This window comes from Oncorhynchus kisutch, linkage group LG20 (assembly GCF_002021735.2).
Source record: "Oncorhynchus kisutch isolate 150728-3 linkage group LG20, Okis_V2, whole genome shotgun sequence".
Taxonomy (NCBI): domain Eukaryota; kingdom Metazoa; phylum Chordata; class Actinopteri; order Salmoniformes; family Salmonidae; genus Oncorhynchus; species Oncorhynchus kisutch.
In genome coordinates, this window is record NC_034193.2 from 34,438,768 (window position 1) to 34,510,856 (window position 72,089).

Consider the following 72,089-nt stretch of genomic DNA (forward strand, 5'->3'; position numbering starts at 1 on the left):
ATGGAGGCCTTCCTCTTTATATAGCCTGCTACAGCATGCAATACTATTAACTCACAAGGGGGCATAACGTTACATGTACAATACTATTCCATTTTGGAAACGTTACATGTACTATACCATCCCATTTTGGAAACGTTACATGTACAATACTATCCCATTTTGGAACCGTTACATGTCCGCCCCCTTATGGAGGGAAATTAATATCTTAGATGGTAGCTGCAGATGGGATTCAAATGATGGTATTAATACAGTGTCTCGACTAGTGTCTCGACTACTAATAAATGCCCTTCAGAATCCAAACACAGTATTGCCACGCAGCAAAATGTTGCGTATAATCTTTCAAGTCAACCTGATAAAATATTGAACGATTTGTGTACAAAGATATCTTGAAATGTGATATTAGGCCTGTATGGCAGTACTGTTACTGTATGGCAGTACTGTTACTGTATGGCAGTACTGTTACTGTATGGCAGTACTGTATTGGCTAATGCTTTCTCGAATATGTTCTTCTATTTTACATTCAATTGTATGTCGATGCCATTTATCTTTCAATATTTATTTAATATATATATATTTGTTTTAATGCTTGTAAGACTATTCTTTGACACATTTTCTCTTCCTTTGAAATTCTTATAGGACAGAACATGGACACAATGCAATTGGGATCAAGAAGAAGGTACAGATATGTTGTAGGACAGCTGCATTTGAAGTGTACATTTAACCTACACAGCAGTCAATACAAACTGAAATCTATTAGCATACAAATGTGTGCAAATGATCTTTTCAGATCTTCTCAGAAATGAATCAAGTCCAGGGAATGGATATGAGAGTGAAATCCCGCTGACCTATGATGGGGGGAAACATCCCCATGGGACCTGGGGCTCTGCTACGACTGTATTTTTTATTTTCCCTTAAATTTCCCCAAAATGTCAGAAAAACACTTCTGTTGTTAAATTACTGTGTTCTGGGGAGAAGAGAAGTTGGGGTGACGTTACCAGGGCCGGTCATAAAGATGGCAAACTTCCTAACATAACTAAGTGGATATGATATACACACTAAAGCTGAAATATCTGCATTTAGCATCAAGTCTACAATAATGTTAGTTTACCTATGATTCATTTTTAATATGTATGTTGGTTTATTGAACATTATTTTTATTTTTTTGAAATGTCATGAAAAGCACTATACAAAGTAAATGTGTTTGGTCAATTTTTTTGTAAATATGAATTCACCTTTGTGGTGCCACTAAATAAACAATGAATTATTTGAATCAATATGGTCAATATTGTTATTATTAAAATATGTTTTTGTAATGGAGGGTGGACAGGGAGTTTTGAAAAATGAACCACAAAAGGTTCTTAGTGGAACCATGATAAGGGGTTCTTCAAATAACTTTTAGGGGTTCCCCCAGTTTCAATTTGAATAAGCCCTACAGGACACTCCAGGAACCTATACTCTTTAGTGTGTATATTGATCAAAGTCACCTTGTCCGAGAGACATTTACACAGTTATACACAGCCCAATTTGGGATTATTATTTTGGGGCGAAATAGCGGCCACAACAGACAGACCTGATATCGCCAATAATTTGACGTCCTTGGTCGTTACGTGCTGAGTGGTTATGACCAAAGTTATTATATTTAGCTACACTTAGTAAATTTTTACACATCAATAAATGTTTGATGCAACATAGCCCATTTTCAAAGGGAGTCGTTGGTTTTTAGGGGCAGTTGCTTTTTAGCTTTTTGTCTGAAAGTATTTTCTCAACTGCGGTACCAACTCCAGTCAGCAGATGGCGATGTGCGTCTTTCAGGTGATTCTGCCACTGACGTATAATCTTGTGCACGGAACGCTTCTTCAATATCAACAGCTAGTCAGCCACCTTGGTTCACTAACTTTATGGAAAAAGGTTAATTCAAAAAGTATAGTGTAACCAATGTGAAGTGGCTAGCTAGTTATCGGCGTGCGCGCAATCGGTGACGTCACTCGCTCTGAGACCTTGAAGCTGCTCTGCAAAGGTCGCGGCTTTTGTGGAGCGATGGGTAAAGATGCCTCGAGGGTGGCTGTTGTCGATATGTGCAGTGGGTCTATGGTTCGAGCCCAGGTAGGGGTGAGGAGAGGGACAGAAGCTAAGCTGTTACAATAGCAACTCCTCTCATACTGGGAACAAGGTGACACCAATCAAGTGCACCCTACGTTCTAACGAGCTAAACAGGCTGAAGTCCAACCTCAAAACATAAATGGAAAAACGAAAGACTAACACCTTAAGAGAATGCTTACCACCAACAGAAAACAACTTCCATTTCACATTATAATCAACTACAATGCTTCACCTTCACCAATATAAACATGGTGTCTACTGGCTGTCAACAATTACAAACAAGATAAAAACATATTTTTTTCTTCCCCCCACTAGCTTCAAGAACTCTCTTATTCCTAAAACTCACTAGCTTCTAGAACTATCGTCCCCTTGGAACGAGCACAAACAAAACTAATCTCTAATACGGAAAAACATGCAGTCAAAATAAACTGTGATCCATGGCAACTCACTGGCTGAACGCAAAACACTAATATTTTTGACTGCCCACCCTTGAGACAATCAGCAACCAAGTTGTCCTTAGCACGGACATGATTGATATCAAGAGTAAACTCCTGCAATATCCGTAGTAACTTTCAACCTCACTGCGGAGCTTCTCTCTCTTATCAGGGTTCCCTCGATAGGCATGTTGTTGGATCGGGCCCAGTCCCCAATGTCATGCTCTAGTACATTTGGGTTGGCACATCTGAGAATGAACCCTGATATTCTAAAAGCAGGGCAACAATGTAAATATAAATTGTACCAAAAATGTGTCAGTTGGTTGCATAAATAATTATCACTACTAAATTTTACATGAAATGTAAATATGGAATATTTGATTGCATAGTGTTATTTTCAACTGCTTTTCAATTACATTTTGCTAGGTTGGATAGCCCAATGTCAAAACACAGTTTTAACGTGTCCAAATCAATAACCAATATGCAGAAACAGTTTGGGATAAATTGAAAACCTAGCACGTTATGTTTATTTACACACAAACATCTGCCACAATAATCATATTACTTGTATTTTTTAAACAAGCATCTTATAAACTGCACAAGCACCAAAAACACTTGTTTTGACAAGTAGCAATAAATTACTGATATCGATTAGGGGGGGAAATCAGGTTGTACGTACTGTTGAAACTAACACAACTAAAAAAACACATGGAAATGGGAGATATATTTTACCTCACTGGTTAGAGGACAACCTGCAGAAAACAGCCAGCTACATTTTGGAGTGATGCATTTAAATTTAGAGGTCACTAAACAAACGAACACAACACTAATATGTCATAACTCATCGCAAAAATCATTTGTGCGAGAGGAGGGAGATGAGGTTGCACATCCTGTTAAAACTAACAGCTCAAAACACACATGGAATCCGGGAATAATATGTACATCACTGGTTAGAGGAGAATTTTTAAAAAAACAGATTGCTACATTTTGATTCAAGTGGGTCGCCAACACATCTCTTTTTTTGTTAGTCACTTTTTGTCAAATCACATGAATAGTAACTCATTCAATTCAGAGCCTGGATTTTCCCGTGAGGCTAATATCCCTATCAAGTTGAAATCAATAGAACAGGGGGCAAATCAAATCATATTTTATTTGTCACATACACATGGTTAGCAGATGTTAGTGCGAGTGTAGCGAAATGCTTGTGCTTCTAGTTCCGACAATGCAGTAATAACCAACAAGTAATCTAGCTAACAATTCCAAAACTACTACCTTATAGACACAAGTGTAAGGGGATGTATGTAACTATGTAAACAAAGTGGCATAGTTAAAGTGGCTAGTGATACATGTATTACATAAGGACGCAGTAGATGATATAGAGTACAGTATATACGTATACATATGAGATGAATAATGTAGGGTATGTAAACATTATATTAGGTAGCATTGTTTAAAGTGGCTAGTGATATATTTTACATCATTCCCATTATTATAGTGGCTGGAGTTGAGTCAGTGTGTTGGCAGCAGTTAGTGGTGGCTGTTTAACAGTCTGATGGCCTTGAGATAGAAGCTGTTTTTCAGTCTCTCGGTCCCAGCTTTGATGCACCTGTACTGACCTCGCCTTCTGGATGATAGCGGGGTGAACAGGCAGTGGCTCGGGTGGTTGTTGCCCTTGATGATCTTTATGGCCTTCCTGTGACATCAGGTGGTGTAGGTGTCCTGGAGGGCAGGTAGTTTGCCCCCGGTGATGCGTTGTGCAGACCTCACTACCCTCTGGAGAGCCTTACGGTTGTGGGCGGAGCAGTTGCCGTACCAGGCGGTGATACAGCCCGACAGGATGCTCTCGATTGTGCATCTGTAGAAGTTTGTGAGTGCTTTTGGTGACAAGCCGAATTTCTTCAGCCTCCTGAGGTTGAAGAGGCAATGCTGCGCCTTCTTCACGATGCTGTCTGTGTGGGTGGACCAATTCAGTTTGTCTGCGATGTGTACGCCGAGGACCTTAAAACTTACTACCCTCTCCACTACTGTTCCATCGATGTGGATAGGGGGGTGTTCCCTCTGCTGTTTCCTGAAGTCCACAATCATCTCCTTAGTTTTGTTGACGTTGAGTGTGAGGTTATTTTCCTGACACCACACTCCGAGGGCCCTCACCTCCTCCCTGTAGGCCGTCTCGTCGTTGTTGGTAATCAAGCCTACCACTGTTGTGTCGGCCGCAAACTTGATGATAGAGTTGGAGGCGTGCGTGTCCACGCAGTCGTGGGTGAACAGGGAGTACAGGAGAGGGCTCAGAACGCACCCTTGTGGGGCCCCAGTGTTGAGGATCAGCGGGGTGGAGATGTTGTTGCCTACCCTCACCACCTGGGGGCGGCCCGTCAGGAAGTCCAGTACCCAGTTGCACAAATGATTACAGCTCGACATTGTGACATTAAAATACTCCTAGTACAATGTTTAAACATTCTACATTGTGACATTAATTCATTGATATCATGAAACAACTACTTCATGTATGTATTTTCTGATGTTTGATCAGAGGTATTTTATCAGATTATCTCTGGTAACACTGACCACAGCTGGGGATTTCTCTCCTGTATGTGTTATATGGTGTCCGCTTGCTAGACGAAGTAAAACTTTTCCCACATTGAGCACAGCTATAAGATTTCTCTCCTGTGTGTATTCTCTGGTGTATAGTCGGACTGCTAGATGAAACAAAACGCTTTCCACATTCATCACAGCTATAAGACTTCTCTCCTGTGTGTGTTCTATGGTGTGATATCAGGCTGGTTGACTGAGTCAAACTCTTCCCACAGTGAATACAGCTAAAAGATTTCTGTCCTGTGTGGATTGTCTGATGAATTTTAATGCCTGATGATGAGGTGAATCTCTTCCCACAATCAGAGCAGTGGTGAGTTCTCTTCCCTGTGGGTCTCTGCTGGTCTTTCTTGAGGTGTTCTGTTGTGCAGAGACTCTTCTCTGCCTCGTCAGCATCATGATGTTGTTGGAGCTCCCCCGAGGATCTACGATAGTCACGTCTCTCTCCTGCATGAACAACAAAGTCAGACAGATGTTTAAAGGCCCACAACAGCAGAAATCCACTGTAAAAGTTCAAATGAGCAAGAGAAGTCATATTTTGCCAGACAACTTTTGGTCTCCAATATAGGACAATTTCGGTGTTTACTAAAATTGCGGCACGAGGGCGATGCACACTTAGTTTGGTTGCAGAAACTCCTCCCTGCTAATGAGGAAACCGCTAGTTATGGATGTAGTATATCTGCCTGGAGCAAAAATGGTGAGCAAAGATTTTAGTTTTTCGCAATGTATTCTGAATGTGAATGGGGGTAAACTCAGGGGAGTATCTCCATTTCCAGGTTGTTTATGAGTGCATTTCACACTACTTTAGATTATAATTGTAAGGCTCGTTTGAATGTCCTGCTTAATATGATGTTTGTCTTATTGTCACAAATCAACTGCTTTATACTTTTTTTTAAACACTTCAACCAGTAAAATGCTCTTTGGCTAGCTTATCCATCAGCCTGACAATGAGGGTTTGTACACTAAGTGTTTGCCAAATTGGCACAAAACTTCACCTAACAACAACATAGACCTACTGTAGGACCCATAACTTCACCTAACATAGACCTACTGTAGCATATAGAAGTAGGACTTATCTACCTGGCCGGAGCGCAAATAGGCCTAGAAATGTGCCAATTTGGGGATGTTTGATAGTATTTCTGATTGTCTTAACACACCACCACTAATGAGTTGTGGAGCCTCTCAAAGCAAAATTCTCTTCACCTCAAACAGCATGTATACAATGTCTAATCAAAATCAATTGCAAATGAGAATAGTTCCTTAAAGAATTTGAAAAACATTTCCAGCTCTCGCCCTTTCGATAACCACTCAACACGAAAGGGACAAATGTAATGCGCTGATCCATTGGAAATGTCATAAAATACCTGATTACTTCTTATCCCTTTTACAAATAGCCAACAACTGTGTCGGTCCCAAACTCACTGGCACGGGAAACCGAGAGCCCAGAATTATTTTAAACAATGTTTCAAGTTTGTTGTAGACAGGCCATGTGATTTACAGGATATTTATTTGCAATGTTTTTATTTGTAGGATATTTTTTTACATAGTTAGCAATAAAAGTTAGTATAAATTAATAGTATACATTTCATTTAGATTTAGATTGAATGTAGATTAATCACAGACAATGATTTTGAGATACTTTATCAATGGAATTGAACTGTTCCATGAAAATGAGAATATTAAAATCATAACTGACATGCAGATCAGTATAAATGGTAAGATGGTAAGATGCTTGTGTAGCCTATTACCAGCAACGTCAGAATTTATGAAGGCCAGCAGGACAAGGTGGTTCAGGAAGAGTTCGCTCTCTTCTGGTTGGGCATATTGATGTAATGGCATGAAAATACATTGGCTAAATATTATATGGTGACTTATCAACAGCCCTAATAACTTAACCCCCACAGGAAATCTTCACTGGCCATTCTAGAATATACAATATAGCCTAGAAACCTGGTTAAGCTATCATTATGACATCATGGATTAATTCTAGAATATACTATATCCTAGAAACCTGGTTAAACTATCATTATGACCTCATGCATGGCCAGTCCTTGTATTCATAGTGTAGTGAATTCAGGGGGTTGCCCTGAGCTGAAGTCAAACTTGGGTCCAGCGACTGTCAAGCCAACACCTTACAACTGTTACGCCAAGATGTCTGAACTTCTTCACGAGGTCGCTAGGTGTTGGGTTACGGTTTCTACAATAGCTTTCTCTATGAATTTGAGAGTGGTTACACTTCTCCTTCCCCCATCCCTCAGCTGTTTACCAAACCAAGCCTCTGGGCAGCAATTTTGCTGCTGTTTAAAAAACCCACACAACCCAGCAATCTGCAGTTCAAACAATAACAAATGTGTCATTCCACCACTGTTTTGGTAATAAGATGATTATGGGGTTTGAGAAATGTAACTACAGACAGACAGACCTATGGACGCAAGGACTGACCATCCATAGACCTCCATCATATCAACATTAGCAAACCAAGGTGGCATAGCAGTTCAGACGTCTTTTGTCCTCGTCTTGTCGTGTCCTGTATATATATATATATATATATATATATATATATATATATATATTTACAACTTTTTTCACATACATTTTATTTTTATTTTCCATCAACTCATCTTCAAAACACTCTCCTGCAACCCGCCTCACCAATGTATATTTATAAAAAAGTATTATTTACCTCAAATCTGTAATCCTCCAAGAAGCTAGCCAGAAACTCCAAGAAGCTAGCCTGAAACTAGCCAGAAGCTAATCCAGAAGCTAATCCAGAAGCTAGTTCAGAAGCTAGTTAGCTCCTTTACTGGCAAATCGTTAGTATTCAGGTAACCACGGTTTGTGGTCATCAGCTATCCTTTAGCTCGAAAATCTATCGCCAGTTCTGTACGGCGCAGCGCAGCTCGGAACGGAACATACCGGACCAATTTTTCTCTCCATGTCCCTGGATTTCGACTGCTCTCTGGACATTCATACCCGGATCTCACAGCTAGCTAGCTGCTATCCGTGTGACTATCGGCCTTCGTCGATTCCGGAGCAAACATCAATTATTCCGGAGCTAGCCAGCTCCGTCAATCACTCCTGAGTTCCATCAATCACTCCTGGGCTGCAGTCACCTATCCGGACCCGTTTTACTGCCTACGCGGAGCCCCACCGGGCCTTCACAACTGGACTGCCGACGTTATCTACCCGAAGGAGTTATCCGGCTGGCTCCTCCGTCGCGACGTTACCTGAACGACAATCTGCGGCCTGCTAACCGTTAGCTGTCTTACCGGCTGCTATCTGAATAGACAATCGGACAATTTATTTATTTGTATTATTATTATGTTTTCTTCTTGGGCCTCTATAACTATATCTATTGTTTTTATTTTTGTTGTTGTTGTGTGATTTGGATTAACCCCCTCTACCACACGGAACCCCACTAATCTACTGACGGAACGCAAGAGGTGGCTAACAACAGACCTCCATCCGATGCTAGCTTGCTACCGATGCCCTGGCTAGCTGTCTAAATCACCAACCCACCTCTCCACTCACTGGCCCCTTTTGATCACTCGAGTAAGCATGCCTCTCCTTAATGTCAATATGTCTTGTCCATTGCTGTTCTGGTTAGTGTTTATTGGCTTATTTCACTGTAGAGCCTCTAGTCCTGCTCACTATACCTTATCCAACCTATTAGTTCCACCACCCACACATGCAATGACATCTCCTGGTTTCAATGATGTTTCTAGAGACAATATCTCTCTCTTCATCACTCAATACCTAGGTTTACCTCCACTGTATTCACATCCTACCATACATTTGTCTGTACATTATACCTTGATGCTATTTTATCGCCCCCAGAAACCTCCTTTTACTCTATGTTCCAGACGTTCTAGACGACCAATTCTCATAGCTTTTAGCCGTACCCTTATTCTACTCCTCCTATGTTCCTCTGGCGATGTAGAGGTGAATCCAGGCCCTGCAGTGCCTAGCTCCACTCCTATTCCCCAGGCGCTCTCTTTTGACGACTTCTGTAACCGTAATAGCCTTGGTTTCATGCATGTTAACATTAGAAGCCTCCTCCCTAAGTTTGTTCTATTCACTGCTTTAGCACACTCTGCCAACCCGGATGTTCTAGCTGTGTCTGAATCCTGGCTTAGGAAGACCACCAAAAATTCAGAAATTTTAATTCCAAACGACAACATTTTCAGACAAGATAGAACTTCCAAAGGGGGCGGTGTTGCAATCTACTGCAAAGATAGCCTGCAGAGTTCTGTCCTACTATCCAGGTCTGTACCCAAACAATTTGAACTTCTACTTTTAAAAATCCACCTCTCTAAAAACAAGTCTCTCACCGTTGCCGCCTGCTATAGACCACCCTCTGCCCCCAGCTGTGCTCTGGACACCATATGTGAACTGATTGCCCCCCATCTATCTTCAGAGTTCGTGCTGCTAGGCGACCTAAACTGGAACATGCTTAACACCCCAGCCATCCTACAATCTAAACTTGATGCCCTCAATCTCACACAAATTATCAATGAACCTACCAGGTACCTCCCCAAAGCCTTAAACACGGGCACCCTCATAGATGTCATCCTAACCAACTTCCCCTCTAAATACACCTCTGCTGTCTTCAACCAAGATCTCAGCGATCACTGCCTCATTGCCTGCATCCGTAATGGGTCAGCGGTCAAACGACCTCCACTCATCACTGTAAAACGCTCCCTGAAACACTTCTGCGAGCAGGCCTTTCTAATCAACCTGGCCGGGGTATCCTGGAAGGATATTGATCTCATCCCGTCAGTAGAGGATGCCTGGTTATTTTTTTTAAATGCCTTCCTAACCATCTTAAATAAACATGCCCCATTCAAGAAATTTAGAACCAGGAACAGATATAGCCCTTGGTTCTCCCCAGACCTGACTGCCCTTAACCAACACAAAAACATCCTATGGCGTTCTGCATTAGCATCGAACAGCCCCCGTGATATGCAGCTGTTCTGGGAAGCTAGAAACCATTATACACAGGCAGTTAGAAAAGCCAAGGCTAGCTTTTTCAAGCAGAAATTTGCTTCCTGCAACACTAACTCAAAAAAGTTCTGGGACACTGTAAAGTCCATGGAGAATAAGAACACCTCCTCCCAGCTGCCCACTGCACTGAAGATAGGAAACACTGTCACCACTGATAAATCCACCATAATTGAGAATTTCAATAAGCATTTTTCTACGGCTGGCCATGCTTTCCACCTGGCTACTCCTACCCCGGACAACAGCACTGCACCCCCAACAGCAACTCGCCCAAGCCTTCCCCATTTCTCCTTCTCCCAAATCCATTCAGCTGATGTTCTGAAAGAGCTGCAAAATCTGGACCCCTACAAATCAGCCGGGCTAGACAATCTGGACCCTTTCTTTCTAAAATTATCTGCCGAAATTGTTGCCACCCCTATTACTAGCCTGTTCAACCTCTCTTTCGTGTCGTCTGAGATTCCCAAAGATTGGAAAGCAGCTGCGGTCATCCCCCTCTTCAAAGGGGGGGACACTCTTGACCCAAACTGCTACAGACCTATATCTATCCTACCGTGCCTTTCTAAGGTCTTCGAAAGCCAAGTCAACAAACAGATTACCGACCATTTCGAATCTCACCATACCTTCTCTGCTATGCAATCTGGTTTCAGAGCTGGTCATGGGTGCACCTCAGCCACGCTCAAGGTCCTAAACGATATCTTAACCGCCATCGATAAGAAACATTACTGTGCAGCCGTATTCATTGATCTGGCCAAGGCTTTCGACTCTGTCAATCACCACATCCTCATCGGCAGACTCGACAGCCTTGGTTTCTCAAATGATTGCCTCGCCTGGTTCACCAACTACTTCTCTGATAGAGTTCAGTGTGTCAAATCGGAGGGTCTGCTGTCCGGACCTCTGGTAGTCTCTATGGGGGTGCCACAGGGTTCAATTCTTGGACCGACTCTCTTCTCTATATACATCAATGAGGTCGCTCTTGCTGCTGGTGAGTCCCTGATCCACCTCTACGCAGACGACACCATTCTGTATACTTCCGGGCCCTTCTTTGGACACTGTGTTAACAACCCTCCAGGAAAGCTTCAATGCCATACAACTCTCCTTCCGTGGCCTCCAATTGCTCTTAAATACAAGTAAAACTAAATGCATGCTCTTCAACCGATCGCTACCTGCACCTACCCGCCTGTCCAACATCACTACTCTGGACGGCTCTGACTTAGAATACGTGGACAACTACAAATACTTAGGTGTCTGGTTAGACTGTAAACTCTCCTTCCAGACCCATATCAAACATCTCCAATCCAAAGTTAAATCTAGAATTGGCTTCCTATTTCGCAACAAAGCATCCTTCACTCATGCTGCCAAACATACCCTTGTAAAACTGACCATCCTACCAATCCTCGACTTTGGCGATGTCATTTACAAAATAGCCTCCAATACCCTACTCAACAAATTGGATGCAGTCTATCACAGTGCAATCCGTTTTATCACCAAAGCCCCATATACTACCCACCATTGTGACCTGTACGCTCTCGTTGGCCCTCGCTTCATACTCGTCGCCAAACCCACTGGCTCCATGTCATCTACAAGACCCTGCTAGGTAAAGTCCCCCCTTATCTCAGCTCGCTGATCACCATAGCATCTCCCACCTGTAGCACACGCTCCAGCAGGTATATCTCTCTAGTCACCCCCAAAACCAATTCTTTCTTTGGCCGCCTCTCCTTCCAGTTCTCTGCTGCCAATGACTGGAACGAACTACAAAAATCTCTGAAACTGGAAACACTTATCTCCCTCACTAGCTTTAAGCACCAACTGTCAGAGCAGCTCACAGATTACTGCACCTGTACATAGCCCACCTATAATTTAGCCCAAACAACTACCTCTTTCCCAACTGTATTTAATTTTTATTTATTTATTTATTTTGCTCCTTTGCACCCCATTATTTTTATTTCTACTTTGCACATTCTTCCATTGCAAAACTACCATTCCAGTGTTTTACTTGCTATATTGTATTTACTTTGCCATCATGGCCTTTTTTGCCTTTACCTCCCTTCTCACCACATTTGCTCACATTGTATATAGACTTGTTTATACTGTATTATTGACTGTATGTTTGTTTTACTCCATGTGTAACTCTGTCGTTGTATCTGTCGAACTGCTTTGCTTTATCTTGGCCAGGTCGCAATTGTAAATGAGAACTTGTTCTCAACTTGCCTACCTGGTTAAATAAAAGGTTAAATAAATAAAATAAAAAATTATAGTTTTAACCATGTTGAGGCTATACAGTGTTGATTTACAATGTTTCTAAACATTAGAGTAAAAAAAGCTTATTTTGGGTTCTGATGGGTTACAACAGATGAACTAAGCTCATGAAGCATGTGTTATATTCTTCAAGAATCAATGGCTATAAATAAATAATTTAAAATTCACAATATGGATGTAGCAATTGCAGATTTCCGCTTTAACACCAAATATCAGCTCAACAACTGCAGAGTTTGTGCCTCTGTTTTTAAGACAGTACTTACTAGTGTTAATCAGAGAACGGTTTCTCAAAACCATCTTACGGCTAAATTCATCGTTAGAACCATTGGATGCCTTAAGAAGCGTTTGGGAAACCGGGACCAGGTATCTAGTTTCCTCCTCTTCTTCCTCCTCCTCCTTTTTCGACGTAACAGTCATCTCTCCCTCCTCCTCTTTCACTCCGTAACCTGCATCCTCCTCTCTTTTTACTGTGACATCCTCCTCCTCTTTCACTCTGAACGAGTCTTCCTCTTCTTTCACAGTAACGGCCTCACCCTCTACTTCTTGTTTCAGTGTGATATCCTCCTCTTCTTGGGCAGAAGAGTAGCTTAGTGACCGCACGGTCTGGGATGTTGGCTGGCTAGGCTAATGCTAACTTAACCAGCACGCTAGCTGACTAATAACAACACCGTAAATATGAAATTAAATCGGATAACTAACTCGACGACAGAAGTGGGTTTAAAACACAGTGGCTAACTCCAAAAAGTTCTGGGACACTGTGAAGTCCATGGAGAACAAGAGCACCTCCTCCCAGCTGCCCACTGCACTGAGGCTAGGTAACACGGTCACCACTGATAAATCCATGATTATCGAAAACTTCAATAAGCATTTCTCAACGGCTGGCCATGCCTTCCGCCTGGCTACTTCAACCTCGGCCAACAGCTCCGCCCCCCCCGCAGCTCCTCGCCCAAGCCTCTCCAGGTTCTCCTTTACCCAAATCCAGATAGCAGATGTTCTGAAAGAGCTGCAAAACCTGGACCCGTACAAATCAGCTGGGCTTGACAATCTGGACCCTCTATTTCTGAAACTATCTGCCACCATTGTCGCAACCCCTATTACCAGCCTGTTCAACCTCTCTTTCATCTCGTCTGAGATCCCCAAGGATTGGAAAGCTGCCGCAGTCATCCCCCTCTTCAAAGGGGGAGACACCCTGGACCCAAACTGTTACAGACCTATATCCATCCTGCCCTGCCTATCTAAGGTCTTCGAAAGCCAAGTCAACAAACAGGTCACTGACCATCTCGAATCCCACCGTACCTTCTCCGCTGTGCAATCTGGTTTCCGAGCCGGTCATGGGTGCACCTCAGCCACACTCAAGGTACTAAACGACATCATAACCGCCATCGATAAAAGACAGTACTGTGCAGCCGTCTTCATCGACCTCGCCAAGGCTTTCGACTCTGTCAATCACCATATTCTTATCGGCAGACTCAGTAGCCTCGGTTTTTCGGATGACTGCCTTGCCTGGTTCACCAATTACTTTGCAGACAGAGTTCAGTGTGTCAAATCGGAGGGCATGCTGTCCGGTCCTCTGGCAGTCTCTATGGGGGTGCCACAGGGTTCAATTCTCGGGCCGACTCTTTTCTCTGTGTATATCAATGATGTTGCTCTTGCTGCGGGCGATTCCCTGATCCACCTCTACGCAGACGACACCATTCTATATACTTTCGGCCCGTCTTTGGACACTGTGCTATCTAACCTCCAAACAAGCTTCAATGCCATACAACACTCCTTCCGTGGCCTCCAACTGCTCTTAAACGCTAGTAAGACCAAATGCATGCTTTTCAACCGGTCGCTGCCTGCACCTGCATGCCCGACTAGCATCACCACCCTGGATGGTTCCGACCTAGAATATGTGGACGTCTATAAGTACCTAGGTGTCTGGCTAGACTGCAAACTCTCCTTCCAGACTCATATCAAACATCTCCAATCGAAAATCAAATCAAGAGTCGGCTTTCTATTCCGCAACAAAGCCTCCTTCACTCAAGCCGCCAAGCTTACCCTAGTAAAACTGACTATCCTACCGATCCTCGACTTCGGCGATGTCATCTACAAAATGGCTTCCAACACTCTACTCAGCAAACTGGATGCAGTCTATCACAGTGCCATCCGTTTTGTCACTAAAGCACCTTATACTACCCACCACTGCGACTTGTATGCTCTAGTCGGCTGGCCCTCGCTACATATTCGTCGCCAGACCCACTGGCTCCAGGTCATCTACAAGTCTATGCTAGGTAAAGCTCCGCCTTATCTCAGCTCACTGGTCACGATGGCAACACCCATCCGTAGCACGCGCTCCAGCAGGTGTATCTCACTGATCATCCCTAAAGCCAACACCTCATTTGGCCGCCTTTCGTTCCAGTACTCTGCTGCCTGTGACTGGAACGAATTGCAAAAATCGCTGAAGTTGGAGACTTTTATCTCCCTCACCAACTTCAAACATCAGCTATCTGAGCAGCTAACCGATCGCTGCAGCTGTACATAGTCTATTGGTAAATAGCCCACCCTTTTCACCTACCTCATCCCCGTACTGTTTCTATTTATTTACTTTTCTGCTCTTCTGCACACCAATATCTCTACCTGTACATGACCATCTGATCTTTTATCACTCCAGTGTTAATCTGCAAAATTGTAATTATTTGCCTACCTCCTCATGCCTTTTGCACACATTGTATATAGACCCCCCCTTCGTTTTCTACTGTGTTATTGACTTGTTAATTGTTTACTCCATGTGTAACTCTTTGTTGTATGCTCACACTGCTATGCTTTATCTTGGCCAGGTCGCAGTTGCAAATGAGAACTTGTTCTCAACTAGCCTACCTGGTTAAATAAAGGTGAAATAAAAAATTAAAAAATTAAAAAAAATACACTAAAGCGTCTAAAGAGCTATATTGGTTCGGCTATTTTGTCTAGCAAGCGACCGAGGTTACTGACTAACTCTTGCTGCTGTTAAAAGAAGCGTTCCGTCCACTAGATTATACGTCACACCAGCAGCATTGCTTTAAAGTCGCAGACCTCCATCTGCTGACTTTGGGTAACGCAGTTGAGTAAAATGTTAATTGTGTCTTCAGACAACAAGTTAAAGTGTAGATGAGCATTTTACTCACCAGTGTAACAATACAGTGTGGTTAAAGACTTAGTAAGCTAGTTGTAGTCACGATATGGTTACCTATAAGTACAAACAGTTATGTTTTTGCGTTATTACATATTTATTAACTTATTTCGGGAAATCTTCTAAACTACCCACAATGCAGTTTTTCCCAAGGTCATATGGATGATCTACTCTGTGCTACTGAGTTTGTATGCCAGTATTCTGCCCTTGAGTTGCGTTCCCATGCAAAACTAGACAGATAGCTAACAACTAAGTCTTCAATAAAACTCCCAAGGCGTGACTTTTCTTGAATGAATATATTGAAAACGTTTATGTTGTGAAACTGCAAAATACAGAAAATAATATACTTTAGTATTCAATTCACACCGACATACTGTAGCTGTACATGAAACATTTGAATTTACATAAATACAAAGCACGTGCTAAGGTACCATGCATCTGGCATGATGCCAAACCATATAGCTAATTGTTACTCATATGGTAATTGGCTCCTTTCATTATTCTAATAATGTACAACCATCTATGTAGAATGACAAAGCATATTACACTAGAAACAGTAACAAACTACAGTATTGTATATTTTACAATTCGTTTGCATGACGCACGAGCAAAGTAATACAGCTAACGACATACATGAAAGGCATTGCAATTTGTGAGTAAATGCAACCAACCAACATTGATATGTAAGCAACTCTATCAATAACAAGATTATCATCATTAACTAAATGCTTGAATCGAATTTACAAACAAATATTTTCCAAGGCTGAAGCGTGACAATAAATAACTACATTGAAAGACCTGGGGCCTGTTGCACAAAACTAGGATAAGGGATTAAGCCAGGATATCTTGGTGATCCTGGCTCAATTGATCCGTAATCCGGTTGCACTAAAGATGGATAGGGGGCAGGAGGATATGTTATGGTATAAATTACCATGGAGATTTATTCTGTGGAGCTAGCCTGCTCCAGACCAGGCTAAATTCCAGGATCTATTTAATCTCATCCCTAATGTCAGTCAGCAGTCACCACAAATGGAAACCAATAGTTATTTCACTGCTCACTATACATTGTTATCACATAGAACTAGACCCACTGTTATTTAAACATTTGTGATCATTAATTTCAATGATTTTGGATAAAAAATGATTTTTAGATGTTGCTATCATTAGATAAGTTACAGTTTCCCATAGACTATAAGGCTATATATAAAATTATAGAATATTAGGGCCACAGAGGGGAAAAAAACACAAGTCATAATATTGTAACCAGTTGTTTTAAAGGAGGACAGTTGTTAAAATGACAGATGTGGGGCATTTCATGAAATTGTACTTCAGTATGGTTTCATAAACAAAGACATGCTGATGTGCCAGAATATTAAGTATCACATTGTCATAAGTATCAAAACTGTAAAAACAATATGTAGCTTTTCTGCAGAAAGAACCAGCCTCATAAATGTATGACTTTATCCTTTTTCTTCAGTGTGGCCCTAGTACTCTGTCATATAAACAAATACACATTCCATATGAATATAAAAACACAATGTGTAACATTATGTTCCTTTATTGAATAAGGACAAAACAAAGCAGGTAAACCATCAGCTCCTTTCGAAACTGAAGTCACAGTGACTCTACAAGATGGAAAGCACAGAATCCAAGCATATTATACAAAATGATACATACACATTCAAAGGTCTGTATATAACACACCCTGCATGTCTGCACACTAAAATAAATGCAGGACAAATCCATACACATCAACTGAACAGACAAATGAATGGATGCAGTAGCCTCCCTGCAGCCTTGTATTACACACAGTATACCGCACAAACATCATAAGAGGCCAAATTCGTCAAAAAACGAACAAATTCCTCTGCCACCGCAGGACATATTTAACCAAAATTGAAAGCACACATACTAACTAAAATAATTCAACACATATTGGTCCCTCAGCAGCCGACCACTGTCGTCATCAGGGAAGATTGCCGGATTGTCCCAGTCCATGGCTGGTGGCACTCTGGGGGCCCTCTCCTTCCTCAGGCAGGCCACATTGTGGAGGACAGCACAAGCCACAGTAATATCACATGCCCTAACAGGGCTGACCCTTAATTTGTGAAGGCAGTGAAAGCGTGCCTTCAGGAGGCCAAAGGTCATTTCAACTCTGGCCCTGGTCCTGGCATGGGCATGGTTGTAGGCCTGCTGTGCTTCCTGGGGGTCTGTGAAAGGTGTCAGGAGAAAAGGCTGGCAGCCATACCCCCTGTCTCCCAGCAACACACCAGAGAATTCACCTGTCAACACAAAATCTCATCATTACTACCTCATAAACACAGTGATATTCTTGACACAGCCATGATGGTTATAAATAGGGGTTGTGTGGCTTACCTTGTGATAGGCACTGATAGATTTCAGAGGCCCGAAAGATTCTGTAGTCATGGACTGAGCCAGGCCATTTTGCCACAACATTGCTGATCACACAGTCAGCATTGCAGACCATCTGAAATCATAAGATGAGGAATATTACACCAATCAATGCACATCACTGGCAATGCAGAGTGTTTGTCAATGGACAATATCAAAAAATGTATCATAGCTTTATACAGTGTGATGGAGTTACTTTACACAATTTCACTCATATCTGCAGAGCATTTCAATAAAAAATTTAACCGTTTCATAATTACAGTACAACTGCATTTTTGGAGATGTGAATTAAATATTTGAATTGTAATTGTGATGTTTCAGCGGAGCGGTGAGTGTGTAATTGTGCACTACTTACGCATTCAGGCGGTCTGCAATACTTTGCCACGCTTTTTCTCTTTGCTTTATCACTGTGGCGGTGTTGCCTTTCTTCTTAATTATATCTTTTACCTCCTCGTATGCCTCCATGAGGATTTGTGCTTCCGACGGGGAAAAGTACGCGGCTCTAGTTGCCATGGTAAATCAGTTAATCTGTGATCTGTGGCGGGGTCTATTTGAGTGAGCCGTGAGCGCGCACCTATCCAGGATTGGTTTCACCTGGCTTAATGAATCCGTGTCTGCTCATCCTGGCTTGGTCTTTGTGCAACCAATTAAGCCTGGACGCACATGTTTTGGCTTCATTGAGCTCAGCTGAGTCATTTATCCCGGATGTCTTAATTCTACTTTTGTGCAACAGGCCCCTGCACCGTAGCGTCGTTTGTAGCTGCTTCTATGCGTGCAGAACAAATTATCTACTTCCTGTTTGCGTAGTCTTTCTAAGTACCAGAAAGCTCCACTAGGGGGCAAATAACACCATTGAACACAATGAAAATCCAATTTAACCATTGTAATAAAATAATCTGTTACCGTCTAACAGGATGGCAGCACAGCCAGTGTAACGGTGTAATGCAGCTACATGTTTAAAATATATTTAGCCTTTATTTAACAAGTCATGTCAGTTAAGAACAAATTCTTATTTAAATTGACGGCCTGCCCCGGACAAACCCTAACCCAGACGATGCTGGGCCAATTGTGCGCTGCCCTATGGGACTCCCAATCACGGCCTGTTATGAAACAGCCTGGATTTGAACCAGGGTCTGTAGTGACGCCTCTAGCTTCCTCAACAATGGAGTAGCTTCCCCTGCTTTCCTCAACAATGGAGTAGCTTCCCCTGCTTTCATCAACAATGGAGTAGCTTCCCCTGCTTTCATCAACAATGGAGTAGCTTCCCCTGCTTTCATCAACAATGGAGTAGCTTCCCCTGCTTTCTTCAACAATGGAGTAGCTTCCCCTGCTTTCATCAACAATGGAGTAGCTTCCCCTGCTTTCCTCAACAATGGAGTAGCTCCCCCTGCTTTCATCAACAATGGAGTAGCTTCCCCTGCTTTCATCAACAATGGAGTAGCTTCCCCTGCTTTCATCATAGCATAAATCCATGTGATTTGGTTACTTTTCAGTCACATGTGCATATCTGATGTCTGCAGGTCAATGCAACTGAGAAATATGATCCTTGTAATTATTCTATGTATTCTATGTGAATTTCAGCAGTGGTAATGATTGTGAAATATTTTGTTCATTTCATGAGAGCAACATGATAATTAATGATTTCCGGACACAACTCATGTTATTCTGGTTGAACAGTGAGAGACTAGTTGATTAAGGAGTAAGGATTTTTTGTGAATGGTTAGGAAATAATATGTCATGTTTTACTCGTACCTCAGCCAGCATTGTGAATGGTTAGGAAATAATATGTCATGTTTTACTCGTACCTCAGCCAGCATTGTGAATGGTGTCATTGAGGCGGTGACATACTAGACCATGGCAGTAAATCGAATACTTAGGTGTTTTTAGTCATGCATGAAAGGTCTGGGGTGGTTCTGTGGTTATAAGTTACAGACCTTGGAATACATTTCTGGCCTTGCGGGCAGGGTCTGAATCAAACCCAATGTCCACCTGGCACACTGACAGGGTCTGAATCAAACCCAATGACCACCTGGTACACTGTCAGGGTCTGAATCAAACCCAATGTTAAGGGGAGGGAATATTGGTCAACAGGGGGATGAATATTGTTGTTCTACTGCCTGATTGTTATGCAACAACACTGTTTACAAAAGCTTTGATAAAGAACAAGATGGACCACACGCTGTTTACAAAAGCTTTGATAAAGAACAAGAAGGCCCACACGCTGTTTACAAAAGCTTTGTTAAATCAGCACAAACGTTTTCAGCTGTGCTAACATAATTGCAAAAGGGTTTTCTAATGATAAACTTCGATTAGCTAACACAATGTGCCATTGGAACACGAGTGATGGTTGCTGATAATGGGCCTCTGTACACCTATGTAGATATTCCATTTAAAAAATCTGCTGTTTCCAGCTACAATAGTCATTTACAACATAAACAATGCCAACACTGAATTTCTGATCAATCTGATGTTATTTTAACGGACAAAAAAAATGTGATTTTCTTTAAAAAACAAGGACATTTCTAAGTGACCCCAAACTTATGTACGGTAGTGTACATCTACATGATGTATTGTTACACCATGTAGGAGTAGTATGAACCTAGTCTGTTCATTATATACACCTACATGATGTATTGTTACTTATTTAGATTTAGTTTGACTTAATGAAACTGCCTTAAATGTGCTGTAGTAAACCTTTTTTATTCGCACTAATCAATCAACAACTTCAAGTCTTTGTATGTCTCAACATAATAGTATTATTTAATTAAATCCATTTAAAATAATCTTTGTCTGAAAATAAAATATGATCCTCAACTGCGTTTCCCCTACAGTCAGCAGACGGCGATGTGCGTCTTTCAGGCGACGCTGCCAGCGTGACGTATAATCTAGTGGACGGTTCTTCAGAAACAGCTCGTCAACCACCTCGGGAGCTGTCTAGCCAACATAGCTGAAAGATTCAAGCTATTTATACGCTTTTGGTGTATATTAGCTACCGTGTTTTAGACACACTTCTGTCGTATCTACTTGTGAACCTATTTAATTTAATATTACGTTATTTTGTATTAGTCAGCTATAGTATCTGTCTGGTTAAGTTAGCACTAGCCTAGTCGCTAATGATAATAGCTAGCTAGCTAACATTCCCGAACATGAGCTCCCTAAACATCTCCCCTCCTGTTAAAGAAGAGGAGGTCTGCTGGACGGAGAAAGAAGCTCTGGGGCTGAACATTGTTGTGAAAGAGGAGGAGGATGTCACAGTAAAACAAGAAGTAGAGGGTGAGGCTGTTACAGTGAAAGAAGAGGAAGACGCGTTCAGAGTGAAACATGAGGAGGATGTTACTGTGAAAGAAGAGGAGGATGTTACTGTGAAAGAAGAGGAGGATGTTACTGTGAAAGAAGAGGAGGATGCAGTTTTTGGAGTGAAGATGGAAGGGGAGATTACTGTCACATTGAAAGATGAAGAGGTGGAGATAGGAGATCCGATTAACATCAGTAAGTACCGCCTTAAATTGGTTTTCAATTTTGGATATCTGGAGTTGGCTCGTCAATACCTCTTCAACGGATGACCCTGGGATGATGACTGATATGTCTAGAATCAGACGACGTAGAGAGCAAGCTACTCCTTGTTTTCTCTGTTCCGTTTCCAAAAAGTGACTTAACATATATTTGAGAAGGGTCTATCTGCTGACCGCAGACTGGGGGGTATGGCATGTAGTGATTTTGATGTAGTGATGATTTACTACACACCGTGCCCCCCAATAGTGTCATGTGAGAGTTGGGTTGGCTACACCAAAAATGGATATACTGACAAGATGTCAGTCGTTTTCCACAAAGCGGCACGGTGGGTTGTCTAGCTCCCGCGTATCCACCAATCCAAAGAAATGATAGAACTTATTATTATTATCTATTGTTTATAATCTATGAGGGTTGTTGACGTCAACCGCCTGTATTCAATGGAGAGAGATGCTAAGCTATGAGCATGAATATGAACAGCGATCTGGAGACAACTCCAATAGTGTTTTTATCAAAGTTGTCGGTATGTCACGTGTCCTGTCCGCATAACAACCGAAGAATTACCAAACTTGTGTTTGATCAAGTATACCTCACGTAGCAAATAAGCCATTCATTTTGTTGTTGACCAAATTCGACACAAGCCCACTGGCATGACCTAGAGAGATAAAACCACTTGGATGCAACCTACTGTATCCTAATGCCATGACCTAGAGAGTTATAACCTACTGTAACCTATTGCCATGACCTAGAGAGATAAAACTACTTGGATGCAACCTACTGTAACCTACTGCCATGGCCTAGAGAGATACAACCTACCCTAACCTATTGGCTTGACCTAGAAAGATACAACCTACTATAAACTACTGCCATGGCCTAGAGAAATACAACCTACTGTAACCTACTGGCATGACCTAGAGAGATATAACCTACTGTAATCTACTGGCATGACCTAGAGCGAGAGAACCACTTGGATACAACCTACTGTAACCTACTGCCATGACCGAGAGAGAGAACCACTTGGATACAACCTACTGTAACCTACTGCCATGACCTAGAGAGATGCAACCTACTGTTGCCTACTGGCATGACCTAGAGAGAGAGAACCACTTGGATACAACCTACTGTAACCTACTGGCATGACCTAGAGAGATACAACCTACTGTATCCTACTGGCATGACCTAGAGAGATACAACCTACTGTAGCCTACTGGCATGGCCTAGAGCGTTACAACCTACTGTAACCTACTGGCATGACCTAGAGAGATACAATCTACTGTAGGCTACTGGCATGACCTGGAGAGATACAACCTACTGTAACCTACTGCCATGACCTAGAGAGATGCAACCTATTGTAGGCTACTGGCATGACCTAGAGAGATACAACCACTTGGATACAACCTACTGTTGCCTACTGGCATGACCTAGAGAGATACAACCTAATGTAGGCTACTGGCATGACCTGGAGAGATACAACCTACTGTAACCTACTGCCATGACCTAGAGAGATGCAACCTACTGTAGCCTACTGGCATGACCTAGAGAGTTTCAACCTACTGTAACCTATTGGCATGACCTACAGAGATACAACCTACTGTAACCTACTGGCATGACCTAGAGAGATACAACCTACCTTATGCTACTGGCATGACCTAGAGAGATACAACCTACTGTAGCCTACTGGCATGACCAAGAGAGTTACGACCTACTGTAGCCTACTGGCATGACCTAGAGCGATACAGCCTACTGTAGCCTACTGGTATGACCTAGTGAGTTACAACCAACTGTAACCTATTGGCATAAACTAGAGAGATTTAAACTCCTGAACCCTACTGGCATGACCTAGAGAGAGAGAGAACCACTTGGATACAACCTACTGTAGCCTACTGGCATGACCTAGAGAGATACAGCCTACTGTAGCCTGCTGGTATGACCTAGTGAGTTACAACCTACTGTAACCTACTGGCATGAACTAGAGAGAAAAAACCCACTGTAACCTACTGCCATGACCTAGAGAGATACAACCACTTGGATACAACCTACTGTAACCTACTGCCATGACCTAGAGAGATGCAACCTACTGTTGCCTACTGGCATGACCTAGAGAGAGAGAACCACTTGGATACAACCTACTGTAACCTACTGGCATGAACTAGAGAGATAAAACCTACTGTAACCTACTGCCATGACCTAGAGAGATTTAAACTACTGTAGCCTACTGGCATGACCTAGGGAGATACAACCACTTGGATACAACCTACTGTTGCCTACTGGCATGACCTAGAGAGAGAGAACCACTTGGATACAACCTACTGTAACCTACTGCCATGACTTAGAGAGATACACCCTACTGTATTCTACTGGCATAACCTAAAGCGATACAACTACTGTAGCCTACTGGCATGACCTAGAGAGTTTCAACCTACTGTAACCTATTGGCATGAACTAGAGAGATACAACCTACTGTAGGCTAGTGGCATGACCTGGAGAGATACAACCTACTGTAGCCTACTGGCATGACCAAGAGAGATACAACCTACTGTAGCCTACTGGCATGACCAAGAGAGATACAACCTACTGTTGCCTGCTGGCATTACCTAGAGAGCGAGAACCACTTGGATACAACCTCCTATAGCCTACTGGCATGACCTAGAGAGATACAACCTACTGTAGCCTCCTGGCATGACCTAGAGAGATACAACCTACTTTAACCTACTGGCATGACCTAGAGACATACAACCTACTGTAATCTACTGGCATGACCTATAGAGATGCAACTTACTGTAGCCTACTGGCATGACCTAGATAGTTACAACCTACTATTGGCTACTGGCATGACCTAGAGAGATACAACCTACTGTAGCCTACTGGCATGACCTAGAGAGATACAACCTACTGTAACCTACTGTGGGCTACTGGTATGACCTAGAGAGATACAACCTACTGTAAGCTACTGGCATGACCTGGAGAGATACAACCTACTGTAATCTACTGGCATGACCTAGAGAGATACAACCTACTGTAACTTACTGGCATGACCTAGAGAGATACAACCTACTGTAGGCTACTGGCATGACCTGGAGAGATACAACCTACTGTAATCTACTGGCATGACCTAGAGAGATACAACCTACTGTAGGCTACTGGCATGACCTGGAGAGAGAGAACCACTTGGATACAACCTACTGTAACCTACTGCCATGACCTAGAGAAATGCAACCTACTGTTGCCTACTGGCATGACCTAGAGAGATACAACCTACTGTAGCCTCCTGGCATGACCTAGAGAGATACAACCTACTGTAACCTACTGGCATGGCCTAGAGAGATACAACCTACTTTAAACTACTGGCATGACCTAGAGAGATAAAACCTACTGTAATCTACTGGCATGACCTAGAGAGAAGCAACCTGCTGTACCCTACTGGCATGACCTAGAGAGATACAACTTACTGTAGCCTACTGGCATGACCTAGAGAGATACAACCTACTGTAGCCTACTGGCATGGCCTAGAGAGATACAACCTACTTTAACCTACTGGCATGACCTAGAGAGATACAACCTACTTTAACCTACTGGCATGACCTAGAGAGATGCAACCTACTGTAGCCTACTGGCATGACCTAGATAGTTACAACCTATTGTTGGCTACTGGCATGACCTAGAGAGTTACAACCTACTGTAACCTACTGGCATGGCCTAGAGAGATACAACCTACTTTAACCTACTGGCATGACCTAGAGAGATACAACCTACTTTAACCTACTGGCATGACCTAGAGAGATGCAACCTACTGTAGCCTACTGGCATGACCTAGGGAGATACAACCACTTGGATACAACCTACTGTTGCCTACTGGCATGACCTAGAGAGAGAGAACCACTTGGATACAACCTACTTTAACCTACTGCCATGACTTAGAGAGATACACCCTACTGTATTCTACTGGCATAACCTAAAGCGATACAACTACTGTAGCCTACTGGCATGACCTAGAGAGTTTCAACCTACTGTAACCTATTGGCATGAACTAGAGAGATACAACCTACTGTAGGCTAGTGGCATGACCTGGAGAGATACAACCTACTGTAGCCTACTGGCATGACCAAGAGAGATACAACCTACTGTAGCCTACTGGCATGACCAAGAGAGATACAACCTACTGTTGCCTGCTGGCATTACCTAGAGAGCCAGAACCACTTGGATACAACCTCCTATAGCCTACTGGCATGACCTAGAGAGATACAACCTACTGTAGCCTCCTGGCATGACCTAGAGAGATACAACCTACTTTAACCTACTGGCATGACCTAGAGACATACAACCTACTGTAATCTACTGGCATGACCTAGAGAGATGCAACTTACTGTAGCCTACTGGCATGACCTAGATAGTTACAACCTACTATTGGCTACTGGCATGACCTAGAGAGATACAACCTACTGTAGCCTACTGGCATGACCTAGAGAGTTACAACCTACTGTAACCTACTGTGGGCTACTGGTATGACCTAGAGAGATACAACCTACTGTAAGCTACTGGCATGACCTGGAGAGATACAACCTACTGTAATCTACTGGCATGACCTAGAGAGATACAACCTACTGTAACTTACTGGCATGACCTAGAGAGATACAACCTACTGTAACTTACTGGCATGACCTAGAGAGATACAACCTACTGTAGGCTACTGGCATGACCTGGAGAGATACAACCTACTGTAATCTACTGGCATGACCTAGAGAGATACAACCTACTGTAGGCTACTGGCATGACCTGGAGAGAGAGAACCACTTGGATACAACCTACTGTAACCTACTGCCATGACCTAGAGAAATGCAACCTACTGTTGCCTACTGGCATGACCTAGAGAGATACAACCTACTGTAGCCTCCTGGCATGACCTAGAGAGATACAACCTACTGTAACCTACTGGCATGGCCTAGAGAGATACAACCTACTTTAAACTACTGGCATGACCTAGAGAGATAAAACCTACTGTAATCTACTGGCATGACCTAGAGAGAAGCAACCTGCTGTACCCTACTGGCATGACCTAGAGAGATACAACTTACTGTAGCCTACTGGCATGACCTAGAGAGATACAACCTACTGTAGCCTACTGGCATGGCCTAGAGAGATACAACCTACTTTAACCTACTGGCATGACCTAGAGAGATACAACCTACTTTAACCTACTGGCATGACCTAGAGAGATGCAACCTACTGGAGCCTACTGGCTTGACCTAGATAGTTACAACCTATTGTTGGCTACTGACATGACCTAGAGAGTTACAACCTACTGTAACCTACTGTAGCCTACTGGCATGACCTAGAGAGATACAGCCTACTGTAGCCTACTGGCATGACCTAGATAGTTACAACCTACTATTGGCTACTGGCATGACCTAGAGAGATACAACCTACTGTAACCTACTGGCATGACCTAGAGAGCTACAATCTACTGTAACCTACTGGCATGACCTAGAGAGATTTAAACTACTGTAGCCTACTGGCATGACCTAGGGAGATACAACCACTTGGATACAACCTACTGTTGCCTACTGGCATGACCTAGAGAGAGAGAACCACTTGGATACAACCTACTGTAACCTACTGCCATGACCTAAAGCAATACAACTACTGTAACCTATTGGCATGACCTAGAGAGATACAACCTACTGTAGGCTACTGGCATGACCTGGAGAGATACAACTTACTGTAGCCTACTGGCATGACCTAGAGAGATACAGCCTACTGTAGCCTACTGGTATGACCTAGTGAGTTACAACCTACTGTAACCTACTGGCATGACCTAGAGAGATACAACCACTTGGATACAACCTACTGTTGCATACTGGCATGTCCTAGAGAGAGAGAGCACCACTTGGATACAACCTACTGTAACCTACTGCGATGACCTAGAGAGATAAAACCTACTGTAGCCTACTGGCATGACATAGAAAGAGAGAACCACTTGGATGCAACCTACTGTAACCTACTGCCATGACCTAGAGCGAGAGAACCACTTGGATACAACCTACTGTAAACTACTGCCATGACCAAGAGAGATACAACCTACTGTAGCCTACTGGCATGACCTGGAGAGAGAGAACCACTTGGATACAACCTACTGTAACCTACTGCCATGACCTAGAGAGATACAACCTACTTTAACCTACTGGCATGACCTAGAGAGATGCAACCTACTGTAGCCTACTGGCATGACCTAGAGAGATACAGCCTACTGTAGCCTCATGGCATGACCTAGATAGTTACAACCTACTATTGACTACTGGCATGACCTAGAGAGCTACAATCTACTGTAACCTACTGGCATGACCTAGAGAGATTTAAACTACTGTAGCCTACTGGCATGACCTAGGGAGATACAACCACTTGGATACAACCTACTGTTGCCTACTGGCATGACCTAGAGAGAGAGAACCACTTGGATACAACCTACTGTAACCTACTGCGATGATCTAGAGAGATAACACCTACTGTAGCCTACTGGCATGACATAGAAAGAGAGAACCACTTGGATACAACCTACTGTAACCTACTGCCATGACCTAGAGCGAGAGAACCACTTGGATACAACATTACTGTAAACTACTGCCATGACCAAGAGAGATACAACCTACTGTAGCCTACTGGCATGACCTGGAGAGAGTGAACCACTTGGATACAACCTACTGTAACCTACTGCCATGACCTAGAGAGATGCAACCTACTGTTGCCTACTGGCATGACCTAGAGAGATACAGCCTACTGGCATGACCTAGAGAGATACAACCTACTGTAACCTACTGGCATGACCTAGAGAGATCCAACCACTTGGATCCAACCTACTGTTGCCTACTGGCATGACCTAGAGAGAGAGAACCACTTGGATACAACCTACTGTAACCTACTGCCATGACCTAGAGAGATGCAACCTACGGTTGCCTACTTGCATGACCTAGAGCGAGAGAACCACTTGGATACAACCTACTGTAACCTACTGCCATGACCAAGAGAGATACAACCTACTGTAGCCTACTGGCATGACCAAGAGAGATACAACCTACTGTTGCCTACTGGCATTACCTAGAGAGGGAGAACCACTTGAATACAACCTCCTATAACCTACTGGCATGACCTAGAGAGATACAACCTACTGTAGCCTCCTGGCATGACCTAGAGAGATACAACCTACTGTAACCTACTGGCATGGCCTAGAGAGATACAACCTACTTTAAACTACTGGCATGACCTAGAGAGATAAAACCTACTGTAATCTACTGGCATGACGTAGAGAGATGCAACCTACTGTAGCCTACTGGCATGACCTAGAGAGATACAACTTACTGTAGCCTACTGGCATGACCTAGAGAGATACAACCTACTGTAGCCTACTGGCATGGCCTAGAGAGATACAACCTACTTTAACCTACTGGCATGACCTAGATAGTTACAACCTATTGTTGGCTACTGGCATGACCTAGAGAGTTACAACCTACTGTAACCTACTGTAGCCTACTGGCATGACCTAGAGAGATACAGCCTACTGTAGCCTACTGGCATGACCTAGATAGTTACAACCTACTGTTGGCTACTGGCATGACCTAGAGAGATACAACCTACTGTAACCTACTGGCATGACCTAGAGAGATTTAAACTACTGTAGCCTACTGGCATGACCTAGGGAGATACAACCACTTGGATACAACCTACTGTTGCCTACTGGCATGACCTAGAGAGAGAGAACCACTTGGATACAACCTACTGTAACCTACTGCCATGACCTAAAGCGATACAACTACTGTAGCCTACTGGCATGACCTGGAGAGATACAACCTACTGTAGGCTACTGGCATGACCTGGAGAGATACAACCTACTGTAGCCTACTGGCATGACCTAGAGAGATACAGCCTACTGTAGCCTACTGGTATGACCTAGTGAGTTACAACCTACTGTAACCTACTGGCATGACCTAGAGAGATACAACCACTTGGATACAACCTACTGTTGCATACTGGCATGTCCTAGAGAGAGAGAGAACCACTTGGATACAACCTACTGTAACCTACTGCCATGACCTAGAGAGATAAAACCTACTGTTGCCTACTGGCATGACATAGAGAGAGAGAGAACCACTTGGATACAACCTACTGTAACCTACTGCCATGACCTAGAGAGATGCAACCTACGGTTGCCTACTTGCATGACCTAGAGCGAGAGAACCACTTGGATACAACCTACTGTAACCTACTGCCATGACCAAGAGAGATACAACCTACTGTAGCCTACTGGCATGACCAAGAGAGATACAACCTACTTTGCCTACTGGCATTACCTAGAGAGCGAGAACCACTTGAATACAACCTCCTATAACCTACTGGCATGACCAAGAGAGATACAAACTACTGTAGCCTCCTGGCATGGCCTAGAGAGATACAACCTACTTTAAACTACTGGCATGACCTAGAGAGATACAACCTACTGTAATCTACTGGCATGACCTAGAGAGATGCAACCTACTGTAGCCTACTGGCATGACCTAGAGAGATACAACTTACTGTAGCCTACTGGCATGACCTAGAGAGATACAGCCTACTGGTATGACCTAGTGAGTTACAACCTACTGTAACCTACTGGCATGACCTAGAGAGATACAACCACTTGGATACAACCTACTGTTGCATACTGGCATGTCCTAGAGAGAGAGCGCACCACTTGGATACAACCTACTGTAACCTACTGCGATGAACTAGAGAGATAAAACCTACTGTAGCCTACTGGCATGACATAGAAAGAGAACCACTTGGATACAACCTACTGTAACCTACTGCCATGACCTAGAGCGAGAGAACCACTTGGATACAACCTACTGTAACCTACTGCCATGACCAAGAGAGATACAACCTACTGTAGCCTACTGGCATGACCTGGAGAGAGAGAACCACTTGGATACAACCTACTGTAACCTACTGCCATGACCTAGAGAGATGTAACCTACGGTTGCCTACTTGCATGACCTAGAGCGAGAGAACCACTTGGATATAACCTACTGTAACCTACTGCCATGACCAAGAGAGATACAACCTACTGTAGCCTACTGGCATGACCAAGAGAGATACAACCTACTGTTGCCTACTGGCATGGCCTAGAGAGATACAACCTACTTTAACCTACTGGCATGACCTAGAGAGATACAACCTACTTTAACCTACTGGCATGACCTAGAGAGATGCAACCTACTGTAGCCTAATGGCATGACCTAGATAGTTATAACCTACTGTAGCCTACTGGCATGACCTAGAGAGTTACAACCTACTGTAACCTACTGTAGCCTACTGGCATGACCTAGAGAGATACAGCCTACTGTAGCCTACTGGCATGACCTAGATAGTTACAACCTACTGTTGGCTACTGGCATGACCTAGAGAGCTACAACCTACTGTAACCTACTGGCATGACCTAGAGAGATGTAAACTACTGTAACCTACTGGCATGACCTAGGGAGATACAACCACTTGGATACAACCTACTGTTGCCTACTGGCATGACCTAGAGAGAGAGAACCACTTGGATACAACCTACTGTAACCTACTGCCATGACCTAAAGCGATACAACTACTGTAACCTATTGGCATGACCTAGAGAGATACAACCTACTGTAGGCTACTGGCATGACCTGGAGAGATACAACCTACTGTAGCCTACTGGCATGACCTAGAGAGATACAGCCTACTGTAGCCTACTGGTATGACCTAGTGAGTTACAACCTACTGTAACCTACTGGCATGACCTAGAGAGATACAACCACTTGGATACAACCTACTGTTGCATACTGGCATGTCCTAGAGAGAGAGAGCACCACTTGGATACAACCTACTGTAACCTACTGCGATGACCTAGAGAGATAAAACCTACTGTAGCCTACTGGCATGACATAGAAAGAGAGAACCACTTGGATACAACCTACTGTAACCTACTGCCATGACCTAGAGCGAGAGAACCACTTGGATACAACCTACTGTAACCTACTGCCATGACCTAGAGAGATACAGCCTACTGGCATGACCTAGAGAGATACAACCTACTGTAACCTACTGGCATGACCTAGAGAGATCCAACCACTTGGATCCAACCTACTGTTGCCTACTGGCATGACCTAGAGAGAGAGAACCACTTGGATACAACCTACTGTAACCTACTGCCATGACCTAGAGAGATGCAACCTACGGTTGCCTACTTGCATGACCTAGAGCGAGAGAACCACTTGGATACAACCTACTGTAACCTACTGCCATGACCAAGAGAGATACAACCTACTGTAGCCTACTGGCATGACCAAGAGAGATACAACCTACTGTTGCCTACTGGCATTACCTAGAGAGAGAGAACCACTTGAATACAACCTCCTATAACCTACTGGCATGACCTAGAGAGATACAACCTACTGTAGCCTCCTGGCATGACCTAGAGAGATACAACCTACTGTAATCTACTGGCATGACGTAGAGAGATGCAACCTACTGTAGCCTACTGGCATGACCTAGAGAGATACAACTTACTGTAGCCTACTGGCATGACCTAGAGAGATACAACCTACTTTAACCTACTGGCATGACCTAGAGAGATACAACCTACTGTAACCTACTGGCATGACCTAGAGATATGCAACCTACTGTAGCCTACTGGCATGACCTAGATAGTTACAACCTATTGTTGGCTACTGGCATGACCTAGAGAGTTACAACCTACTGTAACCTACTGTAGCCTACTGGCATGACCTAGAGAGATACAGCCTACTGTAGCCTACTGGCATGACCTAGATAGTTACAACCTACTGTTGGCTACTGGCATGACCTAGAGAGATACAACCTACTGTAACCTACTGGCATGACCTAGAGAGATTTAAACTACTGTAGCCTACTGGCATGACCTAGGGAGATACAACCACTTGGATACAACCTACTGTTGCCTACTGGCATGACCTAGAGAGAGAGAACCACTTGGATACAACCTACTGTAACCTACTGCCATGACCTAAAGCGATACAACTACTGTAGCCTACTGGCATGACCTAGAGAGATACAACCTACTGTAGGGTACTGGCATGACCTGGAGAGATACAACCTACTGTAGCCTACTGGCATGACCTAGAGAGATACAGCCTACTGTAGCCTACTGGTATGACCTAGTGAGATACAACCACTTGGATACAACCTACTGTTGCATACTGGCATGTCCTAGAGAGAGAGAGAACCACTTGGATACAACCTACTGTAACCTACTGCCATGACCTAGAGGGATGCAACCTACGGTTGCCTACTTGCATGACCCAGAGCGAGAGAACCACTTGGATACAACCTACTGTAACCTACTGCCATGACCAAGAGAGATACAACCTACTGTAGCCTACTGGCATGACCAAGAGAGATACAACCTACTTTGCCTACTGGCATTACCTAGAGAGCGAGAACCACTTGAATACAACCTCCTATAACCTACTGGCATGACCTAGAGAGATACAAACTACTGTAGCCTCCTGGCATGGCCTAGAGAGATACAACCTACTTTAAACTACTGGCATGACCTAGAGAGATGCAACCTACTGTAGCCTACTGGCATGACCTAGAGAGATACAACTTACTGTAGCCTACTGGCATGACCTAGAGAGATACAACGTACTGTAGCCTACTGGCATGACCTAGAGAGATACAACCTACTGTAGCCTGCTGGCATGGCCTAGAGAGATACAACCTACTTTAACCTACTGGCATGACCTAGAGAGATACAACCTACTTTAACCTACTGGCATGACCTAGAGAGATGCAACCTACTGTAGCCTACTGGCATGACCTAGATAGTTACAACCTATTGTTGGCTACTGGCATGACCTAGAGAGTTACAACCTACTGTAACCTACTGTAGCCTACTGGCATGACCTAGAGAGATACAGCCTACTGTAGCCTACTGGCATGACCTAGATAGTTACAACCTACTGTTGGCTACTGGCATGACCTAGAGAGATACAACCTACTGTAACCTACTGGCATGACCTAGAGAGCTACAACCTACTGTAACCTACTGGCATGACCTAGAGAGATTTAAACTACTGTAGCCTACTGGCATGTCCTAGGGAGATACAACCACTTGGATACAACCTACTGTTGCCTACTGGCATGACCTAGAGAGAGAGAACCACTTGGATACAACCTACTGTAACCTACTGCCATGACCTAAAGCGATACAACTACTGTAACCTATTGGCATGACCTAGAGAGATACAACCTACTGTAGGCTACTGGCATGACCTAGAGAGATACAGCCTACTGTAGCCTACTGGTATGACCCTAGTGAGTTACAACCTACTGTAACCTACTGGCATGACCTAGAGAGATACAACCACTTGGATACAACCTACTGTTGCATACTGGCATGTCCTAGAGAGAGAGAGCACCACTTGGATACAACCTACTGTAACCTACTGCGATGAACTAGAGAGATAAAACCTACTGTAGCCTACTGGCATGACCTGGAGAGAGAGAACCACTTGGATACAACCTACTGTAACCTACTGCCATGACCTAGAGAGATGCAACCTACTGTTGCCTACTGGCATGACCTAGAGAGATACAGCCTACTGGCATGACCTAGAGAGATACAACCTACTGTAACCTACTGGCATGACCTAGAGAGATCCAACCACTTGGATCCAACCTACTGTTGCCTACTGGCATGACCTAGAGAGAGAACCACTTGGATACAACCTACTGTAACCTACTGCCATGACCTAGAGAGATGCAACCTACGGTTGCCTACTTGCATGACCTAGAGCGAGAGAACCACTTGGATACAACCTACTGTAACCTACTGCAATGACCAAGAGAGATACAACCTACTGTAGCCTACTGGCATGACCAAGAGAGATACAACCTACTGTTGCCTACTGGCATGGCCTAGAGAGATACAACCTACTTTAACCTACTGGCATGACCTAGAGAGATACAACCTACTTTAACCTACTGGCATGACCTAGAGAGATACAACCTACTGTAGCCTACTGGCATGACCTAGATAGTTACAACCTACTGTAGCCTACTGGCATGACCTAGAGAGTTACAACCTACTGTAACCTACTGTAGCCTACTGGCATGACCTAGAGAGATACAGCCTACTGTAGCCTACTGGCATGACCTAGATAGTTACAACCTACTGTTGGCTACTGGCATGACCTAGAGAGATACAATCTACTGTAACCTACTGGCATGACCTAGAGAGCTACAACCTACTGTAACCTACTGGCATGACCTAGAGAGATTGAAACTACTGTAACCTACTGGCATGACCTAGGGAGATACCACCACTTGGATACAACCTACTGTTGCCTACTGGCATGACCTAGAGAGGGAGAACCACTTGGATACAACCTACTGCAACCTACTGCCATGACCTAAAGCGATACAACTACTGAACCTACTGGCATGACCTAGGGAGATACAACCACTTGGATACAACCTACTGTTGCCTACTGGCATGACCTAGAGAGAGAGAACCACTTGGATACAACCTACTGTAACCTACTGCCATGACCTAGAGAGATGCAACCTACGGTTGCCTACTTGCATGACCTAGAGCGAGAGAACCACTTGGATACAACCTACTGTAACCTACTGCCATGACCAAGAGAGATACAACCTACTGTAGCCTACTGGCATGACCAAGAGAGATACAACCTACTGTTGCCTACTGGCATTACCTAGAGAGTGAGAACCACATGAATACAACCTCCTATAACCTACTGGCATGACCTAGAGAGATACAACCTACTGTAGCCTCCTGGCATGACCTAGAGAGATACAACCTACTTTAAACTACTGGCATGACCTAGAGAGATACAACCTACTGTAATCTACTGGCATGACCTAGAGAGATGCAACCTACTGTAGCCTACTGGCATGACCTGGAGAGATACAACCTACTGTAGCCTACTGGCATGACCTAGAGAGATACAGCCTACTGTAGCCTACTGGTATGACCTAGTGAGTTACAACCTACTGTAGCCTGCTGGCATGGCCTAGAGAGATACAACCTACTTTAACCTACTGGCATGACCTAGAGAGATGCAACCTACTGTAGCCTACTGGCATGACCTAGATAGTTACAACCTACTGTTGGCTACTGGCATGACCTAGAGAGATACAACCTACTGTAACCTACTGGCATGACCTAGAGAGATACAACCTACTTCAACCTACTGGCATGACCTAGAGAGATGCAACCTACTGTAGCCTACTGGCATGACCTAGATAGTTACAACCTACTGTTGGCTACTGGCATGACCTAGAGAGATACAACCTACTGTAACCTACTGGCATGACCTAGAGAGCTACAACCTACTGTAACCTACTGGCATGACCTAGAGAGATACAACCACTTGGATACAACCTACTGTTGCCTACTGGCATGACCTAGAGAGAGAGAACCACTTGGATACAACCTACTGTAACCTACTGCCATGACCTAAAGCGATACAACTACTGTAGCCTACTGGCATGACCTAGACAGTTTCAACCTACTGTAACCTATTGGCATGACCTAGAGAGATACAACCTACTGTAGGCTACTGGCATGACCTGGAGAGATACAACCTACTGTAACCTATTGGCATGACCTAGAGAGATACAACCTACTGTAAACTACTGAGTGGCCTAGAGAGATACAACCTACTGTAAGCTACTGGCATGACCTAGAGAGATACAACCTACTGTAGCCTACTGGCATGACCTAGATAGTTACAACCTACTGTTGACTACTGGCATGACCTAGAGAGATACAACCTACTGTAGGCTACTGGCATGACCTGGAGAGAGAGAACCACTTGGATACAACCAACTGTAACCTACTGCCATGACCTAGAGAGATGCAACCTACTGTTGCCTACTGGCATGACCTAGAGAGATACAACCTACTGTTGCCTACTGGCATGACCTAGAGAGAGAGAACCACTTGGATACAACCTACTGTAACCTACTGCCATGACCTAGAGAGATGCAACCTACGGTTGCCTACTTGCATGACCTAGAGCGAGAGAACCACTTGGATACAACCTACTGTAACCTACTGCCATGACCAAGAGAGATACAACCTACTGTAGCCTACTGGCATGACCAAGAGAGATACAACCTACTGTTGCCTACTGGCATTACCTAGAGAGTGAGAACCACTTGAATACAACCTCCTATAACCTACTGGCATGACCTAGAGAGATACAACCTACTGTAGCCTCCTGGCATGACCTAGAGAGATACAACCTACTTTAAACTACTGGCATGACCTAGAGAGATACAACCTACTGTAGCCTGCTGGCATGGCCTAGAGAGATACAACCTACTTTAACCTACTGGCATGACCTAGAGAGATGCAACCTACTGTAGCCTACTGGCATGACCTAAAGAGATACAACTACTGTAGCCTACTGGAATGACCTAGAGATATACAACCTACTGTAACCTACTGCCATGACCTAGAGAGAGAGAACCACTTGGATACAACCTACTGTAACCTACTGCCATGACCTAAAGCGATACAACTACTGTAGCCTACTGGCATGACCTAGACAGTTTCAACCTACTGTAACCTATTGGCATGACCTAGAGAGATACAACCTACTGTAGGCTACTGGCATGACCTGGAGAGATACAACCTACTGTAACCTATTGGCATGACCTAGAGAGATACAACCTACTGTAAACTACTGAGTGGCCTAGAGAGATACAACCTACTGTAAGCTACTGGCATGACCTAGAGAGATACAACCTACTGTAGCCTACTGGCATGACCTAGATAGTTACAACCTACTGTTGACTACTGGCATGACCTAGAGAGATACAACCTACTGTAGGCTACTGGCATGACCTGGAGAGAGAGAACCACTTGGATACAACCAACTGTAACCTACTGCCATGACCTAGAGAGATGCAACCTACTGTTGCCTACTGGCATGACCTAGAGAGATACAACCTACTGTAAACTACTGAATGGCCTAGAGAGATACAACTTACTGTAAGCTACTGGCATGACCTAGAGAGATACAACCTACTGTAGCCTACTGGCATGACCTAGATAGTTACAACCTACTGTAGCCTACTGGCATGACCTAGAGAGATACAACCTACTGTAGCCTACTGGCATGGCCTAGAGAGATACAACCTACTTTAACCTACTGGCATGACCTAGAGAGATACAACCTACTGTAACCTACTGGCATGGTCTAGAGAGATACAACCTACTTTAAACTACTGGCATGACCTAGAGAGATTTAAACTACTGTAGCCTACTGGCATGACCTAGGGAGATACAACCACTTGGATACAACCTACTGTAACCTACTGCCATGACCTAAAGCGATACAACTACTGTAGCCTACTGGCATGACCTAGAGAGTTTCAACCTACTGTAACCTATTGGCATGACCTAGAGAGATACAACCTACTGTAGGCTACTGGCATGACCTGGAGAGATACAACCTACTGTAGCCTACTGGCATGACCTAGAGAGATACAGCCTACTGTAGCCTACTGGTATGACCTAGTGAGTTACAACCTACTGTAACCTACTGGAATGAACTAGAGAGATACAACCACTTGGATACAATCTACTGTTGCATACTGGCATGTCCTAGAGAGAGAGAGAGAACCACTTGGATACAACCTACTGTAACCTACTGCCATGACCTAGAGAGATGCAACCTACTGTTGCCTACTTGCATGACCTAGAGCGAGAGAACCACTTGGATACAACCTACTGTAACCTACTGCCATGACCAAGAGAGATACAACCTACTGTAGCCTACTGGCATGACCAAGAGAGATACAACCTACTGTTGCCTACTGGCATTACCTAGAGAGCGAGAACCACTTGAATACAACCTCCTATAACCTACTGGCATGACCTAGAGAGATACAACCTACTGTAGCCTCCTGGCATGACCTAGAGAGATACAACCTACTGTAACCTCCTGGCATGACCTAGAGAGATACAACCTACTGTAGGCTACTTGCATGACCTAGAGAGATGCAACCTACTGTAGGCTACTGGCATGACCTGGAAAGATACAACCTACTGTAGCCTACTGGCATGACCTAGAGAGATACAGCCTACTGTAGCCTACTGGTATGACCTAGAGAGATACAACCTACTGTTGCATACTGGCATGTCCTAGAGAGAGAGAGAACCACTTGGATACAACCTACTGTAACCTACTGCGATGACCTAGAGAGATAAAACCTACTGTAGCCTACTGGCATGACATAGAAAGAGAGAACCACTTGGATACAACCTACTGTAACCTACTGCCATGACCTCGAGCGAGAGAACCACTTGGATACAACCTACTGTAACCTACTGCCATGACCAAGAGAGATACAACCTACTGTAGCCTACTGGCATGACCTAGAGAGATACAACTTACTGTAAGCCTACTGGCATGACCTAGAGAGATACAACTTACTGTAGCCTACTGGCATGACCTAGAGAGATACAACCTACTGTAGCCTACTGGCATGGCCTAGAGAGATACAACCTACTTTAACCTACTGGCATGACCTAGAGAGATACAACCTACTGTAATCTACTGGCATGACCTAGAGAGATGCAACCTACTGTAGCCTACTGGCATCACCTAGATAGTTACAACCTACTGTTGGCTACTGGCATGACCTAGAGAGATACAACCTACTGTAGCCTACTGGCATGACCTAGAGAGTTACAACCTACTGTAACCTACTGTAGGCTACTGGTATGACCTAGAGAGATACAACCTACTGTAACCTATTGGCATGACCTAGAGAGATACAACCTACTGTAAACTACTGAATGGCCTAGAGAGATACAACCTACTGTAAGCTACTGGCATGACCTAGAGAGATACAACCTACTGTAGCCTACTGGCATGACCTAGATAGTTACAACCTACTGTTGGCTACTGGCATGACCTAGATAGATACAACCTACTGTAGGCTACTGGCATGACCTGGAGAGATACAACCTACTGTAATCTTCTGGCATGACCTAGAGAGATACAACCTACTGTAGGCTACTGGCATGACCTGGAGAGAGAGAACCACTTGGATACAACCTACTGTTGCCTACTGGCAGGACCTAGAGAGATACAACCTACTGTAACCTACTGGCATGACCTAGAGAGATACAACCTACTGTAAACTACTGAATGGCCTAGAGAGATACAACCTACTGTAGCCTACTGGCATGACCTAGATAGTTACAACCTACTGTAGGCTACTGGCATGACCTGGAGAGAGAGAACCACTTGGATACAACCTACTGTAACCTACTGCCATGACCTAGAGAGATGCAACCTACTGTTGCCTACTGGCATGACCTAGAGAGATACAACCTACTGTAACCTACTGGCATGACCTAGAGAGATCCAACCACTTGGATCCAACCTACTGTTGCCTACTGGCATGACCTAGATAGAGAGAACCACTTGGATACAACCTACTGTAACTTACTGGCATGACCTAGAGAGATACAACCTATTGTAGGCTACTGGCATGACCTGGAGAGATACAACCTACTGTAGGCTACTGGCATGACCTGGAGAGAGAGAACCACTTGGATACAACCTACTGTAACCTACTGCCATGACCTAGAGAGATGCAACCTACTGTTGCCTACTGGCATGACCTAGAGAGAGAGAACCACTTGGATACAACCTACTGTAACCTACTGGCATGACCTAGAGAGATCCAACCACTTGGATCCAACCTACTGTTGCCTACTGGCATGACCTAGAGAGAGAGAACTACTTGGATACAACCTTCTGTAACCTACTGCCATGACCTAGAGAGATGCAACCTACTGTTGCCTACTGGCATGACCTAGAGAGAGAGAACCACTTGGATACAACCTACTGTAGCCTACTGGCATAACCTAAAGAGATACAACTACTGTAGCCTACTGGAATGACCTAGAGATATACAACCTACTGTAACCTACTGGCATGAACTAGAGAGATTTAATCTACTGTAGCCTACTGGCATGACCTACAGAGATACAACCACTGGTATTGTCTGAAGATTGATCATTTAATAAAAAAATGTCAGTTTTAGAATAAGACTGTAACGGAACAAAATGTGTAAAAAGGGACTGAATGCATGTATGTTGTATGTTCTAGGGCTGTCCCAGATAAATAAAAAAAGTATTTTCTTTCTACCAATTGTTTGTTTGAAATGTTATGACGTGTATTTTTCCATATAGACACACAGAACCATATAGTACTTGAACTGAACTGATGTTTCAAGCGTTTGATTAAATAATTAAGACACACAAATGACTTGAGGAAGCCAGAGATCAATTTAACCAGAAGAAAATAACCAATTCCCGATCTGCTGCTGGCCTTCGTAAATTCTGACATTATGCTCCTGACGTTTCTGGTAAAATTGGTAAACTTTTTCCACTTCCATTTTGAGTGCCAATTTATCTGACCATTTCTACCGATTTTTGTGCCAATTATGAACGAGTTACAACACTTGTTTGGCCCCGCCACTTCCTGGGTTGGTGAAGTGCGGTATTAAATTTAACAAATAAATCCGAGACTCTCGCTCATCACCTGTAGAAGGCGGGGCTTCCAGCGAGGTGTTGATTTAATAGTATGTTGTACCTAGTTTCCCTCCTTCAGGGAACAGTAGTTATAACGTTAAGCTTGTCATATGATGAACTTAAATACTGGATCTTGCTGTCAGACAGTTTTTTTGTATTCAGATCTCTGAAATGCACTCTAACTACGTAACATTTAGTGTCTCCTTATGTTATGCTGGGAAAACCGTTTTCATGGGCACAGAAATCCTAAATAATTTCAGAGTTTGCTAAATCCGAGTCACCTTAAGTTGATTGACAACACCCAAATGTATACTGTCATTAATGTGGTTTTTCAATAATTACTCATAATTCTTAATACTGTAGCTGTGTAGTTACAGTCACATGTTCAACTATCATCAGCTGATCCCGGAAATCATTTTCTGAATGACAGTCACATGACAAACATCACGACATGCAACTACAGCCAAAGTGCTTCTTCATTCATTACTCTGGTAAAGACAGTTATGCCGTGCTCCACGTTGGATCCAACATCTCTAACAAATTGATGTTTATAATGTTATTGTCTGCTTGATTTACAGTAGTCTCTCGTTAGTCTGTTTGCACACAGAGATACTTAGCTCATTACATGGCCCATTACATTGCACTCCACAAGAGAGACTGCATGGCAGGCTGACTACCTGTTATGCGAGTGCAGCAAGGAGCCAAGGTAAGGTGCTAGCTAGCATTAAATGTATCTTATAAAGAACAATAAATCTTAACTATCACTAGTTAACTACACATTGTTGATGATATTACTAGTTTATCTAGCGTGTCCTGCGTTGCATATAATTGATGTTAATTTATCATTGAATCACAGCCTACTTCGCCAAACGGGTGATTTAACAAGCGCATTCGCAAAAAAAGCACAGTCATTGCACAAATGTGTACCTACCTAACCATTAACATCAACGCCTTTCTTAAAATCAATACACAAGTAAAACATTTAAACCTGCACAATTAGTTAATATTGCCTGCTAACATGAATTTCTTATAACTAGGGAAATTGTGTCACTTCTCTTGCGTTCTGTGCAACAGAGTCAGGGTATATGCAGCAGTTTGGGCCGCCTGGCTCATTGCCAACTTCGCCAAACGGGGGATGATTTAACAAAAGTACATTTGCGAAAAAAGCACAATCGTTGCACAAATGTACCTAACCATAAACATCAATGCCTTTCTTAAAATCAGTACACAGAAGTATATATTTTTTTACCTGCATATTTAGTTAAAAGAAATTCATGTTAACGGGCAATATTAAACTAGGGAAAGTCATCACTTCTCTTGCGTTCATTGCACTCAAAGTCAGGGTATATGCAACAGTTTGGGTAGCCTGGATCGTTGCAAACTAATTTTACGTAATTATGACATAACATAGAAGGTTGTGCAATGTAACAGGAATATTTAGTCTTATGGATGCCACCCGTTAGATAAAATATGGAACGTTTCCGTATTTCACTGAAAGAATAAACATTTTGTTTTCGAAATTATAGTTTCCGGATTTGACCATATTAATGACCTAAGGCCAGTATTTCTGTGTGTTATTGTATTATAATTAAGTCTATGATTTAAAGGGAGCGGTCTGACTGAGCGGTGGTAGGCAGCAGCAGGCTCGTAATCATTCATTCAAACAGCACTTTACTGCGTTTGCTAGCAGCTCTTCGCAATGCTTCAAGCATTGCGCTGTTTATGACTTCAAGCCTATCAACTCCCGATATTAGGCTGGTGTAACCGATGTGAAATGGCTAGCTAGTTAGCGTTTCAAACGTCACTCGCTCTGAGACTTGGAGTGGTTGTTCCCCTTGCTCTGCATGGGTAACGCAGCTTCGAGGGTGGCTGTTGTCGATGTGTTCCTGGTTCGAGCCCAGGTAGGGGCGAGGAGAAGGACGGAAGCTATACTGTTACTCTGGCAATACGAAAGTGCCGATTAGAACATCCAATAGTCAAAGGTGTATGAAATACAAATGGTATAGAGAGAAATAGTCCTATAATAACTACAACTTAAAACTTCTTACCTGGGAATATTGAAGATTCATGTTAAAAGGAACCACCAGCATTCATATGTTCTCATGTTCTGAGCAAGGAACTTAAACGTTACCTTTTTTCATGGCACATATTGCACTTTTACTTTCTTCTCCAAGACTTTGTTTTTGCATTATGTATACCAAATTGAACATGTTTCATTATTTATTTGAGACTAAATTGATTTTATTGATGTATTATATTAAGTTAAAATTAAAGTGTTCATTGTTCATTCAGTATTGTTGTAATTGTCATTATTACAAATATATATATAAATCGTCCAATTAATCGGTATCAGCTTTTTTTGGTACTCCAATAAATCGGTATCGGCGTTGAAAAATCATAATCGGTCGACCTCAAGTGTAGAGAATTGTTCCTTGACGGATAGGCTATTGTACAACACACAGAGCTATTTTCCTTTATTCAGGACATTTAGAATGACAACACATTAAAGAGTAGCCTAGTGGGAAATACCTGATATATAAATGATTTAATAGTCCTGGTCTATATTGTTGTTAGGTGAAGTTATGGGTCCTACAGTAGGTCTATGGTATTGGCATAACTAGTTGTTTCCTAATTAGCATGGAGGAGCTTCTGCAACCAAATTGCGTGTGCATCGCCCTCGTGCACTAATTTTAGTAAACACAGAAAGGGGCCTGTGTTGGAGACCAAAAGTCTTCTGGCACACCGCTTAGGATTTCAACAACTTGAATAACTTATTTTTTGCCTACAATCATCTATGTTACTACTAATGTGAAAACAAAACTAAATTTGACTATTGTTGCTCACTTGACTGTCTTAAGACAATTGTCAAATAATTTAAACATTCATTAGACGTCAATTGTTGTTCAACATAATGGCTTTACTGTTGGCATCAACTTTTACAGTGGATTTCTGCTATTGTGGGCCTTAAACCATACTATACTATATTGGAAACCAAAAGTCGATTGGCACACTGCTTAGGATTTCAACAACTTTAACTGTTTCCTAGCCTACAATAATCAATATTACTACTGATTTGAAAACAAGATGAAAATATGAGTGTTCTTTCTCATTTTAAGACATTTGTTAAATCATTTTAACATTCATTACAGACGTCAATTGTTGTACAACGTAATGGCTGTCGGCATCACCTTTTACAGTGGATTTCTGCTGTTGTGGGCCTTTTAACTGTATGTCTGACTTTCTTGTTCACACAGGAGAGAGAAGTGACTACCATGGGTCCTCTGGGGAGCCTCAACAAAATCATGATGCTGACATGGCAGAGAAGAGTCTCCCCAGATCAAAACACCTCAAGAAACACCAGCGGAAACCCACAGGGAAGAAATCTCATTGCTGCTCTGACTGTGGGAAACATTGCAAGTCTTCATCAGAACTTAAAATACACCAGCGAGTACACACAGGAGAGAAATCTTATAGATGTACTCAATGTGGGAAGAGTTACTTGAGATCAAAATCACTAAAAGTACACATGAGAATTCACACAAGAGAAAAAGCTTATAGCTGTGATCAATGTGGGAAGAGTTTCACTACATCTAGCTATCTGACAATACACCAGAGAACACATACAGGAGAGAAACCGTATAGCTGTACTCAATGTGGAAAGAGTTTCACTCATTCAAGCAACCTGTTATCGCACCAGAGAAAACACACAGGAGAGAAATCTTATAGGTGTGATCAATGTGGGAAGAGTTTTACTCAGTCAAGCAACCTGGTATCACACCAGAGAACACACACAGGAGAGAAACCTTATACCTGTGCTCAATGTGGGAATAGTTTTACTACGTCTAGCCATCTGATTGTACACCAGAGAACACACACAGGAGAGAAACCTTATAGCTGTACTCAATGTGGGAAGAGTTTCACTCACTTAAGCAGCCTGGTATCACACAAGAGAAAACACACAGGAGAGAAACCTTATAGCTGTGATCAATGTGGGATGAGTTTTACTACATCGAGCCATCAGATTGTACACCAGAGAACACACACAGGAGAGAAACCTTACAGCTGTACTCAATGTGGGAAGAGTTTCACTCACTTAAGCAGCCTGGTATCACACAAGAGAAAACACACAGGAGAGAAACCTTATAGCTGTGATCAATGTGGGATGAGTTTTTCTACATCTAGCCATCAGATTGTACACCAGAGAACACACACAGGAGAGAAATCTCATAGCTGTGATCAATGTGACAAAAGATACTCTGATAAAAGATCTCTGATCAAACATCAGAAAATACATACATGAAGGAGTTGTTTCATGATATCAATTAAATAATGTCACAATGTAGAATGTTTTACAAAATTGTAGTAGCAGTTTTTTAATGATGTCACAATGTATAACCCTAAACGTTTGCCCCCTGTTAAATTGATTTCAGCATGATATGGATATTAGCCTCATCAATGGAAATTGTTTTGTACTTTGCTCAGTTATTCTTTCCCTCGATCCTGACTAGTCTGCCAGTCCCTGCCACTGAAAACATCCCCACAGCATCATGCTGCCACCACCATGCTTCACCGTAGGGATGGTGCCTGGTTTCCTCCAGATGTGATGCTTTGCATTCAGGCCAAAGAGTTCAATCTTGGTTTCATCAGACCAGAGAATCTTGTTTTTCATGGTCTGAGAGGCCTTTTTTTGAACTCCAAGTGGGCTGTCATGTGACTTTTATTGAGGAGTGGCTTCCGGCTGGCCACTCTATTAGAGGTCGACCGATTAATTGGAATGGCCGATTAATTGGGCCCAATTTCAAGTTTTCATAACAATCGGAAATTGTTATTTTTGGACACCGATTTGGGCAATATTTTTTATATTTTTTTATAGATATATTATTTTTTTACACCTTTATTTAATCTCTATTTAACTAGGCAAGTCAGTTAAGAACACATTCATATTTTCAATGACGGCCTAGGAACGGTGGGTTAACTGCCTCGTTCAGGGACAGATTTTCACCTTGTCAGCTCGGGGGATACAATCTTGCAACCTTACAGTTAACTAGTCCAATGCTATATAACCACCTGCCTCTCGTTGCACTCCAAAAGGAGACTGCCTGTTACGCGAATGCAGTAAGCCAAGGTAAGTTGCTAGCTAGCATTAAACTTATCTTATAAAAAACAATCAATCAATCATAATCACTAGTTAACTACACATGGTTGATGATATTACTAATTTATCTAGCGTGTCCTGCGTCGCATACAAGGATACAAATATCTGACTGAGCGATGGTAGGCAGCAGCAGGCTCGAAAGCATTCATTCAAACAGCACTTTTGTGCGTTTTGCCAGCAACTCTTTGTTGTGTGTCAAGCATTGCACTGTTTATGACTTCAAGCCTATCATCTCCCCGAGATGCGGCTGGTGTAACCGATGTGAAATGGCTAGCTAGTTAGCGGGGTGCGTGCTAATAGCGTTTCAAATGTCACTCACTCTGAGATTTGGAGTGGTTGTTCCCCTTGCTCTGCATGGGTAACGCTGCTTCGAGGTTGGCTGTTGTCGTTGTGTTCCTGGTTTGAGCCCAGGGAGGAGCGAGGAGAGGAACGGAAGATATACTGTTACACTGGCAATACTAAAGTGCCTATATGAACATCCAATAGTCAATGGTTATTGAAGTACAAATGTATAGAGGGAAATAGTCCTATAATTCCTATAACTACAACCTAAAACTTCTTACCTGGGAATATTGAAGACTCATGTTAAAAGGAATCACCAACTTTCATATGTTCTCATGTTCTGAGCAAGGAACTTAAACGTTAGCTTTCTTACATGGCACATATTGCACTTTTACTTTCTTCTCCAACACTTTATTTTTGCATTATTTAAACCAAATTGAACACGTTTCATTATTTATTTTAGGCTAAATTGATTTTATTGATGTATTATATTAAGTTAAAATAAGTGTTCATTCAGTATTGTTGTAATTGTCATTATTACAAACAACTAAAAAAATCATCCGATTAATCGGTATCGGCTTTTTTGGTCCTCCAATAATCGGTATCTGCGTTGAAAAATCATGAACGGTCGACCTCTACACTCTATCATAAGGCCTGATTGATAGAGTGCTGTAGAGATGGTTGTCCTTCTGGAAGGTTCTCCCATCTCCACAGAGGATCTCTGGAGCTCTGTCACAGTGACCAGCGGGTTCTTGGTCACATTATTGAACAAGGCCCTTCTCCCCTGATTGCTATGTTTGAAGAGTCTTGGTGGTTCCAAACATCTTCCATTTAAGAATGATGGAGGCCACTGTGTTCTTGGGGACCTTCAATACTGCAGACATTTTTTGGTACCCTTTCCCAGATCTGTGCCTCGACACAATCTTGTCTTGGAGCTCCACTGACAATTCCTTCGACCTCATGGCTTGGTTTTTGCTCTGACATGCGCTTTCAACTGTGGGACCTTATATAGAAAGGTGTGTGCCCAAATCATGTCCAATCAATTGAATTTACCGCAGGTGGACTCCAATCAAGTTGTAGAAACATCTCAAGGATGATCAATGGAAACAGGATGCACCTGAGCTCAATTTTGAGTCTCATAGCAAAGGGTCTGAATACTTATGTAAATAAGGTATTTCTGTTTTTCATTATGCGTTATTGGGATGTCATTATGGGGTATTGTGTGTAGATTGATGAGGAACACAATATTATTTAATACATTTAGAATAATATTTATAGAATAATAATATTTAGAATAAGGCTGTAATGTAAAAATGTGGAAAAAGTCAAGGTGTCTGAATAATTTCTGAATGTTCTGAATATGCTGTTGGTTTACTGTTATAATATATGTTGTATGACTACACCAATACTGTTAAAGCAATGATGCAGAGAGGTAGAAAATGCATGACCAACCTTGCTGCTAGAGATCTAGCTACTGGGTGTGCAGGTTTCTGTTCCAGCCCTGCACTATCACCTGACACTGTGCTGATTATTTGGATTAGACACTATTCAACTATTCAATCATGTCTTGTTTTGGAGTCAGATGGATGCCTAAACCCACTGCCCATTTCCACAGGTGTTCTTTATGATAGGAAATAAAGGGCTGATTCACAGAATGAACTATAGTGTCTTTTTGAGTCATTGAACATTCCCTGTTGGTCTGTTTTATTGTGTTGTTACTCTAATTTAGTCTGATATTACACAATCATTGTTTAATTCTGCTACATTTTAAAATAATTTTATTAATTTAAACTTTATTTAACAAGGAAAGACCGTTAAGAGCCAATACTTATTTACAATGATGGCCTACCGGGGAACAGTTAACTGCCTTGTTCAGGGACAGAACGACATATTTTTACCTTGTCAGCTCGGGATTCGATCCACCAACCTTTTGGTTTCTGGCCCAATGCAATAACCACTAGGCGACCTGCTGGCCCATAGGCGTGTCCAATGTAGACATGATGGGATTAGTATTGACCTCATAGCCGTGTCCAATGCACTTGTACATGTGGTTTGCTAATCCTCCCACATTGTTTCCATTTTGCTGAGATGTTTTCTCCATTTGAAATGATACTGTTAGAAATAGGTAAAGACCTCACACATCTGAGAACTTGTGTGTTAATCATTAATTAATAACTTGAAAGAAAACAAAAGGCTGATCGATACTGATCAGTGATTAGTCTCATAATGAGGCTCACCATGTTGAAGGAGACCAGATTCGACTCATAATGAGGCTCACCATGTTGAAGGAGACCAGATTCGACTCATGATCAATGGTGGAAAAAGTACCCAATTGTCATACTTGAGTAAAAGTATAGATACCTTAATAGAAAGTTACTACTTGAGTAAAAGTCTAAAAGTGTTTTTTTTTTATATATATATATATATTTAAGTATCAAAAGTAAAAGTATGAATCATTTCAAATTCCTGATATTAAGCAAACCAGACGGAACCATTTTCTTTTTTTTATTTACAGATAGCCAGGGGCACACTCCAACACATTTACATCATTTTACAAATGAAGCATTTGTGTTTAGTGAGTCCTCCAGATAAGAGGCAGTAGGGACGACCAGGGATGTTCTCTTGATAAGTGCTGAATTGGACCATTTTCTTGTCCAGCTAAGCATTCAAAATGTAACAACTACTTTTGAGTGTCAGGGAAAATGTATTGAGTAAAAAGTACATTGTTTTCTTGTGAAGTAAAATAAAATAAAATAGTAAAATAAAGTACAGATACCCCAAAACAATTACTTCAGTAGTACTTGAAAGTATTTTTACTTAAGTACTTTACACCACTGGTACTGTGTTACAGCTGCTCTCTCCTCCTCAATGTCAGGAACCAGACCAGGTACTGTGTTACAGCTGTTCTTTCCTCCTCAATGCCATGTACTAGACCAGGTACTGTGTTACAGCTGCTCTCTCCTCCTCAATGCAATGAACTAGGTCCAAAGCACTCTCCTGCACGGTTTCCCCGACCTAAACTCACTGAGATGAGGTCCAAAGCCCTCTCCTCTGTGGTTTCCCCAACGTAAACTCACTGAGATGAGGTCCAAAGAGGTGACGTCTATTAGACGTGGTTGATGATATTACTAGATATTATCTAGCATGTCCTGCGTTGCATATAACCTGACTGAGCATACAAGTATCTGACTGAGCGGTGGTAGGCAGAAGCAGGCACGTAAACATTCATTCAAACAGCACTTTCGTGCGTTTTGCCAGCAGCTCTTTGTTGTGCGTCAAGCATTGCGCTGTTTATGACTTCAAGCCTATCAACTCCCGAGATGAGGCTGGTGTAACCGAAGTGAAATGGCTACTAGAGGGACGGAAGCTATACTGTTACACTGGCAATACTAAAGTGCCTATAAGAACATCCAATAGTCAAAGGTTAATGAAATACAAATGGTATAGAGGGAAATAGTCCTATAATTCCTATAATAACTACAACCTAAAACTTCTTACCTGGGAATATTGAAGACTCATATTATAACTCCCATCCCGTGTCCGGGATCGTTGTCATCATCTGAAACTAATTAGCATAACGCAACGGACATAAATATTACTAGAAAATATTCCTATTCATGAAATCACAAGTGAAATATATTGAAACACAGTTTAGCCTTTTGTTAATCATCCTGTCATCTCAGATTATAAAATATTCTTTACAGCCAAAGCAAAACAAGCATTTGTGTAAGTTTATCGATAGCCTAGCATAGCATTATGTCCAGCTAGCAGTAGGCAACTTGGTCACGAAAATCAGAAAAGCAATCAAATTAAATCGTTTACCTTTGATGAGCTTCGGATGTTTTCACTCACAAGACTACCAGTTAGATAGCAAATGTTCCTTTTTTCCCAAAATATTATTTTTGTAGGCGAAATAGCTCAGTTTGTTCTTCACGTTTGGCTGAGAAATCGACCGGAAATTGCGGTCACGAAATCCCCGAAAAATATTCCAAATTAGCCCCATAATATCGACAGAAACATGGCAAACGTTGTTTATAATCAATCCTCAAGGTGTTTTTCAAATATCTATTCGATAATATATCCACCGGGACAATTGGTTTTTCAGTAGGACCGAGAGGAAAAATGTCTACTTCTGTATTTTACTCTTCTCTGCCTCGTCAGCGTCATGAGGTTGTTGATGCTCCCCAGAGGATCCACAATAGTCCCGTATCTCTCCTGTGCGAACAACAAAGTCAGACAGATGGTTAAAGGCCCACACCAGTGGAAATCCACTGTAAAAGGTGATGACAACAGCGTAGCCATGATGTTGTACAACAATTGACGTCTGTAATGAATGTAATGATTATTTGACATTTGTCTTAAAATGAGCAAGAATAGTCATATTTTGTGTCCTTTTCACATCAGTAGTAACATATAAGATAGCAGACTAGATATACTTTATTCATGTTGTTGAAATTCTAAGCAGTGTGCCAGACGACTTTTGGTCTCCAATATAGGACCCTTTCTGTGTTTGCTAAAATTGCATCATGAGGGCGATTCACATGCAATTTGGTGGCAGAAACTCGTCCCCACTAATGAGGAAACCAATAGTATTGTATGTAGTATATCTGCCTGGAACAAAAATGGTGAGCAAAGATTTTAGTTTTTCACAATGTATTCTGAAGGTGAATGGGGGAAAACTCAGGGGAGTAACCTCCATTTCCAGGTTGCTTATGAGTGCATTTCACACTACTTTGGATTATAATTGTAAGGCTCGTTTGAATGTCCTGCTTAATATAATGTTTGTGTCATCATTGCAAATCAACCGCTTTGTACTTACAAAAACACTTCAACCAGTAAAATGCTCTTTGGCTAGCTTTTCCATCAGCCAGACAATGAGCGATTGTACATGGTTTGCCAAATTGGCCCATAACTTCACCTAACAACAAATATAGGAAAATAGCTTTGTGTTTGTACAATAGCCTATCCATCAAGGAACAGTTCTACACATTATGACCAAAGTAGGGATGTTGGATCCAACGTGGAGCACGGCGTGACTGTCTTTACAAGAGTAATGAATGAAGAAGCACTTTAGGCCATAGTAGCGAAGTAATTACAATTTAGCAAATGAACACTGGAGAGATAGATGTGCAGATGATGATGTGCAAGCAGAAATACTGGTGTGCAAAAGAGCAAAAAAGGTCAATAAAAACATGGGGATGAGGTAGGCAGTTGGATGGGCTACTTACAGATGGGCTGTGTACAGCTGCAGCAAGGGAGATATAAATCTCCAACTTCAGAGATTTTTGCAAATCGTTCCAATCATTGGCAGCAAAGAACTGGAAGGAAATGCGGTGTTGGCTTTGAGGATGACCAGTAGATATACCTACTGGAGCGCATGCTACGGGTGGGTGTTGCTATGGTGACCAGTGAGCTGAGTTTTTTATTTTTTATATTTTTTTTATTTTACCTTTATTTAACCAGGCAAGTAGGTTAATTCTTATTTTCAATGATGGCCTAGGAACAGTGGGTTAACTGCCTGTTCAGGGACAGAACGACAGATTTGTACCTTGTCAGCTCGGGGATTTGAACTTGCAACCTTCCGGTTACTAGCCCAACGCTCTAACCACTAGGCTACCCTGCCGCCCCAGTTAAGGAGGAGCTTTACCTAGCAGAGACTAATAGATGACATGGAGCCAATGGGTTTGGCGACGAATATGTAGCGAGGGCCAGCTGACAAGAGAATACAGGTCGCAGTGGTGGGTGGTATATGAGGCTTTATTGACAAAACGGATGGCACTGCATCCAGTTTGCTGAGTAGAGTGTTGGAGGCTATTTTGTAAATGACATCGCCGAAGTCAAGGATCGGTAGGATAGTCAGTTTTATGAGGGGGTTTGGCAGCGTGAGTGAAGGAGGCTTTGTTGCGAAATAGGAAGCTGATTCTAGATTTAATTTGGGTTGGAGATGCCTAATATTAGTCTGGAAGGAGAGTTTACAGTCTAACCAGACACCTAGGTATTGTAGTTGTCCACGTATTCTAAGTCCGCACCGTCCAGAGTAGGGATGCTAGTCAGGCGGGTGCGGGCAGCGATCGGTTGTTGATTGATCGGTTGTTCTTATCGGCAGACTCAACAGCCGATAAGAACAATACAGTGATTGACAGAGTCGAAAGCCTTGGCCAGGTTTCCGTCAAGATAGAACTGCCAAAGGGGGAGGAGTTGCAATCTACTGCAGATTTTTTATTTGGGTTGGAAATACCTAATATTAGTCTGGAAGGAGAGTTGCACAGTATTGTCTTTTATCGATGGCGGTTATGATATCATTTAGTACCTTGAGCGTGGCTGAGGTGCACCTGTGACCAGCTCGGAAACCGGATTGCACAGCAAAAATTTTGAATCCCACCGTACCAAATGGTCAGTGATCTGTTTGTTAACTTGGCTTTCGAAGACTTTAGTAAGGCATGGCAGGATGGATATAGGTATGTAACAGTTTGGGTCTAGAGTGCCACCCCCTTTGAAGAGGGGGATGACCGCGGAAGCTTTCCAATCTTTAGGAATCTCGGACGATATGAAAGAGAGGTTGAACAGACTAGTAATAGGGTTTCAACAATGTGGGCGGATCATTTTAGAAAGATAGGGTCTAGATTGTCTAGCCCAGCTTATTTGTACAGGTACAGGTTTTGCAACTCTTTCAGAACATCAGCTATCTGGAGTTGGGTGAAGGAGAAGCTGGGGAGGCTTGGGGAAGTAGCTGCGGGGCGTGGAGAGCTGTTGGGGTAGCCAGGAGGAAAGCATGCCCAGCCGTAGAGAAATGCTTGTTGAAATTCTCGATTATCGTGGAGTTATCGGTGGTGATAGTGTTTCCTAGCCTCAGTGCAGTGGGCAGCTGGGATGAGGTGCTCTTATTCTCCATGGACTTTACAGTGTCCCAAAACTTTTTGGAGTGAGAGCTACAGGATGCACATTTCTGTTTGAAAAAGCTAGCCTTTGCTTTCCTAACTGACTGTGTGTATTGGTTCCTGAGTTCTCTGAAAAGTTGCATATCGCGGAGACTATTCGATGCTAGTGCTGTACTCCACAGGATGTTTTTGTGCTGGTCGAGGGAAGTCAGGTCTGGAGTGAACCAAGGGCTATATACGTTCTTAGTTCTACATTTTTTGAAAGGGGCATGCTTATTTAAGGTGGTGAGGAAATTACAATTAAAGAACAACCAGGCATCCCCTACTGACGGGATGAGATCAATATCCTTCCAGGATACCCGCACCAGGTCGATTAGAAAGGCCTGCTTGCAAAAGTGTTTTTGGGTGTTGGACAGTGATGAGGTGTGGTCGGGCCAATAACGGATGCAGGCAATGAGGCAGTGATCGCTGAGATCCTAATTGAAAACAGCTGAGGTGTATTTGGAGGGCAAGTTGGTCAGGATAATATCTATAAGGGTGCCCATGTTTACGGATTTAGGGTTGTATGTGTGGGTTCCTTGATCATTTGTGTGAGATTGAGGGCGTCTAGCTTGGATTGTAGGACGTCCGGGGTGTTAAGCATATCCCAGTTTAGGTCACCTAACAGAACGAACTCTGAAGATATATGGGGGGCAATCAATTCACATATGGTGTCCAGGGCACAGCTGGGAGCTGAGGGGAGGCTGTAACAGGCGGCAACAGTGAGAGACTAATTTCTGGAGAGATTACTTTTTAAAATTAGAAGCTCGAACTGTTTGTGCATGGACCTGGAAAGTTTGACAGAACTTTGCAGGCCATCTCTGCAGTAGATTGCAACTCCTCCCCCTTTGGCAGTTCTATCTTGACGGAAAATGTTGTAGATGGGGATAGCAATTTCAGAATTGTTGGTGGCCTTCCAAAGCCAGGATTCAGGCAAGGACATCAAGGTTGGCGGAGTGTGCTAAAGCAGTGAGTAAAACAAACTTAGGGAGGAGGCTTCTGACGTTAACATGCATGAAACCAAGGCTTTTATGGTTACAGTAGTCAACAAATGAGAGCACCTGGGGACACACAGGGCCTGGGTTAACCTCTACATCACCCGAGCAACAGAGGAGTAGGATGAGGGTACGGCTAAAGGCTATCAGAACTGGTCATCTAGTGCGTGAACAGAGAATAAAAGGAGCAGATTTCTGGGCGTGGTAGGATAGGCATAATGTACAGACGGGTATGGTAGTTTGCGGGTACAATGGAGGTAAACCTCGGCATTGAGTGACGATAAGAGAGGTTGCATCTCTTGTGGCCCTAGTTATGCTAGGTGAGGTCACCGCATGTGTGGGAGTTTGGACAAAAGAGCTCTCTGAGGCATGTTGTGTGGGACTAGGGGCTCCGCAGTAAAATAAAACAATGATAACTACCCTAAACAACAGTATACACGGCATATTGACATTAGAGAGACATAAAGCGAGGCATAAAGCAATCACAGGTCTTGATTGGGAGAGCTAGCTAAGACAACAACTGGTAAGACAACAGTTAATCAGCTAAGACAACAGGTAAAATGGCGATGAATGGGCAGAGAGGGTCAGTTAACTACACACAGGGCCTGAGTTCGAGGCTGGGACCGACAGATACACAAAATAAACAAAATGGAGTACCATGATTAATGAACAGTCCAGCAGGCATCAGCTATGTAGCCAAGTGATCAGAAGGTCCAGTGAACAGCAATACATGAAACAGGGAAGCCGTTAGGTAGTCGTTACTCTGCTGGCCGGGAGATGCGCCTGGCTCAAGGCTAACTGGTGCTATCTTTCGGCGAGCCTTCGCGTCGACAAAGGGTCAGGCCAATTGGCAAAAGAGGTTTTGTGGGTGGAGTAATTTTGTTTACTAGCAGGGAGATGCATCTGGCTCGAGGCTAACTGGCGCTAGCTTTGGGACAAGGGCGTTAGCCACTATAGCCACTCCGGTGCAAATGTCCAGAGCTTTTACGGCAGGAATCCGGTGATGTAGTGGATTCTAGTCGTCTTAGTGAAGAGTCTGGGACGAATCAGCTGTGTAGCCGAGTGATCATAGGGTCCACTGAGCAGGCCGGGAGATGGGCCTGGCTCAAGGCTAGCTTCGGGGCTGGGCCACTCGGTAGCAGCCAGCTAGTTGCGATTATCCGGTGTAATGTTCCAGAGCTTACGGCAGGAATACGGTGATGTAGTCGAGACAAACAGTCCAATATGCTCAGGGTTGATATGCAGACTGGCCGGTATTATCCAGGCTAAAAGCGGCTGGTGTCTGAGCTAAAGGTGAAGGCCGCTAGCCGTGGCCAACAATGACTAAATAGCTAGTAGCTAATTAGCTGGTTAGCTTCTGATGGAGTTTCTAGCTATAAGGTCTAAAAAATTGCAGATCCGTATCACATTGGGTGACGACGGTTGCCGGAAGGTATATTTCATTTAAAATTTGAAAAAGAAATCAAAATATATTGCAATATACACAAAAAAAGACACAAAAAAAAAACATTTACAAAAACAAACTTGACTTACTGCTACGCCAGCCCCTCCTTCTACAGGTGATGAGCGTGAGGCTCGGGTTTATTCTTTAAATTTAATACCGCTCTTCACCGACCCAGGAAGGTGTGGTACCTCGGTTCCCTCCTTCAGGGAACAGTAGTTATAGCGTTAGGTTCTAATTTTTCATAGTAAATAACTCACGGACACTAGAGAAGTTTAACCAAGTTGAATTCTTCCCAAAGGGTCATTACAGCTGTAATTCAGACAAAAACATGTTCTCACCATCACAAGTATATATACTAGAGGTCGTCCGATTATGATTTTTCAACGCCGATACCGATATAAGTATTTATATTTACTTCGGATCTGGAATCCCTCAACTGAAGCTAGCCAGCTAACTACCAGAAATCAGTCAGCAAACCATTGTCAGCGGTCATCAGCTAACCTTCAGCTCGGAAAGCTCTCGCCAGTTCGAACAACGTGACTCTAACCAGAGCATAACGGACCTGTTATTTTTATCCCCGGATTCCTACCGCAAACTGAACATTTTCATCTGGATCTTCACAACAGGCTAACCGCAATCCCGGATGACTACTCCTGGCTAGCGTTTCAATCCTAGAGCAAGCACCAATTTAGCTTGAGCCGGCCAGGGTTCCTGCGCTACCACCGAAGCATACTCCTGGGCTACAATATCGGCCTGCTAGCTACCTAGAGCTACTTGTGACCCTACTAATTCCACGACTGGTCTATCGACGTCACCGCTCGAAGAGGCAAAAACAGACTTACCCCCATTGCGACCCCCCCCAAAGGCTAACTTTCTAGCCCCTGCTATCTGCTTGCTTGCTAACCCGGTCTGCTAACTGCTAAACTGCCGGGCCCTGGTCTGCTAACTGCTAGCTTGCCTGCCCGGTCTGCTAACTGCTAGCCCTTGCTAACTGCTTGCTTGCTAACCAGGTCTGCTAACTGCTAGCTTGCCTGCCCGGTTCTTCTAACTGCTATCCCTTGCTAACTGCTTGCTTGCTAACCCGGTCTGCTAACTGCTAGCCCTTGCTAACTGCTTGCTTGCTAACCAGGTCTGCTAACTGCTAGCTTGCCTGCCCGGTTCTTCTAACTGCTATCCCTTGCTAACTGCTTGCTTGCTAACCCGGTCTGCTAACTGCTTGCTTGCTAACCCGGTCTGCTAACTGCTAGCTTGCCCTGGTCTACTAACTGCTAGCCCATGCTAACTGCTAGCCCATGCTAGCAGGTCGGGTTAGCAAGCAATGCTAACTGCTAGCTTGTTTAGCTCCGGCCTGCTAACTGTCTGAATCACCGTGTCCCCAGCCAGCCCAACCACTCACTGGACCCATATGTTCACTTGGCTATGCATGCCTCTCTCTAATATCAATATGCCTTGTCCATTACTGTCCTGGTTAGTGATTACTGTCTTATTTCACTGTAGAGCCTCTAGCCCTGCTCAATATGTCTTAACCAACCATGTTGTTCCACCTCCTACATATGCGATGACATCACCTGGTTTAAACATCTCTAGAGAATATACAGTCTATCTCTCTTCATTACTCACTGCCTAGGTTTACCTCCAATGTACTCACATCCTACCTTACCCTTTGTCTGTACACTATGCCTTGAATCTATGCTATCGTGCCCAGAAACCTGCTCCTTTTACTCTCTGTTCTGAACGTGCTAGACGGCCAGTTCGTATAGTCTTTAGCCGTACCCTTATTCTACTTCTCCTCTGTTCCTCTGGTGATGTGGAGGTTAATCCAGGTCCTGCAGTGCCTAGCTCCACTCCCACCCCCCAGGTGCTCTCATTTGTTGACTTCTGTAAACGTAAAAGCCTTGGTTTCATGCATGTTAACATTAGAAGCCTACTCCCTAAGTTTGTTTTACTCACTGCTTTAGCACACTCTGCCAACCCAGATCTCTTAGCCGTGTCTGAATCCTGGTTTAGGAAAACCACCAAAAACCCTGAAATCTCCATTGCTAACTATAACGTTTTCCGCCAAGATAGAACTGCTAAAGGGGGCGGTGTTGCAATCTACTGCAAAGATAGCCTGCAAAGTTCTGTATTACTTTCTAAGTCTGTACCTAAACAATTTGAGCTTCTACTTCTAAAAATTCACCTTTCCAGAAACAAGTCTCTTACTGTTGCCGCTATAGACCTCCCTCTGCCCCCAGCTGTGCCCTCGATACTATATGTGAACTGATTGCCCCCCATGCCCCCCATCTATCTTCTGAGCTCGTGCTACTAGGTGACCTAAACTGGGACATGCTTAACATCCCGGCCATCCTACAAACTAAGCTTGATGCCCTCAATCTCACACAAATTGTCAATGAACCTACCAGGTACAACCCCAAATCAGTAAACACGGCACCCTCATAGATGTCATCCTAACTAATTCGCCCTCCAAATACACCTCTGCTGTTTTCAATCAAGATTTCAGCGATCATTGCCTGCATCCGTAACGGGTCTGCGACCAAACGACCACCCCTCATCACTGTCAAACGCTCCCTGAAACACTTCTGCGAGCAGGCCTTTCTAATCGACCTGGCCGGTGTATCCTGGAATGACATTGACCTCATCCCGTCAGTAGATGATGCCTGGCCATTCTTTAAAAGTGCCTTCCTGACCATCTTAAAGAAGCATGCCTCTCTCAAAAAATGTAGAACTAGGAATAGATATAGTCCTTGGTTCACGCCAGACCTGTCTGCCCTTGACCAGCACAAAAACATCCTGTGGCGTTCTGCATTAGCATCGAATAGCCCCTGTGATATGCAACTTTTCAGGGAAGTTAGGAACAAGTATACACAGGCAGTTAGAAAAGCTAAGGCAAGCTTTTTCAAACAGAAATTTACATCCTGTAGTACTAACTCAAAAAAGTTCTGGGACACTGTAAAGTCCATGGAGAATAAGAGCACCTCCTCCCAGCTGCCCACTGCTCTGAGGCTAGGAAACATTGTCACCACCGATAAATCCACTTTAATTGAGAATTTCAATAAGCATTTCTCTACGGCTGGCCATGCTTTCCACATGGCTACCCCTACCCGGTCAACTGCCCGGCACCCTCCACAGCAACCCGCCAAAGCCCCCACTATTTCTCCTTTACCCAAATCCAGATAGCCGATGTTCTGAAAGAGCTGCAAAATCTGGACACCTACAAATCAGCCAGGCTAGACAATCTGGACCCTCTCTTTCTAAAATTATCTGCCGAAATTGTTGCAACCCCTATTACTAGCCTGTTCAACCTCTCTTTCGTATTGTCTGAGATTCCCAAAGATTGGAAAGCTGCCACGGTCATCCCCCTCTTCAAAGGGGGTGACACTCTAGACCCAAACTGCTACAGATCTATATCTATCCTACCCTGTCTTTCTAAGGTCTTCGAAAGCCAAGTTAACAAACAGATTACTGACCATTTCGAATCCCACCATACCTTCTCCACTATGCAATCTAGTTTCAGAGCTGGTCATGGGTGCAAATCAGCCACGCTCAAGGTTCTAAACAACATCATAACCGCCATCAATAAGAGACATTACTGTGCAGCCATATTCATCGACCTGGCCAAGGCTTTCAACTCTGTCAATCACAACGATTCTTATTGGCAGACTCGACAGCCTTGGTTCCTCAAATGATTGCCTCGCCTGGTTTACCAACTACTTCTCTGATAGAGTTCAGTGTGTCAAATCGGAGGGCCTGTTGTCTGGACCTCTGACAGTCTCTATGGGTGTGCCACAGGGTTCAATTCTCGGGCCGAGTCTCTTTTCTGTATACATCAATGATGTTGCTCTTGCTGCTGGTGATTCTCTGATCCCCCTCTATGCAGACGACACCATTCTGTATACTTCTGGCCCCTCCTTGGACACTGTGTTAACTAACCTCCAGACGAGCTTCAATGCCATACAACTCTCCTTCCGTGGCCTCCAAATGCTCTTAAACGCAAGTAAAACTAAATGCATGATTTTCAATCGATCGCTGCCCGCACCTGCTCGCCCGTCCAGCATCACTACTCTGGACGGCTCGGACTTAGAATACGTGGACAACTACAAATACCTGGTTGTCTGGTTAGACTAAACTCTCCTTCCAAACTCACATTAAGCATCTCCAATACAAAAATTTATCTAGAATCGGCTTCCTATATCGCAACAAAGCATCCTTCACTCATGCTGCCAAACATACCCTCGTAAAACTGACCATCCTACCGATTCTCGACTTCGGTGATGTCATCTATAAAATAGCTTCCAACACTACTCAACAAACTGGATGCAGTCTATCACAGTGCCATCCGTTTTGTCACCAAAGCCCCATGCACTATCCACCATTGCGACCTGTACGCTCTCGTTGGTTGGCCCTCGCTTCATACTCGTCGCCAAAACCACTGGCTGCAGAATTGCAAAAATTTCGGAAGCTGGAGACTCACATCTCCCTCACTAGCTTTAAGCACCAGCTGTCAGAGCAGCTTACAGATCACTACACCTGTACATACAGGGGCTGTTTACAGATGGGATATCTACCTACCTCATCCCCATACTGGTATTTATTTATTTATTTTGCTCCTTTGCACCCCAGTATCCCTACCTGCACATTCATCTTCTGCCGATCTACCATTCCAGTGTTTAATTGCTATATTGTAATTACTTCGCCACCATGGTCTATTTATTTCCTTAACTTACCTCATTTGCACTCACTGTATATAGACTTATTTTTTCTTGACTATGTTTTTTTTTTTTTTACTGTTTTGTTTATTCCATGTGTATCTCTGTGTTGTCGAATTGCTACGCTTTATCTTGGCCAGGTCGCAGTTGCAAATGAGAACTTGTTCTCAACTAGCCTACCTGGTTAAATAAAGGTGAAATAAAATTTAAAAAAATACAGAATATTGGAGTACCAAAAAAGCAGATACCGATTAAAAAATAAAAAATAAAGTATTCGTAATAATGACAATTACAACAATACTGAATGAACACTTATTTTAACTTAATATAATACATCAATAAAATCAATTTAGCCTCAAGTAAATAATGAAACATGTTCACATTGGTTTAAATAATGCAAAAACAAAGTGTTGGAGAAGAAAGTAAAAGTGCAATATGTGCCATGTAAGAAAGCTAACATTTCAGTTCCTTGCTCAGAACATGAGAACATATGAAAGCTGGTGGTTCCTTTTGAACTTTTTAGTCTTCAATATTCCCAGGTAAGAAGTTTTAGGTTGTAGTTATTATAGGAATTATATGACTATTTCCCTCTATACCATTTGTATTTCATTAACCTTTGACTATTGGATGTTCTTATAGGCACTTTAGTATTGCCAGTGTAACAGTATAGCTTCCGTCCCTCTAGTTAGCACGCGCTAACTAGCTAGCCATTTCACTTCGGTTACACCAGCCTCATCTCGGGAGTTGATAGGCTTGAAGTCATAAACAGCGCAATGCTTTGATGCACAACAAAGAGCTGCTGGCAAAATGCACTAAAGTGCTGTTTGAATTAATGTTTACGTGCATGCTTCTGCCTACCACCGCTCAGTCAGATGCTTGTGTGCTCAGTCAGATTATATTCAACGCAGGACACGCTAGATAATATCTAGTAATATCATCAACCATGTGTAGTTAACTAGTGATTATGATTGATTGTTTTTTATAAGATAAGTTTAATGCTAGCTAGCAACTTACCTTGGCTTACTGCATTCGCGTAACAGGCAGTCTCCTTGTGGAGTGCAACGAGAGAGAGGCAGGTCGTTATTGCATTGGACTAGTTAACTGTAAGGTTGCAAGATTTGATCCCCCGAGCTGGCAAGGTGAAAATCTGTCGTTCTGCCCCTGAACAAGGCAGTTAACCCACCGTTCCTAGGCCGTCATTGAAAATAAGAATGTGTTCTTAACTGACTTGCCTAGTTAAATAAAGATATAAAAAAAGTTTTGAAAAATATATAAAAAAATATTTAAAAACAAATCGGCACCCAAAAATACCGATTTCCGATTATTATGAAAACTTGAAATCGGCCCTAATTAATCGCACATTCTGAATATGAATATGATGAATATGAATATGATGTCAGTTCGGTTGTGTCACGCCCTGGCCTTAGTTATATTTGTTTTCTTTATTATTTTGGTTAGGTCAGGGTGTGACATGGGGGTTTTATGTGTTTTGTCTTGTCTATGGGCTTATATGTTTATGGGGCTTGGCCCTGTCTAGGTAAATTGTATGTCTTTGGTTGCCTGGATTGGATCTCAATTAGAGGCAGCTGTCTATCGTTGTCTCTGATTGGGAACCATATTTAGGCAGCCATATTCTTTGGGTATTTTGTGGGTGATTGTTTCCTGTGTCAGTGTTTGTGCCACACGGGACTGTTTCGGTTAGTTCACGTTTATTGGTTTTGTGTTCATGTTGAGTTTTCCTTATTAAAAACCATGGACACCTACCACGCTGCATATTGGTCCGATCCTTGTTTCACCTCTTCAGAGGAAGAGGAGGAAATCTGCCGTGACAGGTTGTCATCTGAGACATTCTCATCAATGATAAGATGACATAAACTCTACAGTGGATAGTCTACACATCAGAGTTATCGGATTCACATGGAATTGTTGTTCAATGTAAATGTTTGAATATTAAATTATTGGTGATGGGATGAAATGTGATTTTAGCTTCTAAAATGTGAGATGTGGGTTTTCATAAGAGGCTGCTCAATCAGTGGCCCGCCCTGTGAAGGGACATGGTCTATAAAACTTTTCAAACACACCCTCCTCTCCCTTCCTATATAAGCCCTTCACGACCATAGAACTTCCTGTTCCGAGGACTTGAGGACGACGGTCCTATGTCAGAAGGGTTCAGATAACAACTACAGAACGAAGACAACATCTGCGTCAGCTTTGGTTGCGAATGTTATGAACTTTGAACTCTTATTCACTACAGAAGTGATACCTCCTCGCCGTTGAGTTAGCAACAGCAGATGCAAACGAAGGTTGGGAAGAAACAGACAGAGTATCCTGCTATCACACAACAACGCTACTACAATGTTTCCAATTGACCACCAGAGACATTCTTCAAAGGACAGAGGACTCGGTTTGGCAACAGGGTTCTTCCATCTACCACCAACCTACTGAAGCGCAGCTCAGAGTAAATACTGATTGCATTTTCCTTTTCCAAATGGGCTGTATTTTAGAATGCATAAGATACTGTATTTACAATAGCACAACTTCTTCCCTTTGTTCCTCAGTCTTCCCGCTCTTTCACCCAAACCCAGCCCCTTTTCTTTTGTGTAACAAGCTGTCATATCTGTTCCGCCCGCTAGGGTCGTTTTCCTTTATGACGTAATTTGTAATCAAGTTATGATTGAATTATGTGTATGTGTAATTCTGTGTGATTAGTTCGGTATTTAGTAAATAAATTATGAAATCCAATTTTGTATTGCTGATTCAAATGGTTAGCCAGGGTTCTTGCAGATAACCAAGAATTTACAACTTTCAGATGAGACTGAAGTAAGATGACAATTGATATTGACTGCTATTGATGTAAAATATTACTAGGTCTTTAAGAGTCTATTCGGAAGATAACAGCTCCATAAATATTATTTTGTGGTGCCTGACTCTCTAGTTAATTACATTTACATGATTAGCTCAATCAGGTGATATTAATTATGGAGAAATAATTTTATAGAATAGCATGTCATATCACTTAATCCGGCATAGCCAAAGACACGACAGTGGTGACCTAACATAATCGTTTGTGGTGCTTTTGCTTTAAAGCATTTTTTAAATGAGACACTGTGGCTGGATTATTGAGCATTGTATCTTTAAAATGGTGTAAGATACTTGTATGTTTGAGCAATTTTAATTATGAGATTTTTGTTTCGAATTTGGTGCCCTGCACTTTCACTGAGTGTTGGCGAGGTGGGACGCTAGCGGTTAACACAGTGTCCAAAGAAGGGCCAGATGTATACAGAATGGTGTTCTCTGCGTAGAGTTGGATCAAGGAATCACCCGCAGCAAGAGCGGCATCATTGACATATACAGAGAAAAGAGTCGGCCCGAGAATTTAACCCTGTGGTACCCCCATAGAGACTGCCAGAGGTCCGGACAACAGGCCAGTTCGAGGAAGATGGCTGCACAGTAGTGTCTTTAATCAATGGCGGTTATGATATTGTTTACTACCTTGAGCGTGGCTGAGGTGCACCCGTGACCAGCTCGGAAACCGGATTGCACAGCGGAGAAGGTAAGGTGGGATTCTAAATGGTCAGTGATCTGTTTGTTAACTTGGCTTTCGAAGATTTTAGAAAGGCAGGACAGGGTGGATATAGGTCTGTAACAGTTTGGGTCTAGAGTGTCACCCCTTTTTGAAGAGGGGGATGACCGCGGAAGCTTTCCAATCTTTAGGAATCTTGGACAATATGAAAGAGGTTGAACAGACTAGTAATAGGGGTTGCAACAATGGCGGTGGATAATTTTAGAAAGAGCAGGTCCAGATTGTCTAGCCCAGCTGATTTGTACAGGTCCAGGTTTTGCAGCTCATTCAGAACAGCAGCTATCTGGATTTGGGTGAAAGAGAAGCTGGGGAGGCTTGGGCAAGTAGCTGCGGGGGGTGTGGAGCTGTTGGCCGGGGTTGGGGTAGCCAGGAGGAAAGCATGGCCAGCCTAGAGAAATGCTTCTTGAAATTCTTGTTTATCGTGGATTTATCGGTGGTGACAGTGTTTCCTAGCCTCAGTGCAGTGGGCAGCTGGGAGGATGTGCTCTTATTCTCCATGGATTTTACAGTGTCCCAAAACTAGTTGGAGTTAGAGCTACAGGATGCAAATTTCTGTTTGAAAGAGCTAGCCTTTGCTTTCCAGGTTCCTCCTCTTCTTCCTCCTCCTTTTTCGATGAAAAGTAATCTCTCCCTTCTCTTTCACACCTATTGTTGTTCTTCTGGAAGGTTCTCCCATCTCCACAGAGGAACTTTGGAGCTCTGTCAGAGTGACCATTGGGTTCTTGGTCACCTCCCTGATCAATGCCCTTCTCCCCCGATTGCTCAGTTTGGCTGGGTGGCCAGCTCTAGGAAGAGTCTTGTTGGTTCCAAACTTCTTCCATTTAAAAATGGAGGCCACTGTGTTCTTGGGGACAGTCAATGCTGCACAATTGTTTTGGTACCCTTCCCCAGATCTGTGCCTCGATACAATCCTGTCTCAGAGCTCTATGGACAATTCCTTTGACCTCATGGCTTGGTTTTTGCTCTGACATGCACTGTGAACTGTGAGACCTTATATACACAGGCGTGTGCCTTCCAAATCATGTCCAATCAATTGCATTTACCACAAGTGGATTCCAATCAAGTTGTAGAAACATCTCAAGGATGATCAATGGAATCAGGATGCATCTGAGCTCAATATCGAGTCTCATAGCTAACAGTCTCACGGTGTTGGTTGTTTTTGGTTGGTCATTATGGCTTATAGTGTGTAGATTGATGAGGGGGAAAAATGATTCAATTTTAGAATAAGGCTGTAACGTAACAAAATGTGTAAAAAGTGAAGGGGTCTGAATACTTAACTGTATACCACTGGCAGAGTTTTCTACCAGTCAAAACCACTGATACAGGTGCACCTCCACTCTGGTGGAATGGATCATGTCTACAGTGAAAACTAGATTCAAATACATAGATGTGTGTGTATGTTGTGAAATTGTTAGATAATACTTGTTAGATATTACTGCACTGTCATGGCTAGAACCAGAAGCATTTTGCTACACCCGCAATAACATCTGCTAAACATGTGTATGTGACCAATAAAGTGTTATTCGATTTTGATTTGAAATAAAAGTCATTTTTATCAATTGTGCTTTTTGCTGGAGACAAAATGACTCCAAAGGATTTTAATTTGTTAAAAGTCCATATTGATACATAAACACTAAACCATTATTTAGATTTATTAAGAACAAGTTGATTGACAAGTTGATGTTCAACAATTGAATAAACCACATTTTTGGCAATGATAAAAGATATGCCTCTGGGGTCAAAATTATCCATGTCAGAAGTATGGTTCAATGCAAATATGTAGTGGGTGTAAAGTTTGTTTTAAATTCTATCTCATTAAAAACGACTTAATATACTACTAAACTTTTGTGAAATAAATGAAAAATAACGTTTGGTTCCTCAGCTGCGTTGCCCACTCCAGTCAGCAGATGGCGATGTACGTATTTTAGGTTCAGGAGACGCTGCCAGTGTGACGTATAATCTAGTGGAAGGGATGCTCCTTCTACAACAACAGCTAGTCAGACACCTCCGTAGCTTTCTAGCAAACATAGCTACAACATTCACGCTCTTTACACGGTTTTTGTGTATTTTAGTTGCTGTGTGTGAAAACACACTTCTGTCGTATGTACCTGTTGGCCCATTTAATTATATATTGACGTTGTTTGTCAGCTAGCTGGTTTGCTAAGTTAGCGTAGAACTAGGCTAGTCGCTAATGCTAGCTAGCTAACATCTCCGACCATGAGTTCACTAAGCAACTCTTCTCCTGATAAAGATGAGGAGGTCGGCTGGACGGAGAGAGAAACTCTCGTGAAAGAGGAAGAGGAGGATGTCACAGTACAAAAACAAGTAGAGGGTGAGGCTGTTACCGTGAAAGAAGAAGCGAAAGACGTTTCAGTGAAAGAAGAGGAAGACGCGTTCAGGGTGAAAGAGGAGGAGGATGTTACAGTAAAAGAGGAGGATGCAGTTTTTGGAGTGAAGGAGGGGAACATGACTGTCACATTGAAAGAGGAGAAGGAGGAGGAAGAGGAGTTTGGAGATCTGTTTAACACCAGTAAGTACCGTCTCTGCAGTCGTTGAACCAATATGCAATAATTGGGTTCTACACTTTAATGTTGCTCTGTAGGAATGGCTGAAGCTACACTGTAACGTGTAGAACACGGATATCTGGGCCCGGTTTCCCAAACGCATCTTAAGGCATCCAATGGTTCTAACGATGAATTTAGCCATAAGATGGTTTTGAGAAACCGTTCCCTGATTAACACTACCAAGTATTGTCTTAAAAACAGAGGCACGAACTCTGTAGTTGAACTGATGTTTGGTGTTAAAGCGGAAATCTGTAATTGCTACATCAATATTGTGACTTTTAAATTATTTACTTATAGCCATTGATTCTTGAAGAATATAACACATGCTTCATGAGCTTAGTTCAACTGTTGTACCCAATCAGATCCCCAAATAAGCTTTTTTTACTCTGTTTAGAAACAATGTAAACTAACACTGTATAGCCTCAACATGGTTAAAACTATCATGTTGATATCATGGATGGTCAGTCCTTGTATCCATAGGTCTGTCCTTCTGTAGTTACATTTCTCCAACCCCATAATTATCTTATTACCAAAACAGTGGTGGAATGACAGATTTGTTATTGTTTGAACTAGAGGTCGACCAATTTTTCGGAATGGACGATTAATTAGGCCCAATTTCAAGTTTTCATAACAATCGGAAATCGGTATTTTTGGATACCGATTTGGCCGAATATTTTTTACACTTTTATTTCATCTTTATTTAACTAGGAAAGTCAACGAACAAATTCTTATTTTCAATGACGGCATAGGAACGGTGGGTTAACTGCCTCGTTCAGGGGCAGAACAACAGATTTTCAACCTTACAGTTAACTAGTCCAACGCTATAACAACCTGCCTCTCGTTGCATTCCACAAGGAGCCTGCCTGCTATGCGAATGCAGTAAGCCAAGGTAAGTTGCTAGCTAGCATTAAACTAGTTAACTACACATGGTTGATGATATTACTAGAAATTATCTAACGTGTCCTGTGTTGCATATAATCTCACTGAGCGTACAAGCATCTAAGTATCTGACTGAGCGGTGGTAGGCAGAAGCAGGCGCATAAACATTCATTCAAACAGCACTTTCGTGCATTTTGCCAGCAGCTCTTCGTTGTGCATCAAGCATTGCGCTGTTTATGACTTCAAGCCTATCAACTCCCGAGATGAGGCTGGTGTAACCAAAGTGAAATGGCTAGCTAGTTAGCATGCGCTAATAGCGTTTCAAACATCACTCGCTCTGAGACTTGGAGTAGTTGTTCCCCTTGCTCTGCATGGGTAACGCTGCTTCGAGGGTGGCTGTTATCGTTGTGTTCCTTCAAGCCCAGGGAGGAGAGGGACAGAAGCTATACTGCAGGGTAGCCTAGTGGTTAGAGCGTTGGACTAGTAACTGGAAGGTTGCAAGTTCAAACCCCCGAGCTGACAAGGTACAAATCTGTCGTTCTGCCCCTGAACAGGCAGTTAACCCACTGTTCCTAGGCCGTCATTGAAAATAAGAATTTGTTCTTAACTGACTTGCCTAGTAAAATAAAGGTAAAAAAAATATTTACAAAAAAATACTAAAGTGCCTATAAGAACATCCAATAGTCAAAGGTTAATGAAATACAAATGGTATAGAGGGAAATAGTCCTTAAATTCCTATAATAACTACAACCTAAAACATCTTACCTGGGAATATTGAAGACTCATGTTAAAAGGAACCACCAGCTTTCATATGTTCTCATCTTCTGTGCGAGGAACTTAAACATTAGCTTTCTTACATGGCACATATTGCACTTTTACTTTCTTCTCCAACACTTTGTTTTTGCATTATTTAAACCAAATTGAACATGTTTCATAATTTATTTGAGGCTAAATTGATTTTATTGATGTAGTATATTAAGTTAAAATAAGTGTTCCTTCAGTATTGTTGTAATTGTCATTATTACAAATAAAAAATTAAATAAAAATCGGTATCTGTTTTTTTGGTCCTCCAATAATCGGCATCGGCGTTGAAAAATCAATATCGGTCGACCTCTAGTTTGAACTGCAGTTTGCCGGGTTGTGTGTTTTTTTTTTTTTAAACCGCAACAAAATGGCTGCCTAGAGACTTGGTTTGGTAAACAGCTGAGGGATGGGGGAAGGAGAAATGTAACCACTCTCACATTCATAGAGAACGCTATTGTAGAAACCGTAACCCAACACCTCCCTACCTCGTCAAGAAGTTCAGACATCTTGGCGTAACAGTTATAAGGTGTTAACTTGACAGTCGCTGGACCCAGGTTTGAGTTCAGCTCAGGGCTACTCCCTGAATTCACTACACTATGAATACAAGGACTGGCCATCCATGATGTCATAATGATAGTTTGACCAGGTTTCTAGGATATATAGTATATTCTAGAATTCATCCATGATGTCATAATGATAGTTTAACCAGGTTTCTAGGCTATATATATATTCTAGAATTGCCAGTGAAGCTTTCCTATGGAGGCAAATTATTAGAGCTTTTGTGACCTAACATAGTCAGATGGTGTGCTTTCACACCACAGTTTCATTTAATTTACAATAGCATCTCAAAATTATTGTCTGTGATTAATCTATCTAAATCTAAATGAAAATTATAGAAATCTAAGAGTAACTTTTATTGTCATTGTATAATATTCAGCCATTTTTTTTTTCAAGCCCTTACATTAAAGGCAAGACATACCTAGATTCAATTACATTCATGAATTGGTTTGAAACATTTGCTTTAATCCCTTCTCATAGTTGGTGCCTTGACGGATTTGTGAAACAACATTTTTGTATTTATTTAAATGTAACCATTATTTAACTAAGCATGTCAGTTTATAACAAATTCTTATTTACAATGACTGCCTACCCCGGACGACGCTGGGCCAATTGTGCGCTGCCCTATGGGGACTCCCAATCACGGTCGGTTGTGATAAATCCTGGATTTGATCCAGGGTGATGGATGCGCCTCAAGCCCTGAGATGCCGTGTCCTCTGCACCACCTGGGAGTCCCAAAATCATGTTCTAGTGCTGTCTCTAACTAAAATACATCTTGGTCAACCAAGAGTCATCTGTTCTCTCTACCAATCGCCCCATGTGTTTTTATAAAATCAAATATACGTACTGAACTTGTCTGATGCTTTAACCTGTCTGGCACCAATGGGACGGTAGCGTCCCACCACGACAACAGCAAGTGAAATTGCAGGGCGGCAAATTCAAAACAACAGAAATCCCATAATAAAATTCCTCAAACATACAAGTATTATACACCATTTTAAAGATAAACTTCTTGCAAATCCAACCACAGTGTATGATTTCAAAAAGGCTTTACGGCGAAAGCACACCATCCGACTATGTTACGTCAGCGCCTAGTCACAGAAAACCATACAGACATTTTCCAGCCAAGGAGAGGGCTCACAAAAGTCAGAAATAGCTATTAAATTAATCACTAACCTTTGATCTTCATCAGATGGCACTCACAGGACTTCATGTTACAATATAAATGCGTCTTTGTTTGATAATGTCCCTCTTTATGTCCAAAAACCCCAGTTGAAATTGGCGCGTTATGTACAGTAATCATTGTCTCAAACAAACATCCGGTGAAATTTCAGAGAGCCAAATCAAATTACAGAAATACTCATCATAAACATTGATGAAAAATACAAGTTTTATACATAGGATTAAAGATAAATGTCTTGTTAATCCAGCCGCTGTGTCAGATTTCAAAAAGGCTTTACGACGAAAGCACACCATGCGATTTATGTTAGGTCAGCGCCTAGCCACAGAGAACCATATAGCCATTTTCCAACCAAGGAGAGGTGTCACAAAAGTCAGAAACAGTTGAAATTAGTCACTTACCTTTGATGATCTTCATCTGGTGGCACTCCCAGGTCTTCATGTTAGACAATACATGTTGGTTTTGTTCGATAATGTCCCTCTTTATGCCCAAAAACCTCAGTTTTGTTGGTGCGTTTAGTTCAGTAATCAAAAGGCACAATGCGCGCTCTCAACATCAGACAAATTGTTTTAAAAGTACAATAAAAGTTCGTATAAACATGTCAAACGTTGTTTAAAATCAACCCTCAGGTTGTTTTTGTCATAAATATTCAATAATATTTCATCCGGACAAAAGCTTTGTCAAAAGAAAAGGTAAACAAGAAATGCGGGCTCCCAATCACATGCTTGGCTCATGGCTGGAAATTTCCACTGTTCACCCATTGAAAATGCTGTATCTCCCTCATTTTTCAGAGTAAAGGCCTGAAACAACGCCTAAAGACTGGACACATGTAGAAGAAGCCATAGCGATCGTGAACTGGGTCCTACGTCTTTGTATGGTGGATAGGCTTTCAATGGAAAAACAGCATTTCAAAATAATAGTACTTCCTGGATGGATTTTCCTCAGGATATCGCCTGTCATATCTGTTCTGTTATACTCACAGACATTATTTTAACAGTTTTGGAAACGTGTGTGTTTCTATCCAAATCTACTGATTATATGCATATCCTAGCTTCTCGGCCTGAGTAGCAGGCAGTTTAATTTAGGCATGCTTTTCATCCAAAATTCCGAATGCGGCCCTCTACCCTAGTGAAGTTAAGCATTCTGTTTGATTAAATAATTAAGACACACAAATGACTCGAAGTCATAACTAGAGGGAGCCGGTCGTCAACATGACCGGCTCCCTCTGGTCGGGTTGTCAACATAACCCGACCCCCTCCGCTGCTGGACTTTTTAAATTCTGCCGTTCTGCTAATGAGGTTTGCAGGAATAGACTAATAGTCTACAGATAGATAGACTAATAGACGACACCAGCAGTCTGCAAGCAACCTTTTCCAGTTGGAGTGCCAATTTATCTGACCATTTCTGCTAATCTGTGTGCCAGTTAAGATTTTCATATGCACATTTTCGTGGAACAGTTTCATTTAATTTATAATAGCATCTCAAAATTATTGTCTGTGATTAATCTATCTAAATCTAAATGAATTTTTTTTTTTAAAGTAACTTTTATTGCCATTGCCAACTATGTAAAAAAAAATAGCCTACATAAAGCCAACAAATAAAAACATTGCATCCTGCAGGTAGAAAATATCCTGATAAAAATAAATATCCTAGAAATCACATTGGCTTCAAATGGCCTGTCTTCAACAAACTTGAAACATTGTATCAACTATCAACTGGGTCAGGAAACTCGGATAACAAGCTTGCGACATTGTAAAACATATTCTCAGCCCTCAGTTTCCCGCGCCAGTGAGTTCTGGACAGACACAGCTGTAGGCTATTTGTGCAAACGATAAGAAAAATCTGGTATTTTATTTTGCGCGCAGGCCAGATAGACTAGTGCTACTTCTATGTGGGTAATCAGGTGTGTGTCCTTACTCAACATAGACCGAAGTGTTTCAAACAAGAC

The 72,089-nt window shown here is 42.6% G+C and overlaps 2 protein-coding genes across 2 annotated transcripts in view; both read left to right on the top strand.

The window, feature by feature from the left end:
• Positions 1 to 21,253: 21,253 nt before the first annotated feature.
• Positions 21,254 to 45,655, top strand: LOC116355353 (zinc finger protein 239-like). Its single transcript, XM_031798763.1, has 2 exons — positions 21,254 to 21,432; positions 44,329 to 45,655. The coding sequence occupies exons 1-2, from the start codon at positions 21,366 to 21,368 to the stop codon at positions 45,372 to 45,374; spliced, it is 1,113 nt and encodes a 370-aa protein (XP_031654623.1). The 5' UTR covers positions 21,254 to 21,365; the 3' UTR covers positions 45,375 to 45,655.
• A 20,470-nt stretch (positions 45,656 to 66,125) lies between these two features.
• The window catches only part of LOC109883667 (zinc finger protein OZF-like), an 11,387-nt gene continuing 5,423 nt past the window's right edge, over positions 66,126 to 72,089 (top strand). Inside the window, exon 1 of the mRNA XM_020475699.2 lies at positions 66,126 to 66,686. Coding sequence (XP_020331288.2) covers positions 66,374 to 66,686 — 313 coding nt within the window. The 5' untranslated portion in view covers positions 66,126 to 66,373. The remainder of the gene's footprint in view (positions 66,687 to 72,089) is intronic.

What these genes read in the sequence shown, in the direction of transcription:
- LOC116355353 (XM_031798763.1), top strand. Translation starts at nt 21,366, where the DNA reads ATGGAAGGGGAGATTACTGTCACATTGAAAGATGAAGAGGTGGAGATA. An exon ending in AGGAGATCCGATTAACATCA is followed by an intron (nt 21,433 to 44,328) that starts GTAAGTACCGCC and finishes TTGTTCACACAG; the next exon opens with GAGAGAGAAGTGACTACCAT.